The 72,089-nt window shown below is 39.7% G+C and overlaps 1 protein-coding gene and 1 long non-coding RNA gene across 3 annotated transcripts; one reads left to right on the plus strand and one right to left on the minus strand.

Moving 5' to 3' along the window:
• Positions 1-1,495: 1,495 nt before the first annotated feature.
• RAP1B (RAP1B, member of RAS oncogene family) lies at positions 1,496-33,232 on the minus strand. 2 transcript variants are annotated; one of them, XM_039391305.1, is made up of 9 exons: positions 33,090-33,160; positions 17,513-17,615; positions 13,961-14,045; positions 12,502-12,570; positions 9,734-9,790; positions 8,155-8,295; positions 5,979-6,122; positions 4,220-4,335; positions 1,496-2,796 (listed from the first exon to the last, which is right to left on the minus strand). In XM_039391305.1, exons 3-8 carry the CDS (start codon positions 14,015-14,017, stop codon positions 4,249-4,251), a joined length of 555 nt encoding a protein of 184 aa, XP_039247239.1. In that variant the 5' UTR covers positions 14,018-14,045; positions 17,513-17,615; positions 33,090-33,160; the 3' UTR covers positions 1,496-2,796; positions 4,220-4,248. The 2 variants fall into 2 exon arrangements, with proteins under 2 accessions (XP_039247239.1, XP_027597290.1); XM_027741489.2 differs by lacking the exon at positions 17,513-17,615 and having other exon boundaries at positions 33,090-33,232.
• Positions 33,233-33,373: 141 nt separating this feature from the next.
• LOC120325331 lies at positions 33,374-39,327 on the plus strand. The gene is made up of 2 exons (XR_005567266.1): positions 33,374-33,467; positions 38,409-39,327. It is a non-coding gene; the product is annotated as an uncharacterized LOC120325331 (long non-coding RNA).
• Positions 39,328-72,089: the final 32,762 nt, after the last annotated feature.

Below are 72,089 nucleotides of genomic sequence, written 5' to 3' on the forward strand. Positions count from 1 at the left end.
TGTCCATCATTTCCTTAGCATCATTCTGTCATGCATCTTCCCTTTAACAACCAGGACACTGCTCCCTTGAAGCTTGCCTATGTTTTCAAGGAGAAAAATACTGGGGTTTAGGTATTACCTGTGTTATGATGTCCCAGCTTTCTAAATCTGACCTAAGTTCTAAATACAGGGGTTGTGAAGTAAGGGGGGGAACATATTTCACTTTTTTGAGCACAATCTTTAGATGTTAAAGCCCAGAGATTCTGAAAGTTTTACTTCCTCAGGATTTGATCCAACTGAATACCTCTAATGCTGAGGAACAGAACAGCCAAGAATGTTTTGGTACAGAGCTTTTCAGGACAAAGCCTGATGTTCCCTGTAAATGGTGCTCTTTGGCCAGACACTTGAGACCAGACCAGGGCTCCCTCTCTGATGTTCTCAAAGAATTTTCTCTCACTCCCGCTCAGTGCCATCTGTACAGCTTACTGGAAAAGAAACACATTAAAAAGACTGATAAAAGGACAACTGAGACATAAAAGTGTTACAAGACCCAAATAAGCAGAGGATGAAAATGAAGGGAGTTGAGAAACACTGATTAGCTCATCAAGGAAGAAGGTAGGTACCTAGTGAAAAAAGAACTAGAGCATCCAGTGCTCTGGTCTCATCTACTCTGGGGACCATGCAGGATGCCGAGTGCAACAGCGATATTTGTGGGGATCATCACATCTTCTGGTTTCTAATGATAAGTGAAAAGGAATTTCAGTCTTAACTCTGGTTCTGCACAGGTGGAAGTGTGTTACCTCCATTAAACAATGGTGATAGACTGATGAAATTACTAGCCAAAAGGATCAGCTGGGCTCCTTAATTCACTTTAGGCAATGTAAACTATCTCAAAGCTTATTGGTATTAGCTAACCTAATCTGATTGAATTTGCAGGAATGGATTAGAACAAGCTCTGATAATTCTGTGCCAGAGTAACAGGAGGCACCAAGTATTTGGGTGTGACATAAATTTTCAGCAGCACAATCAAAAATCAGGAAATCATCTACAGTCCCCACATTCCAGTTCTCAGTCCAACAATGTTAACAGATATTTCAAGTCTGCAAAATTCTACGCTCAATACTGCAAGAATGCTCTTCTGCAGATTTCCTTGAAACCAAACAAATATGGTTTAATCATGCAGAAAAATCATACTGTCTCCCAAGATAATTTTTTTTTGAGCTACACTAAGTAAGTTTTAACAATTCTGACAATTCTTCCTGGAAAGAAGGAAAATAGCAGGCAACATATTTTTAAGTTTCCAAAATAGCCACTGGTAGTCTAACCTCTAAAGACAGATATTTTTCTTTGTTACACCTTAGAATATTCCAAGTCAAGAACTAAGTAGGATTTAATTCAGTCAGAAATTCATCCACCCTGACATATGGGATACAAGAAATATCTATGGCAAGTATTTGTCAGAAGACAAAGTCATAAGGGTTCCTTTTCATTCTAAGATGTATGACTCTGCACTGTGTAAGAGATTTAAAAATCAGCATTTACTAGTTCTACTAAACCACAAAACATTCAAGTAGTATAACTGTAATGCAAGCCCTTGCATGGCAATCCAAATTTATTGAACTACTGATGCTAAGTCATACAAAATTGCACCACTTTTAATTAAGGCTTTTAGTTTACATTTGGCCACCTCAAAGCAGTTGTAACATTAGGTTGGTCAATTTAAATACTGTGGCTCCCTGTTGGATATACACACAATCTTTACACCCAAACGTTAATGCATACAAAGCAACAAGGCATTGTTAAATAAATCAGCAAAAGTTAATTACTGCAACTTAGGCCCTGTGACCAATTACACATGATTAAAATTACTTCCCACATTCACATCCACAGTACTCTTCCACCATTTAACATCTCAACCAAAACGTTACACATGTAAAACAATCACTAACAGGCAAAAGTACTAAACCTGTATATTTGGTATTGCAAATACACTTATGCATGAGCAAGCAAGGGAATCACAGTGAGAATCTACAGCTGCAGAAGCCCAAAAATGATTTACAAAAAATTGTTAAATCATTAAAAAATTGTTTTAAAATATACACTTCTTGTTGTAGACCCCCACTGTACACACAACTATAAACATTGTTCCCTATGTAAACAAGGAAAAGGAAACATACAATAAAAGGTTGAAAAGTCTGGACATTTCCTTCCCAACAGATATTAAAGGCCATGTCTTTAGTCAGACGCTATACTGAAAGGACTCTTAAAGACTAGGTCACTGTCTCCACAGGTTTTTCCTAAAATTAAAAAACTATATAGCCGTTGTGTTAATCAAAGCGCTTTTGTACAATACGATGATGATGATGATCCTGTATTTCTTTAAAAAAGTTACAATAAGCTACAAATACCGATGAAGCAAAGTTATCTGGAGTAGTCTATATAGGAGCTCTTTGGACTTTCTTTTATTATGCTAAAATAGTGGTGCTTTTAGGATTTACATTATTGTACTCTCCAATAGAAAGTGGGGATTGTTGAAGTATACAGTACACAGTTTTCATACATGTACAACATTGGTGGATGAACAATGTCTCTTATCAGTAATACTGGATGTAGGCTCTGGTTTTACCAGTTGCATACATAGAATATTTAGAAGTAAAAATCTCTCATGACACTGGAAAGTGATTAGAATGTGCAAACTGATGTAGCTTTCATCCATTTCTTAAAGGGTACCACCACAGGAAAGTCCATTTAAGATGTTGGTAGGTTTAATAAAGTTGGAATGCTGGCACTGTTGAATTGGGCAACAGTTCTTCAGACCTGTAACAACAAAACAAGGGGTTAGCATTAAGAACAACTATCCATCCTTGCTCCTTACAACCAAAGCAGGAACTAGCAAAGTTCATAGCAAACACAGAAAACAACCTTATCACTTCTCCTCAACTAATGTAATTTCTACTGTACATATACAAATAACATACTATCTCAATTATTATCCTAACTGGATTAGGATACATGTAGTAATCCAAGCTGAATTGTGGAAGTAATATTTGACTGGGGAGCCTAGTTTTGCTTCCTGTATGACAGTTCCCGTGGCTTTATAAACAGAAACACAACTGAAGGATCAAACCCCCTGAATCAAAAGTCCTGTTACGTAAATGAAGCAACCATTTCTGCCACTCTCAGCTAATGTTTGGAACCCTCTCAGTTTTACATTGATCAAAGCTGTTCAAATTAAGGAATTTTTAATTTATCAAAAGGAATTAAACACAGCACTACCTGATAAGTAATAAAAGCCTGCAATTTCTGACAGTGAGATGTCCTACCAGGGTCCTCCAGTATCTCAAATAGCTCTATCAGATAACAAAGTAATAGATCATAGTACTGAAGCAACTGAACCACCACATGTTCAATAAAACTGAAGGGAAGGGAGATAACAGGCAACTTGCACAATGTCAGGTCAATCAAGACACACCATCAATCTGCCCATACTAAGGCTTGGAGATGAAAAGAGGAAAACAACCTGCCCAAGAACAAGTTGCAGAAAAAAATTCATGCCTGCTGACTAACTTCTGAAAAGGCTTGCTTAAAGAACAGGCTGGAGCTTCCTTGATCCTTCAGCAGCCTTCTTTGAGTTCTACTTAAGTCATGTAGAACTTTAGCTAACTGAAAATGAGTATGAAGTTGATCTAGTAACCAATAGCTCCAGGTCAAATATTTGGAGTGTTACAATGCTCACTTCACCTCTCTCTTCCAAATGTACTAATTACAATGCAGCCTCAAAAATACCCATACAGTCTCAAGAAAGGAAGCTAAATTCCTATGACACCACAGAAGCATATGCATGCAGGAGTTCAAAGCAGGAAGTGACACTTAGCGTGCAAACTGCAATACTGTACCATGTGCATTCCTGATAATTGAGCTCTTGCAGCATATTCTACCGGGCTTCAAAAAATAAAACTGTTTCCAAAAGCTAAAACTCGAAAGTATCAAAACACTGTTAATTTGAGCTCTCCCAACACCTTAAAGTTTGAAAAAAATCTTGATGCTAATGTGAACAGTGTATCTTGCACATATTTGTAGTTCTGACTTTGAAATGGCAAAATAAAGACCATAAACATTTCTATGATAATGTAAATCAATAATTTGCAATGCTGTTCTGCATCAGCAGCTACCACAGCTGTTTAGGGTTTTTTGTTTGTTGTTTTGTTTTAATAGCCAACAGAAAATTTAAAATGTTTACCTGGCTCAGAGCTACAGTACAGTTATGTATTAAAGTAGCTGACATGATGACTTTTTGCGTGCTTTTCCAGGCACTGGAGTTTTTCTGTTAATTTGTCGCACAAGGTCATAAAAGATCTGAGAAGATAAAAATCAGTTTGGTTATTAAAATTAAAGAGGTTTCTCTTACAACCTTAAGCCTTGAATCTTCACACATAATGTACTCACATGCTCAAGAACCCCTCTAAATATTTAGTTATCACAAAGCTAGAAAGTTAAATTGTATACTTAATTAATAACTGTTTGGTTTTTTTTCTTGTTTAAGATAATTGTCTGCCAAGGGCTTTCCACTTTCAGTGAAGCAAATTGGAAAGGCATCTATAATCTGCAGCCATTTAATCTCTGGGTCACATTAATCTGAATTCACATGAAAAATGCCACAGTGATCAACTACTATATGGCATTATTTTGCAGTTCAGCACTAAGGTCAAGAAACAGATCACAGCTCTCTCCTAACTCAAATCACTCTAAGGATATTATTCCAGATACTTTAAAATACTGGTATCTAAGGAATCAATTCAGCATCCCTAGAACTACAGCATGACATAAAGCGTAACATTTCTCAGAAAAGTAACTCATGTATGGGACTCTCACACTTTGAGTTTCCTAGAATTCTAATGAGAACATCATTTTTTTTAAACATTATTTTAAGAAAAGTCAACATACTACAATTCAACAGCATCTGTTTCATTCATAATTGACGTTGTTCCAGTTATTTCCATATTTCCTAGACTAAGAAAGTTCTTGTACTAATGCCATCCTAATATTTTCTTAAGCACTGGCTGTAAAGCAGCAAAACGTTCCAACAAGGGCTTATAGTATTTGATGGAAGTTCTAGTTTATTAAACATATGACTTTTATACAGTTAGGGTGATTAATTTATATTTAAGAAAAAGTGAATAGTTTCCAGAAGTTCCCAACTAATTAAACACACATTACTTATTTTAAAAATGAAAACCACCATACTCTTTTGATTACTTGCAAGTCTTGCACAGAGGCCCTTTCAACTCGACTTATGCTGCCAACGTTTTCCACACGACCTAATGAACTGTGGGGTGTATCGTAAAATTCAAGCTATTCCAGAAATGTAAATACTAACACAAAAGTTTTAGAAAAAGAAGCTGTATCCCATTCTTTATGCTGGCACTTCCCCCAGATAAAAAGGCATGCGTTATGGCAAGTCCCCAAAATACATGCATTTGATCAATCATCTAGCTCCTCTTAACAAGTAGGTACATTGTAGAGAGGCTTTTGCCTCCCTTTTTCTATACAGAGCAGCTAATTTTAGCAAAACCTTTAAGAGTTTTTGTTCTTACCATCTCAAATAATTTAACACCAAATAACTTAAACTACTTTTAATGACTTAACTCTCTTAAAGGTCTTTAAAAAAAATAGTTTAGCAATACAGTCTCAGTTGATAAAAATTATATTAACTAGGGAATAGAACATGAAAAAAATATTTATTCTAAATTCATATGAATATAATTTGAGAACTAATTATACCAAAATTAATATATTTGAAAAAATCCCAAGTCAAATCGTAACATAAATATATCCCTTAACATAAACATCTCACAATAGCAGGGTACAGTTTTGTCCATTATAGTGGATGTTATTCATGATTTTTTTACTTTTTCCTTGACAATGTAAATGTTTGGTTACCACAGTGTCCCATCCTTGCCTCCCCGCAACCCCTGTCCGACATAGGTAATGTGCCTTACCTCATTAACATTTATCTTTGATTTTGCAGAAGACTCTAAGAACGCACAGTTATTCCATTGCCTTGCTAGGTTCTGACCTTGTTCCTTTCCCACAACTCTTTCATCTTCCAAGTCACACTTATTGCCAACCAGAATCATAGGCACCTAAAAAACAATTTAATGCCAGCAAAGAAATAATTAAAATTTTAGGAAGGCATCATGTAAATGCACACCTAAAACCCTATCTGAATCCTTAGAGGATCCTGACTTTCAGAATAGTCAAGCTCTGGTCTAACTGCAACTTAAGTTTACAGTTGTGTGACACTTTAATCCTCAAATGACTGTACTTTTTGCCTGCTTTTGACAGGGCAGTGGAGGGGAATGATTTGAGGATTCAGAACACAGCCAACTGAGCAAATTTCACGTTTTCTAGATGACTTACTGAGATTTCATTTCTAGATGTTTAAGGCATCAAGAAGTCTACTGAAGAATTTGCTACAAAATTCTTACACGTTTAGACATTCTGGAAACAGTGTACTGGAAACACGCTACTGTACTGGTAGCATGATGATGGATGCTAAAGCTCCTTTCACCATTCCTCTACTTTCAGCATATCAGCACACCTTTCCAGAGCAGTTTGTGCACACAGTTCTTATTAGCAAGGTAATGCATACAGAGAAAAAAAAACATGCTACCTTATCAAAATTACCAACTACAGAAAACACTGATTTGACCTTTGTGGCAAGAAAAGGCAATCATCCAATTTTTTTTTTCTTTTACTATTTTAAGGACATAGCTAAGTTCCTCACAGATTCAAGTGACAAAAAAAGGTTTATAAAATTACAACTATTTTTTTTTTTAATTTTCCCCCACCAAGAAAGCAAGTCATGCCTAAGCTTTGGCACCCAAAAAACTTTTTCTGTGAATTTTGATGAAAACTGAAGTTGCAACTTGAAGCTCATTATCTTTCTGCTTATACTAAGGAATGCCTTTTGAGACTGAGGGAGTGTTCTGAAATGAAATACAATTCCAAGGAAATACTACCAAAATACTACCAAAGAAAGCTATTATGCTAATCAGCATAAATATACCACGTAAAGTAAGATTTTAAATACAATCCCATTTATCTTGATTTTAGTGTACAAAACTAATTTCATGCTAAACAAGGCTAGAACTTGGTAGGTTGTGGATGGGAAAGGCACATGCAACTTAAAATACTAGCCTTTTGAGATACATTTGTGATAATGGGTAATAAGTGACTTCTAGAAGAAATCTGCTGAACATAGACAAGACCTGCAAACACTTATTGGCAAGAAAGTGCAGGGTTGTTTGTATTGCAGAAGTCATAATGCACTTCCCTGAAGCTGAAATGTTTAATACATTGTGTCTGCTGTCAGCAGACACATATGCAGATACATGCAGTAAGGAAAGCATCAAAGTTTGCATAAACAGTTTAAATGAGATGAGTACACTTAAAAACTGTTCATTGCTTAAATTCTTCTTCAAGAAGGAAGTTATTCTGCCTGAAAGCTATTAGCTACAAGGTGTTTCTGTTACGAATGCATTCTTACTGCTGTTTCACATTTGAAATACCTCTTTATTAGAGGACTGAGTATTCACTTCCTTCAACTGTTGTAAGGGATTTTTAATAATTTATAAAATGTAAGGTTTTAGCCTCACTTTATAGCTTTAATAATGCTAAGAGATGCATATAGAAATTGCATGGAAATAGGATGACCAAACAACTGCAAGCAGACAAAACATAAAAGCTGCATAACCTGTAAATTTAAAGCTTACAATACTGTCTTCTGTGAGAACTTAAAATTTTGTGCTTTTAGAATACCATAAACAGTAGGGATATTGAAGAGAAAAACTCTAGGTGTTTTTAAACCTTCATTGATAGGAATTAAGAGAACAATAGAGTTGCTTTAGAAATGCTTGCTGCAGTACTGGTGAATAAGGTTATATACAGTTTCAAATAAAGTATTTTAAAGGAAGAGATGAAGCAATTCTCTATATAACACATGATGAATTACAATTTCTCCAGTTTACCTTACAAGTTGCATTTCAGCACTACACATCTATGGGTTGACACAACTCTTAATTTAAAGCTTGGAAGCCATCTGACCACAGTGTGTATACACTGCAACAGCTGTAATGAAAATTCTAAGTATTAAGAATTTTTAGAGATGCTTACATCATCAGTGTCTTTGACTCGAAGAATCTGTTCTCTTAGATCCTGTAAATCATTAAATGTGGACTGTGCTGTGATGGAATATACTAATGCAAAACCTTGTCCATTTTTCATGTATAGATCTCTCATTGCTGTAAACTGTTCCTGTAATTAAAAAAGATACAGATGTTGCATTCAATTTGTACTTTCCTTGCACAGACTGCTACAAACTCAACGTCACAAATGGATCACAAGTACAATGCATTTGTGCCCCTTCCCTTCCCTGTTAAACTGATCGATGTTTCACTGTTTGACTATAAGCACTATAGTAAACAGAACTGCTTTTAAAGAAATCTGAAGTTTGGAACACTATCTGGGGTGGCTGAGCAACATCTATATATTGCCGACAGCCATAACCTGGGAAGAAAAGTCACAGAAACTAGAGTAATTTCATGGGAGAAAAGTACAGTAGAAGGTACTGTGTAATCTACAGTGTAATCTGTAGATTACAGAAGTTACATTCCTCCCAAATATCTCCTTACATACCAACTTTTTCTCCATCTCCCAATAGTTCCTTAAAATGGATCATAAAGTATATGCATCCCTTTTCAGTCTCCATTTTTTAGTCTAGGCACTTTTCTATTTTAAATTCCACTGTAATTTCCAAGGAGATGGACTAGAGGATGGAGACACTCAACAGAACTGTCACATTTTCTTGACTTCAGTGACAACTATGATTTTGCATATAAAGACTCACTGGTGCGCTGCAGAGGAGCACCAGGACTTCTCCCTGTTTGAAAACTCTTACCAGTATGACTGTGGAATAGCATTTGCCTTTCTTGCTTTTGTGACTTGGCTATCTGGTGCCTGATCAGTCACTCTCTGTCCCTCCCTGTATGTCAGATAAAAAGTGTGATTTATTTCTAGAAAACAGCCACTCCATCCATCTGTATTTTTGCAGAGTATTCATCCAATATGGAATTTAAATAAGATATTATTCAACCAGATTACTATTACAGTTCAGAGAACACATGTTAAACTCCAAGGGTTTTGAGCTTAAGCTCACTGGAATCAATGAAGGAAACAACTGGTTTCAAAAGTTCTGGAACTAGTCAGAGAAAAACCTGAGCAGTATGCAAAGGGTCAGCATAAACCTGGTGCTTTGAGCTCCTATAAGCTGACTAAAGCAATACTATTTTTATCCCAATGTCACAGTACATCTCACACACAAAACAAAAAGGAGATGTGAAAGACTGTATTCTCTACAGCAACAGAAATCAAACCTGAGTAGCCAGTGGGCCTAAATTTTCTCTGGGCAATATAAACTTAAAACAGGAACAAAATCTCTTTCAAAATACTCAATCTCATGTTTCCCCTATTACAGAACATAAGTTCAAAGGAAATGCAATTTATTTTCTGCTGCAATACTCAAGTATTTTTAAAATACTAATATGTTAAAGGACACTCTCTAATCCAATGAATGCACCGACCACAGTTACTCTTTAGAAAATGGGGAAAGAAACTCATCACCATTTATATCCCTATAGTTTTTGATAGTTTTAACACTGTATGTCAGTATTTAGGAAAGTTCCTTTTTACATACCGTTCCTGCAGTATCTAAGATTTCAAGCATACACTGTTGTGCATCTACTTCAACTTGCTGTCGAGAGAGAAAGACCAGTTGGTTAGAATTTTTCCTCTTGCAACTCTCCTCTCCAAAGACATCAGAAATTGCATGATTTTTATAAGCAAATTCATAATGCATAAAGCAACATAATGGCTTAAGAAGTTTGAAAACAGCAGGAAGAAGCCTTTCAAAGAACCCCAGTGACATTTTCAAATGCAGCATCAGCAGCCAAGTACCACTTTGCAAAGTGATTAGGGATTTTTGATTATTTAAAAGGAGGTTGCTAAATTTGTAATGATGGTTATCAGCAACTAGCACAACTAATTTCCACTTGTTTCTGTGATCATCACAGATTGAAAGAGAAGTACAACTGAAAGCTAGAAAGTTGAATTGTCATCTAATGCTCCAATAGTAATTTACATCAACAAGAGTATAAGTAGTTCATGACAAACAGTTAAACAAGAACCACTAAGAGTGGTGTCACCAAAACAAACCTTCAGGAACACTAATTAGAAAATTGACCCATCTTAGAAAAGTTTGCAATAAATAGGTTTAAGAAGGTGGATCAGTTTCTATACCAATTCCAGAGTTTCTTTATCTAGTTTTTACCTCAAAGAAATGGCTGTGAGGCTAGCAAGGGACATGAAAGTGTCCTCAAGCTGTTTCAAGCAGGCTACCCACTTTTTTTTTTCAAGCTGTTGGTACACTTTCCTTGTTTCCATTTACATGTCAAATTCCCGGTTGACAGATCAGCACTCAAAAGAACTTTGTGTCACCTATTCTCCATATATGCATTGTAACTTTTCTTCTGTAAATAGATTTGAGTTTAGGGGGTGGAAAAAAGGAGTATTTCCACTCCTCTTACACCTCCCAAATGTCCCCTATGGATGGTGATTCCTTAAAAATAACTACGATTTTAACATGTATTGCTGACACAGTTATCCAGCTAATTAAGAAGCATTTATTCACTTTATGAAGAAATATTTGGGGAGTAAACCAAAGCATCAAGTTTCAAGACTTCATGCTCAATTATTTAGTTCCAGACAAACAAGTCACATCCTCTCAACTTCAAATACTATAAAATTAGATTTAACATTAATAGCATAGAATTGCAGCTGCCGAATCAACACATCCAATTTTGAATTTACTCAAGTAAGAAGCAAGTTAGAATTGTAACTAACAGTGAGGGGGTGAAAATGACTGCATAAAGTGTTGTCCAGACTTCAACAATCTAGCTGACTTGAAATGAGCACCCAGAGGTATTACTAGTCATTTTAGGAACAAACCTGAAAAGAACATAATAAGATATTTACTAGCAACAGCAACAAAAAATGCAGTTAGCAAAAGGCAAAATTTCTTAAGATGGCTTTACTTTCCCAGGCTCTGTGGAAATAGTCTTTGGAAAAATTAACCCAGCAAACATCACGAATCTAGTATGACCTGAAGGATGTAAATATATAAAAAAGGAAATATTTTGCTTTAGATCAGCCTGTGAATATTTTTTGAGCCATTTACTAGGCCTGACCCAGCAAAGGCCTGCACCAACCATTGGGATAGGATCCAAAATTCCTGCTTCTCTAATACAGAAAAACTGTCTGTATAGAATTTGGTTTTGCTGTTCTCTCTTTAATAAGAGTTCTAGCTTTGGCTGGAAGCCCACATACTTAAGACAGACTAGGATTTTTCCAACATACAGTTTACATGAAGCCAAAGAAAAGAGGTGTGAATTTATCATTTTGCTTTCACTAGTTCCTCTTCTGCTCAGAAGAGATTCTGGTGACTATATGCTGCAACAGTTGTTAATACATCGTCTTTATTTCAATATAAATGTAGTCCAGTGCTGAAAGAGGAGGTCTTGCAATTTTTGCCCATTCCTATCTAGGGTTTGTGGATCTTGCCTCCCTTGTATAGACACCGGCATTTTTGTGGCCACATGATGAGCTACATCAGAATATCAATGCAACTGAAAAGTAACTCAGCTAGGAAAAAAACCAGACAGATGGATTAACCGACACAGCCAAAAACTTATCTACCAAATGGTTAATGGTAGCAGTTCAGATACAAACTATCTTAGTCTGGAATCTTAATCATGGTCTCAGGTGAAACTCAACAGTGAGCAATATGGAGATTCAAGATGATGCAAGCAGAATCAAACCTTTCAGCCTGTCATGCTGAAGATGGGAAGAGAGAAACTAACAGGCCACTTGCTGTAAATGCTTGTTCATTTATGATAGGTTTGTGTTAACTTATTAATAAAACAACAACCCATCTAATGGAAGCATATTTATCTACCATTTAAATCATTATGAATACAGCATGATAGATGCCTCCAGTGTTCTAAAGGTTAGTGTGAAGTCGCTTGTAGCAATTTTCTTAGTAACAAAGCAGCTTAGCACCTCCGAGTCCAAATCTACCTGCAGATACCAACACACAAACAAACTAATAATAAATATGATAAAACCAGGAAATGGTAGTGTATTTTGCCTTTTTTTAACTGATGTTCCCAATTCTGACAATGAAATTACCATTTCTTATTGACTAGCAGTAAGATATTATACTTAAACATCAAAAAGCCAGTCTTGAATTATTCCTTTTAAACAGACTTTAAGAGCACCTTTATATTTCAAACTTGATAAGTTACCTGGTATTACCAGGCATACCCTTTTTCAAGCAATGACTCATATTTGACAATAGGTACTGCAGCTTTAAGTTTCTGTAACACTAGCGAGATCTTTTGCATATACCTTTCTGTAGGAGTCTTCTATCGTAGGATCGTATTTTTCAACAAATATTCCTTGAACAAATTGTACAGTCTGCAACACAAAAGTTCTTGTAAGATTCTCTTGCATAGTGACATTTTGTAAACATCGCACACAAATTACTGTTCTAGGTGTATATTCAGTTATCCATTAAATTTTTAAGGCAAATTAAGTGATTGACATAACTATAAAATTATAAGAAACAACAGAAAGTTAGATGTGTATGCCTATTTAAATATTTAACTGTTAGGTGAAGCAAGCTATGTTTTCTGTTTCCTTTATCCATCGTCACTTGGAGTGTAAGAATTAAAGCATGCATTTATTTAATGTTTGCCTAACTCTTAGAATCAGCATTAGTTTCTAGTTGACCAGGATACTATACAGCTGCATAGCTTTTACATTTGCATTGAGAACTACTGCATCTTCTGTCACTTATTGGTCAGCACAGGAATTAGTCAAAAAAGAACTGACAGCTTTTACTAGTCTTAACTAGACTCAGTAGGCTGTTCCTGTGTACCTAGCACGAAGGACATTTTTAGCACAAGTCAGATGGAACTTTAAGACTCAATGGCCAAGTCAGAGCAGACAGATTCAAATTCAGAAATGCTGCAGTAAGATAAAGAACTCAGAGGTGAAGGAAGATGTTCTTTCACAATCTAGCATGATTCCTCATTTAAGTTTTTCTTTAGGAACTGCTTTGTAAGAGAATATTTCTTACCCAAGAGTGGACCTCTGGACCTTATATTATGATAAGGTGCCCAATTAAACCGAAAGATTTTAAGTTTTTAGGTGGACTGCGAACATCATATTTTGTGAACTTTTTCAGTTCGAGTCTAGGTCAGACTAAACTGTTCTGTAATCATGTAATTAAAATGGACGAGCTCTTTGATTTACAATCTGCCACAGCTATACACCTACTTGCACGGAAGGATGTAGAAAACATGCTAAACTTCCTACAAATATGCAAATATGTATTTCTATTTGCATTAAAAAATATTAGTGCTTTAGAGACAGCTATCAAACATTAAGCACCCTGACAACCTGTCTAGAGACAGGACTTACAAAGGCCAGACACAGGCAAACTATTTCATTGTGTGAGATTCACGAAGCACCTTGATTTCCCACAGACTGGGCTACCTACTGAAGCCAGAGAATCTCACAATGCTGTGGCTCTGCACCTCACTGTCTCAGACTGATCAACCACCATCAACCAACCACATATAAAAACAGAAGCACGTGAGAAGGCACCAATGGATGGAGATGCACCTACTAAAGGATCTACCTATTCTAGCCATGAAGCCTCAGCAGTCATTACTAACATTTATATTTATTTGTCCACAATTACATAGAGAAATACACGTTAGTAGAGAGTATATTAGAGAAAAACTAGAATAAGTTTTTCTCGAAAAAAACCCATACTTAAACTGCCTCATAGAGTACTTACCAGAGCAGACTTTCCAACACCTCCAGAACCAAGAACCACTAGCTTGTATTCACGCATGATGCAAGAGATAAATCACCCTCAATACCTAAAACACAAAAAGCCACCAGTCTGATTAAAGTTTGATCTATAACAGAAAGTACAAACATGACACCACAATCCAGTTCATTAAGCAGGGTTCAATAAAAACTCCTTTTAACTTTTTTTAATACAACAGATGTTTTCAAACTAACAACTCTTAATGCAGCTACAATAAAATGCTGCAAACCATCAGATATAGTATTTCCTCTACCTCATTACTGTTCTCCCATAAAGAATGTCAAATAAACTCTACTATACTGAAGCTAACAGTTACTATTAATAAGAAACAATTATCCAAGAGGAGACAGCATGCATTTTTTCACTTTGAAACACTTAAATGCTAAACGAAGAATCACACAGAGAGAGATTTGTATAAGAAAATTAAAATCTCCTCTTCCCAGTAAACAAGCATTTCTTAAAAAGAACAGCAGGATCCCAGAAATAATTTAAAAAAAAATAAAACAATCCTTCCTAAGACTGGAAGTTGATTAATGTTTTGCTAGATATCTAACTGCAGTTATAATGACTGATGTTTCATGAGTAAGTGGAGGCAACTAAAATATTCTTTTGAGACTATTCCCCTTCTACAAGCTAGATCTGTTCCCCTGTTCCACACTAGCTAGTGTGGCTGCCTACAGCAATCTGACAGATCTGCTCGCTCATCTTTGTTGAAAACTGACCCAGCAAAACCAAAACAAGGCCACAGATTTTGGGACATGTCTTTGGGTCATACTGCTCAAAAACCCACACCTGTTACAGTTCCACTACCAACTGAGCTACTAACAGGACTCTTACTGCTGCCCTGAGAGGAAGGTCTCATTTTTTTTCCTGTGGGGAGTCTAGCACTTACCAGATTGAATTACCCGTTTCTCCCCTCTCCGCCCCTGCAGAAAGATGAAACCCTCCCCAACTAATGAATAATCTGGGGGTTGGGGAAAAGTGGAAGTGCAGGGATCCAACACAGGTGCTTGTAAAAGGTAAGCAGCAAGGAAAGTAAAGTAAGAAAGACCTTTCTCATCAGCAGTAATCTCACAGCATCTCTGAAATCACACCATCTGTTAGGTGCTTAGCACAAAATGCTAAGATGACTTACACAGAAATTAAACCACCCCCACGATAGCGTCCTGTCTTTGCCATCACTGATCAACTCCACATCGTCAGAAGACTGAGAAATTAAGAGGCTGGGTCCTATTTTTTCTTGGAAATGCATAATCTTTCAACTTATCTAAACTGTTCCTCACAAAAGAAATGCAAAGAGAAAGCCTTAAGGAAATAATTGACCTGATGTCCAGCAAAGCAGGTGTCTCCACAGGTTTCTGTTACCAATAAATTTTGAAACTCTTCAGTGATTTTCACATCTAATAGGACATCGTTTCACTCCTGACTTTAAAAACTGTTTCCTTCCCTACACAATTCTTTGCAAATGAAGACCATGAGAACCATTCACACCACAGGTTTTTATCTGTTTGGATCCACAAATCTGTAAATTGTTCAGCCTTTCCAGAAACAGCATTGTCTCTAACTGTAAAGAAAAGCACCTTTCAAACTCATGACAAGTTAAGCCTTTAACTACATTACCCTTCACTTGTTTAAAACAAACATGCAGTTACTCCTTTATTTTTAGAAAGGTGTCCCTAGAATGATATAAATGTAGCGGGTGTAGGGGAAATCCCAGTACAGTAATCTTGGTGAACTGCAGCAATTTCAGTGTCTTTTAAAGGACAGTTTAAACTGAGTTTTTCAGTCTTCAGTCTGAAGTTAGCAACTAAGTAAGGAGAGGTCAATAATGAAAGCTTACAGTAGTTTAAAAGTAACAGAACTTAAACAGTAGCTACAATATATCTGTTTTAAGTAATTTGTGACTTTTCTTTTACTTAATGATCTACAATTCCATGGAAAATTCCAAATCCTGAAATAAACTAACAACTTTATTTTAGTGAGAGACTGGCAATTTCATTTTTGGCTCTCAAACAGTAATTCAGGAATTTAACACAAACCAAAGCTTCTTTCAGCATCCAGATTTGGAAGCTCAACCCTAAATATCCAACTGCTGTACAACGCTCTGGAGTCGATTTCCCTACTTTAAGTGGTGGTACATAATTAAAGCATATATATACAGCTTGGTTAGCCAATCTTCTTAATCACTGAACACCTAAGCAAAAAGCTTTTTAAGATCTTGAAGACATGACAAAGCCAGACTGCAGCACACTCTAAGCATTTCTCTGACCTTCCCTCCAAACTCGGGAAATGATCAATGTAATTAGTACTAACTTCTTCTTCCACGACAATGCTTTTGTCATTTGTACAGTTAGTCTTTAACTCACAAGAGCACACAGTAATCCTTTATATATGCACACACCCACACAGCACAGAGGTAGCTTGGCATCCCTGCACTGGTGTACTGTCAGGTAATCTGGCCATCATATCTTGGAATGACACACAATCCAATGTATTCTCTAAAACTCTTTAAGAAAGCTAACTTGGACATCTGTAACACAGCATGTCACAAAAGCACCATCTATAGTCCACTGCCACTTAGATCTACCACCTCACTGGCTTTGGGCAACAGTACTGATGTCACTTCACCGCTCACTGTTTTCTAAATGAAAAGAAAAACCTCAATTCCTAGCTAAAAGAACTTTCCTAATAAAATTTTCCTGTTTACAGGTCTTTGCCTCCTTCTCAACTAAGAAGCCACTGGTTCATGAAGCTAGGAATTTCTTTAGGACACTGCAGTCTGCCACACTAGTTGACGTAATTAAAACCTAGCACACACTTTTTCACTGACCCATATGCCTGATGGCTGCAAGCGTGCCCCAGCTTCAGCTAGGGCTCTGATCCTGCCTGAACTTTTCAGCAATTCTCAGGTACCCTGACCCAGCTCTGCTCCAGCTCAAATCCATTTTTCCATATCAGATGTTATACAAACTGCTTGCATCCTAAATCTTGATCATGCTCTTACTTTATTTTTCAGTTGACACAATGTTTGACTCTGGAACTAGAATTGTATTTAGATTCATCCAATGCCAAAACTATTTCCTTTTGACTCATTAATGACAAATGAGCGGGGGCGAAAGAGGAAGACAACAAAGTATAAAAGAGGAGGTTTAAGCCATAAAGCACTACATCTAGCCAGCATTTCTAGAATAGGATATGGTTAAGTCCAACAACAATATCTGTCTGTAGTCCCCAGATCACCTCTGGGATGTAAAATGAACATACTCAAAGAGGCACAACAGAAATGAAGAGACTAAGATATGTAAGCAACAGATAAACAAACGCCCCAGATTCATAAGACATTTGAGAAGTATTCACCTTATCGCCCAACAATCAGATACAAATAAGTTTAAACTTATTCTTAGCAAAAAACCAAGTAACCTGTTTGAATCCCCCTCCTCATTTAGTGGAGTCTATTTTAAGAGAAAGGTTTTAAGAGAATTGCTTTAAAGGCTGTCTACCTTTAAGGTGACTGACCTGCAAGGAGTGAGAGCAATGCCAACTTCCTTTGCTTTTTCATTTTCCCGTTCCTCCATCTTTAGGCAGGAAAATACTGTCAACTACGGTCTCTATGCAGGCTCTAAAGAGCAAGAAGATAGGAAGCATGCAAAAAGTAAGACCTTTTTTTTCTCTTAACTGGAGCAGGTACTGGCTTTGAATAGCTGAGTCAAGTATTTATATGCAGAAGTATTTGACATAACTGAACAGTAGAGATGTCTAATGCAAGATTCAGCTAGAAAAAACAAGAGAAGCTACTCTTTAAGAAACAGTATTATCACATAAACTGGATTCTAATGCTGTCTCAAGTATAGAATCTCTCAAAAGTACAGATTCAGACTGCCTCCATTTTAACTGCCAGTGATGCTTCAGTAACTGCCTTGCACACTTCCCGAGACACAACCGTTCATAAAACCACCATGTCTGTGCAGCCTCTCTCACTAGTCTGTCCATATTACTTTTTGTCATTAATGTATTAGTGTGGCGTATTATTTTAACTGCTTGATTCTACTTCTTCATGGCAAACTTAAAAATTAAAGTACTTGATAAACTAGAGGAGCAAGCGAGCACACTTTATAAGCACACAGACACTTTCCCAGTAAGGATTCTCTTTGAAGGATGAGCAGATCTTTGAATAAACCCATTTGAACAGAAGGAGGAAAGGTTAACCAGGACAAGTCACTGAAAATAAAGCATTTTAAAAGCTTCACATCTGACAAGGACTGTGAACATGGAACTTGCTTTCTGCCTCTGTCCTTATCAGATAAACCACCAAAAATGTGCCTCCTGGACGTTTTCTTGAATAGTTTGTTGAAGCAGTCTGGAGCAAAATGCAAACCAAAGTGATGATGCTAAGAAAGTTGAGGAATAAGTTATACCTTAGTTTAGAGGTGAATGAAAAAATTGCACACTTATTGCTTGTAAAGCTTTCCTAAAAAGCAACCACACAATGAAGAATTCAGGGAAGTTCAAATACCATTGGTAATTGGCCTTAATGTGATAGTTATGAAAGTGGGGTGTGTGGGGGGGGTTGGTGGGGTTTTTGGTGGTTTTGTTTTGTTTTATATTTAGTTTTCTTTCAACTCCTTCAGCTTCAAATTTTGCGTTCTGATTGAACTTTGTTATCTGTCTGAGGAATGGGAAAGCTAATAATCCAATATTTTCAAGTGATATTAAACCATATGAAGCTGTAACTGGAGCTCAGCCCCAGGCCAAAGACATGAACTAATACAGTCACTTACTTGAAGATATCCCCAAGGCTTGCTTATATGAACTAGTTGTTCAGGTACGAAATTAAACAAATTGTCCCTCCCAGAAGCCTTATCATTTTCAGAAGGGAAAATTATTCAGCACTTCACAGACACCACAGTTCTTGTTCAGACACTGACATTCTGGTTGCATTGGGAAGTTGCAGTGTACTCAGTAAAATTTTCATAACACTTCTGCCCCAGCACATTTACCTCTCTGGAAAAGAGGCTTTGTTAGAACCACCTCGGGAATAGCACTCCTAAATTAATCTCAACTATTTGCATGAGAAAAAAAAGTTTCAAATACGAGATTGAGAGATGAAACAAATTAACTGACTGGTTCACCTGTTTACAAGCAGCAATGGAGGGGAAAAAAAGCCAAGGGAAAAACCCCAACCCTGCTCTCAGAAAGGGGATACCAGCCCTGAGATGGAACAAGATGATAATGGTCAGACAACATTTGGAAAAATAGCACTAGTTCAGTCACGGGACCAACCCAGGTCAGAGGATTATGCCTTTGCAGAAAAGGTTTTCCCCATTTCTGATACTGGAGCAGTCTCAGATGGGCAAACCTAAATCTTTCTCATTGTCTGTACCATCCAGATTCCACTAAGTTTTGAATCTCTTGGTTAAGAATCTCTTCTTCAGGTAAACAATTAATTAAGAGAAGATGTGTGCTGTTCTTAATATTGCCCAAATACCTGCATGGGGGGAAGTCTTAAATTCTTATCTCTCAACTCCAAGGAGGGTTTTTTTCCAGAATAATTTCAGTGCGTAAGCAGAACCTCGAAAACATAACCAGAAGTGGAAGTCTGTTCATTTTCACCAGCTTTTAGATGCTTTAGGAATAAATGCAATTGAGATAACCCTTTCTCAAGAGGGTAAGTGTACCTCTTATAAAAGAGAAATTAAAATACTCCAGAGCTGACTTTCATACATTTATAGAAAACATTATTCAGAAATCAATTCTGAAGACTAGATAGACCCGATCAGCTTTTCAGTGTAACTAAAGACTTTTACATTCAAGATTCCTGGAAGTAAAGCTATTTCATTACTAGTGCAGACTCTTTGAAGGAGAATCAACTGTTCAGTAAACAAAGCTAGCAGCAACTTTTATTTCTAATTTTCACCTGGTTTTGATAGCTTCTGGGTTGGACATATATGTACTTTGTCAGTTGAACAGCTAGTTCTTCTGGACACTAATACAGTAATTTTTCTTGCACAAAAATATTTTTTCAATTATGTTCAAATATTTTAACTGATGCTAGAGAATCTACAGAGGATTTTTAAATAGCTGGGTGGTTAAGCTTATTCGGTGACATGAAGTCATACTAACCATCTGAGAAACAGCCAGAGAGATCTGAGAACAAGCTACTGCAGCACAAACATGGCACCAAGGTTTAAGCTGCTCCTTGAACTGCCCACAGGGACATTTACACAAAGACAGCTTAACCAAGTTTTCCTCCTTTCACTGAAAGGAGTTACCTTGATTAATACTGCACACAGGGACCATTTCCGCAAAGCACGTAACAGAAGCTGACCTTGTGAGACTAGTTCCACTGTCTATAATTAGTATAGCTGAATAAAATTGGTTTTAGTTTTTTTCTTAAGTCAAAGTTAACCCTCAGTTAGATCTGCAATCTGAACACAAATCTGATGCATGTTGCCTGCTTGAAGCCACTGATATCTCAAGATGAAAGCTTCCTGATGTGAGACTAACAACCATGTGCAACTTGTAGTAGATTCATACAAAGTATAAAAAGGTTTCTCAAAGCAAGTGATGTAATGAACATTCTTATGCTACTAAGAATATGCTATCCTTCAACACTTACTGAGTTCAAGTTTCAACTTTGTACAAAAATTCCAATATGTCAATTCAAATTTGGAGTACGTTATAAAACCTATACTACAGAACCTACTTAAGCTTCAAATGGAATTTGCAACATTTATCAGATATATTCTTATTTTTGGTGACTATTTGCCATGGTTTTGCATTTTCTTCCTATTTCTGTAAAATAGTCACGATCCTCCAGAAAAGTTGTTTGTGAATGTTCTACCAGTCAGACTTACAGTGAAAATTATGACCTTGGAATTCCTGGAGAAGCTGAATTGCAAAGAAAATCCAGGCAGGCAATAAACAGAAATAAACTCAAATTTTTAAAAATACTACAAGTATATTAAATTCCGATAATGCATAATTACCGCTTGCTATGCATAAGCTAAGTATTCAACCATACAGCAAGTTCTGAGAACTGGGCCAGCAATTCACTGCCATGAATTTGGTTATCATTGCAGAGAAGGATCAGTATTTAGCTGTAAAACTTGTACAAGTCAATGGATTGCCCCTTCATAGTATACACAACATGCTTTCCCTGATATGCATACTTCTGATTAAAGGCAGATATAAGCATTTGTTTGTCCCCATAATTGTTACGGTAAATTTTATCTTTCAAGCTACAAAAAGAGGTCAAATCAGCAGGACTACAACTAAGACATGCAAGTTTTCAGAGTCAAGATACTTCTCCTGTAAAATGCACTCTTGTAATTTGGAAGTTAGTTCGAGAACAAGCTTGCCAGTTGGCTTAAGATACTCTTCTTTGGAAAAAGGGATCTTAATTTCTCTTGCAGAAGCAAGACCTGGACTCAAATTCCATGTGGTATCTGCTTAACATCTGGCAATCCTAGCTCTACCTTGATTGTGACACTGGCTGCTGAACCAGTAAAGCCTTGTATCGGGTTTCCTCCTACAGACATAAGCCAATGCTCAGATCAACTAAAATTCCAGGATTACCTGAATTTTTGTGACTCCTGTTTATTTTTCTCCATAACCTACACAGCATATACAACCCTGGCAATGCCAGATCTTGCACGTCTTCACTATAAAAGGTTTGGTTTCAATTCAGGTTTGTTTAGATTACTAAGGTGGATATATAGAGAGAGATTTCCATCATTATATGATCTTTTGTTACTGGCCATTTAAAACCAGTTAGTGTAGGCCCTTTACATACCAACCATCCTCCCACAGTACAATTTACAGTATTCTATTACAAATCAGGTTGGTAGCCTGAGAGCAGTCTTACAAATTCCCATACGTCATTTTAATTAAGATTAGGAGTTTTATCTGTTGAAAAGACACTGATTCTATGCAAATTGAGAATACTCGCACTAGCATTCATTAACAGGAATAAAATTAGCTCTTCCATGATAAATGAACCATACCAGCAATGTCCCAAGTAATTTTAACTCATGTCTTTTTTGACCTCTCAATCGATACTTCCCTAATAGAAACGTGGTATTTGAACATGAGCAGCAAACGTCACTCAAAGTCACCCAAAGTATATCTAACTTCGCAAACAGTTCTTTTGTTAGAGCCTCAGACATCTGTCCCGAGGGTAAGCTGAAAAAGGCATACACCAATACCCAGCAACAACCATCATCTGCCACACAGTTTTGCAAACTCTGCAGTACAGAAGGTGCAACCTTAACTGCCTCTTTTCACAGTTACCTTCATTAGCTGAATCCACTGATGGACAAGAGTTTGTAAAAGGTCTGAAGTGCCTAACTGAAGTGGGTGAAACTTGGGCAGAACATCCTGTTGTTTCTGGCAGTGAGGCAGTAGCGTCTTGTACCTAGGGACAGTTGCTCCTCAGACAATGTCCAATTCACAAGCATACCTTATCTAGGAGATGACAACTGCAGTTGACCTTCACACCTCTGTCCACATGGAGATGCACAGACAACTTGGTTGTTCCTGAGTCAATTGCTAAATTGTCACAAGCTTCAGAAGAGCATATTTAAAAAAAAAAACAAAAGAAACCAAACACAAACCAAACACAATTCAACCAACCAAAAAAGCTAAACCCCACAAAAACCCCATCCACCAAAAATATCCCCCACCCCGGAGTCCCTTCCCCCCAAAAAAACCCCAACCCAAAAACCAAACTAACAATCCACACTAAAACAAATGCCTGCTAATCTTAGTATGCAAAGCTGTGAACTGCCATAGCTCCGCATCTGCTTTGTGAGCAGCTGATGCATCTTAGCCCTCCAGAAGCCTCATTTAATGGGTCAGGAATTTCCAAGAGAGGGGAAAAATCTGACAGTTAGGAGCATAAACCCAAAGGTAAAAAATTCACACTTGCAAGCCTGAGCTCATAAGACATGAGGACACCTACACAGAAAAATGAATAATTTTAACCAAATGAATTTGAATCACAGTCATCCCCACACCCCTTTCTACTACATGGACTAGATCTTTAGTAGAGAGTTACTAAATTAATGAGAGTTAAACTTGTTTAATCAGGTCTCCACAAGATTCTATCTGAATCTTCTTAAGATCACTCTATTTCATGTTTAGACCATACTTTTTGATTCCTCTGTATCTTCAAAGCTTGCCATTTTCTGAAGAAACCTGTCATACCTTAAGACTCACTTTGCTTTAAGTCAAATTGTATTGGGCTTGCATGGCAAGGTTTGGGTAGCAGCATTGCTACATGGGTGGTTTCTGTGAGAAGCTACCAGAAGCATTCCCCATGTCTGACAGCCAATGCCAGATGTCTCCAAGATGCACCTACTGCAGGTCAACAGCAAGGTCCCAGTGGTAGCACCTCTGGGATAACAGATTTAAGAGGGGAAAAAAACTGTTGGGGGAAGAGCAACAGCAGAGAGAGGAGCGAGAATATGCAAGGGCATACATCCGCACTCTGCGGACACCAAGGTCAGTGAAGAAGGAGCAGGAGGAGGTGCTCCAGGTGCCAGAGCAGATTCCCCTGAAGCCCATGATGCAGATCATGGTGAGACACCTGTCTCCCTGCAGCCCATAGAGGTCCACGGTGAAGCAGAGATCCACCTGCAGCCAGGAGCACTCCAGGCCAGAGTAGGTAGATACCCAAAGGAGGCTGTGACCTTATGGAAATCAGGTGCTAGAGCACTCTGTTCCAGAAAGACTGCACCCCCAGAAGGGACTCATGTTGAAGAAGTTTGTGAAGGTCTGTCTCCCATGGGAGGGACCCCATGCTGGAGCAGGGCAAGAGTGTGAGGAGTCCTCCCTCTGAGGAAGAAGCAGCGGCAGAGACAACAAGTGATGAACTGACCGTAGCCCTGATTCACCATCCCCCTGCACCACTGGGGGAGAGGTGGTAGAAAATGTAGGAGTGAAGTTAAGCCTCAGAAGAGGGAGGAGTGAGTGGAAGGTGTTTTTAAGATTTGGTCTTATTTCTCATTATCCTACTCTGATATGATTGGCAATAAATTAAATTGATTTCCCAAAGCTAAATCTATTTTATCCTTTGACAATAACTGGCAAGTGATCCCTCCCTGTCCTTAACTTGATGCACAGGTCTTGCACTATATTAGAAAGCATCCAAAGGAGGGCAACAAGGATGGTTTCCCCTCGAGGGCCTTGAGAGGAAGCTGTGTGAGGAGCAGCTGAGGTCGCCTGGTCTGTTCAGCCTGGAGGAGACTGAGGAGAGACCTCATTGCAGTCTACAACTTCCTTGTGAGGGGAAGAGGAGGGGCAGACACTGCTCTCTTCACTGTGGTGAACAATGACAGGACTCGAGGGAATGGCCTGAAGTTGCATCAGGGGAAGTTCAGGTTGGATATCAGAAAAAGGTTCTTCACCCAGAGGGTGTCTGGGTGCTGGAACAGGCTCCCCAAGGAAGTGGTCAGAGCACCAAGCCTGGCAGAGTTCAAGAAGCATTTGGATGATACTCTTGGGCAAATGGTGTGACTCTTGGGAATGGTCCTGTGCAGGGCTAAGAGCTGGATTCTAAGATCCTTGAGGGTCCCTTCCAACTCAGCATATTCTGTGATATTTTTTTCTCCCTTGTCTAGTTGAGGAGGGGAGTGATAGAGCAGCTTTGGTGGGCACCTGGTGTCCAGTCAGGGTCAACCCCCAACACAAATCAAACACACTGATAAGGTAACAGAAGATGTCCAAAGTATACTGAAATTTAAAATTGGCTCTAGAGGTTTGGATGGGAAGAACTTTCTAAATACAAATCAGCATGTCCGGTCTTTTAAGAATCACCAACTATTCAGGCTACGACAATCACCACAGCCTTTGAAAAAGCATTACCACTATATCCTTCAGCAAGTTAAATACATGCATCTCAAAACAATCTATATTTTGGGCAAAGCCCAAGTAGAGGAATGACCTTTTAGTCTACATTGACTGTTCCAGTGAAGCAAGTTTATCCTTCAGGAAACCAGTCTTATTTTCACATTGCTTAGGGTGCTTGCAGTTTACCCAATGCACACTGTTTAGGTTCTTGTGATCTGTGACTTCAGCCTTCTGTTGGCAAGTCTGTGAACATTCCTTATTTTCACTTTTACTGTCACAGCGGATTCAGCATTCAGCTTGGAAAAGAGGCTTCAGTTTTCCTCTGTGAAACTTATAGCACCAAATTTCATTTAAAAAGTAGCCTCATAATAAGATTAAGTAATGGAAGAATTGCATTACTTGTAAATACAAATATTTTCAAGCTGACATATTTGCCTTTGAAAAACATTTTTGGAAACTGCATCTTAAGATTGTGCCTCTGGCTAGAACCAGGACTAGTTAGCAAGACTGCATATTGTTCAAAATATTGGTTACTGCAGTTAAACTAAGTTCAAACTAACATGCACTTAATGTTGCTTCCTCATTGTTTTCCTGGCTAAACAGGATTCAGATTTCTAGCAGAAAAGGAAGAGGTAGCATCAGTACTCTTTGTTCTTCAGGAATAAAACTGTACAACCTATTTGATCTTTTCATTCCAGGCTTCATGTGAAATATTCTTATTTCTCACTCTAATTCCTACTCACATTGACACAGCACTTTTCTTCTGAGATTACTCTTCAGAGTTTGATGAAAAGCAACACACAGATCAAAAGGATGCCAAACACAAGCACACACAGTGGCCTAAAGCACTTAATCGTAAACCCTCCTTTTCAGCTACTCCGTCTTTGCAGAACTTCAGCTACCACACTTAAGTTTTCTATGCGAGATCTCTGGCTGAACCTCAACTTAGCTTTGGGCAGTTCCTGAAATAAATGGTTTAGGGAGATCAGAAAAAACCCAAACCAAAACAAAAGAGGATCATTAAAAATATAAGCCATGGACTTGCTTAAATATAAAGAAAGGTGAAAAAGGTAACAATAAAATAAGAACATACAATGAGCACAGGTATAACATAGCTATAATTCAGAAATGCTTGTTTCCCTTTCTAGTATTCAGATATAAAAAGCAAGTAGAAAATTGTACACTAAATGTAAGAATGTTTCAAGACCAAGCATCCAGTTAAAAAATTAGTTATGAATGCCTGTTTATTATAGTATCACAGACTTCTCTAATGGCCTCCAAACTTCCTCAATGCCCATGATGATTAAGTGCCAGTGTGTCTCGTCTTTGGTGAGATCTCATCTAATCTGCTACTAAGTGAAAAAAGATATATCAGAAAAATGGAAGAGTGATATCCTCCAGTATGATGGTCAGCTATTCTTGCCTCTTCCACTGTTCCATCTTGATGCCAAAGGACTACTACAGTCTCTTAGATTCCACCAAGTCCTAAGATGACAATTTGGCACTTTCTAGAAGCATGGTACATTCTCAAATAACTAATGTCAGTTGAGGTTGGATTTTTGAACACAACATTTCACAGCCCACAAAGAACACAAGTCCAAGGCATCTCAAACTATATATTTGTTAATATAAAACTACCTTAGAAATTCATCTCTGGATTGGTATTATATTTGTGAGAATTCTGAAGGTGAGTTCACACTTGCTATGAACTCATTTCTGATGCTGCTCACCATAAAACCATGAAAGGATATTGCATTTTCTGTACGCTTCTAACAAAAACAATAGACAGCAAACAACAAAAGGACCATTCCCTGAATGGCAGTAAAATCACCACACTGAAAGAATGTCTACTGCCCACCAAATCCCCATTTTAAACAAGTCAGAAGGGTCACAGAAAGACAGTATGATACATATTTATATAGTTAGTTACGGCGGATTGGGGAGATGGGGGAGACCTCCAGGCCTTAAGCTGCTTGCCCCATTACCTGCGAGGCGAATGCCCTTCCCCCCTTCCCCCCACCTCTGCACGTGGTCCGGTGACCCCGCAAGGAGCACACACAGACCACCTGGGAGGGACGGACGAAAGAGAAAGTTTATTGTGGGGTTGGGGTTTATAAGGCTTTTAGGAAGGTCAACGGGGGCCAATCACAAGTTCAGGGTCACACAGAAAAAACCATCAGGTAAAGGGTCAAACAGTCAATAGGAAGGGGTTAACAAAGGACCAATGGGAAACACCTCAGGACACCTTCCCAGGACACCCTGTGTGGGAGACAATAGCTTCACAGGGGGTGTCTGGGAGAGGGAGACAGTGACACTGCAGAAAATACACAAACATGTTGAAACATGTTTAAACTACAGTAAAACCTTCTGTTTCCATAAGGTTAGAGCTGTTTTCCTCACCAGTCCATCTCTGACAGGACTTTTTCCATCCTGCATATGGCAAATCTATTGCCACAGTTAGTATGAATAAGGATAACTCTGGAAGTTAGAGTTAAGTGTAAGAGTCAGATTTTGCATGACATATTAATTTATACACTCTCCCTACCCAAAGAAAATCCTTCAGCAATATTAGATGCAAAAGTAAATCACATGAAGCCAAGTAGGCTATGTTTATGGGTCATCTTGTACATCAAGTTTTCAGAATGTTACCTTGTAAGTAGCTTCAGAGTGAAAGACCACAGGAGGGTTACTGACTGCATCTTACAACCTCTAACAATCTAACAAATTGCAAGATTAATAAAAGAGGTTTGTTCACACTATGCTGTTGGGCTGCCTCAGGCAAGCCTGGACACACAGCCATACACACAGCCATACACACAGAAAGGCTTGGATTGGAAGGGACCTAAAAGATGATGTAGTTCCACTGGCCATGGGAAGGGATACCACCCACTAGATCAGGTTGCTCAGGGCCCCATCTAGCCTGGCATTCACAACTCAGTCTCAACTGTAAATGTCACCTTATAAATAAATAAATAAATCTAGTCCTAAATACCGTATTGCAGAAAGTAAGATTTTTAGGTAACTTCCACTTAAGATATTACTTCCTTTCCACATTCCAGTTTACCCTTCTCCACATCCAGAAAAAATAAAATACTTTGCAACTTTCCTCTAGTCTTCTAACAAATCACTTTTTGGGGAAGTATTAGACCAGGTGTTCTAGAAGTTTGATTAACTGCAAGCAAGGACTGTACAATTGCACAACTTACCTATCACTATAGTCTGGGTTCTGATGTAGTCCAGCTACTGTTCAGCTTCCTAGATTCATCTCAAAAAATACTGACCATACATGAAACCTCTAGAAAAATCCAAGTAGCTGGTCTGCAACTACCCAAAACACTTGTATTTCAGTAGTGCTGAAGTGCCACTTAGAGTAACACACGGATCCTCCTTCTGTCTCCTGTACCTCTCCCCTCTGGAACTCCACACGGGTAACTCAGAAGTATCTGAAGTTCACTTTTAACACAGATGTGGTCATACTTTTTTTTCTTCTTCCTGATATACAAAGCACGTTTTTAAGAAACTTTACTTCAGACTCCACTGCAAACATAGAAAAAAAGTGAAGCACAACTGGTCAGGTTGCAGAAACAGAGACTGCGAGTGGAAAAAAATAGGACAAGACCTCAAAAGCTAAGACAACTAATGCAGAGAAACAAAAACAGTTGCAGGGACTGTGTTCACAAATTATTTCAGACTAACTAAAGATGAGGCTAGACAACATACATTATTTGGGCAATAGATAGCAAATTCATTTGAGAAAAAGTTTTCACCATCTAATGTCTCAAAAAGTTATGGGGTAGGCCATACTAATGGAAATATTGTTGAAATGCATCTTCTCCTTTAATCTGGATTACCTACCAAAATCAGGTACTAACTGACTTAATAATAAGTGCTATAATTAAAGCAAGTAAGAGTAACATTCACTTTGATGTCAACAAATCTTGATGCAAAGAGCACATTCTCTTTCTATGAAAAAGAATTTTAACTATGGATCCCTGCTTTAAGTTTGTCCTCAGTTATGAAAATAAACTGTTCTCCCGTTCCAGTTCAATGCTGTCCGAAAATTTAATGACATAAAGTTTCTCACAGCTCTACAATTAGAGTTACATTGAAAATTATTTCATGAATGAGTAACAGTGGCATACAATATCCTTTTTACAGAAGACCCGGTCAAGTCATTCAGATTTAGCACACCTTCCTGTGTTGCAACAGCTGCAGGAATGATACCAAGTGATCTAAGAAAGTACGGATTTCCTGAAGAGAATCTCAAACTGGAGAGAAACACGAGATGCTGCTTGTCTGCCACAGGATGCAAACACCAATCCATTAGAAGGGCTAGGCTGTCCTACTCCTGCACTATGGTCTGGCCTTCCTCCCTTGGCCAGGAATGAACTAACCATGTGGGCTGAATTGGCAGTCTCTTTTTGTAGCTGCATAGCAGGGATTTACTTCAAATAACGTCAATTCCTTAGATTAATAACTGGGGAGCTGACTGGGACAGTGTACGAGATATTGCCAAATGTCTCTTCTTCTTCCTGGTTCACCTCTACAAAGTTCCTTTAACTCTGCAACACATGGTCCTCTAGGGTCTTACAGTGACTTTCACTCTACTGCTTCAGTAGTAAAAATCACTGTTAAAACACTATTCTTGAAAAAAGAGCATCCTGAATAGCTAGAGGGCCCCCAAATCATTTTATATTTCAAAAGTTGCTTCACAGGCAGATTTCTAACCTGGTGTTTACAGCCTTCCTCCCTTTCCTTGCTGCTAGAAGAGAGAACATGCAGTTGTCAGGAGCTCACAACAGCATGCATAGGTAGACACATAAAAATAAAAAAAACCTTTATCACTTTTAGTTGTCCAGTGTTTCTTTAGGCATTCTAAAGCTTCACAGATGAGTTCAAGAAAGAACCTACTGCTGCTTTTGAAGGTAACCTCATTCAACTGCTCCATGAAGAAACAGTTTGTACCAGCTGACAAGTCTTTGACTTTCTCCATATAGTGTTTGCCTACTACAAGCAAACTGCCATAGCTTCATCAAAGTACGGCTTCTACTACGCCTGTCTCACTCAGTTGACAGGCCCTAAGGAGAAAGCCATACATTAGATGCTCTGAGATACTAAAGCTCTACTACAGTCGCCTGTTAAACAACTTTGAAAACTCAAGTCAACTTGAAAACAAATCTATTAATGGCATTCGAGTACAAAAATACTTCTTTTTTTCCCTGGTCTATGCAAGAAGAATGGAAACAGACCGTCTTAATGATATCTGAGCAGGAAAACAAAGTTTGCCTTCAAATATAAAGGTGTAGTTACTGCGGATACTCCTTTAATCTCTCTGAACAAGAAGACTGTCTAAAATATCCCTCTACCTGACCTAGATGCTACAGAACATAGCAGAAGCCTGCCCCAACTCAGCAGGGATTCAGCACACTGACACCACACAGTGCACTTCGGTCTGCTTTTGGATTTGTTCTGAGGTAAAGGAATGGCAGCATTTGCAACCACAAGCTAAACATGAACTTCTGTTGCACAAGGTATGCTTAGTGATCTGTTTACTAAGAGAGCAATTTTGATTAAAACTCACAACAACTTGAGCCTAACCTGAAGAACACACAAATGTCAGTAAAGTATCTGAAAGTCATCTAAGCATTACTTAGACCAACCAATTCATAAAGGATCCAACAACCCTCTTAGCATACACCCAAGGTCAAGAGAGTGCCTGTTTTTATCTCTAAGATATTCTTATCCTTAAAAGCACCTCTCTATACCTAACCCCGAGCAGCCAGCAGAGCTCTGCGGATGACAGGATTGGCACTGTAGCAGTAAGCATCAAATACTCAAGTACTTCTGTGACTCTTGCACTTCCCACATCCCAGATGATAGGTGGACAACTGTTTATTTTAGTTCCCTGTCACATTTACTAACTGCTAGATCACAAGCTACAGTGGAGTCTTCAGCACACTTCATTCCTCGCCATACGAGCAATTTCTTTCTCCTTTTGTAGGCCCTCACCTAGATTCCCATCTGTTTGCCTCTGCTCCAGAAAGGCTCTCAATTAAAAAGACAGTCAGTTTTACTGTGCAAAACTGGCACAGCACAAAAAGAACTGTCATGGCTCACTTCAGATTTATTTTTGATGAACTGTCCTACAGCAGAGCTTTGGAACAAAACAGCACAATTTTAATTCCACTCAGAAAGCTTATCTGGTGCAAGCATATAGTAATAGAAGCATGACACACAGGTACAGAGAGTTAAAAAAAAAAAAGACTACCGGGGTTTCTTGTCCCCCTATATACAAGTTCTGGTTTTACACTTATAGTCTTTCAACTCTGTTTTGCAGATTATTTCACCCCCAGGCAGACAGGTGCTCCAAGTACGATCATCTTTGCTGCAAAAAAGATACATGGCACTTATATTGCACAGTGCAACTCAAAACTCAGTTACATGGGTACAGATAGTAACAGAATTTTGCACTACAGCTCTAAGTTAAAACTGAAGTAGTTCACACCACTACAAGAAGCATGCCTGAAAACATAAAGGTACCAAGGAAATAAAACACTGCATCTAATTAGTTAGAAAGTTTATTTTTGCAAAGCCTTCATTGTGAACAGACAAGGTAACCCCCACTACTCACTTAGCTCATTTTTATCAGGAATGAAGTCTACAGGATAGACTTTCAGTGAGAGCAAAAAAAGGTGCTATGAATAAAGAAAGTGAAAATACTCAACTGTACCAAGTTTGGTTGGTTTTTTCCTCACAAAAGCTTGCAATTTTAATACAGAGGAAAGTCATCCAAAAAGTAATAATTTGACTAATGTTTAAAGTTTTCCATAGAGGTGAAAAGAAACTCTTTCCAAAGGGAAATACATTTATTTTTGAATGGTTGCTCTTTAAGGCAATGCAATTGCTTTTTTCCTTTTAATTAGAATTAATGAAAAAGAAGAGTGTTTCTTGTCTCCTTTTTTATAACAGTAATTTCAATGTATACTTTACTGTCAAACACTGTCTACACATCTCACACTTGGGTAAGATGTAGCTGTTATATGCTGAAAATTACAAATTACACTAATCAAAACATGTAAATGCAAAAACACACACGCGACCTGTGTGTTTTTCAAGCTGGGCATCTCTGACACACCCTCTCTCTTGGAACTGTTTCACCGTACTACCATACCCCGAAACAGTACAGAAAAAGACTTTCTTTTTTTTGTTTCCTTTACCCTAAGCAGCACAACCCATCGCTTTAAGATGGAAATGGGAGTAAGAGCACACTGTTGTTTTTTCGCAGAAAACCTTGGTCTCTTATCCTCTTTTGTAATCTGGGGCCAGTGCGAAAACAGTTGGATTTGATTTTATTTTCCTCTCTGCAAACTTTGGTTTCCTTCCACCGCTCCTTCACAAACGCGAACAGAAGGGTACAAGGATCTCAGGTCCATCTGACGGGTTTGGCGCAGGAAGTGTCAGTCAAATTCTTCCATTTGCTTTGACACGAGTGGTGGTGGGGTGCTTAGACGAGACAAACATCCCTGTCATCCCCTTTTCATTTTGTGATAAGCCAGAGGGAAGCTCGCTGGTCAGGGCGCTGCCCGCTTGTCCTGCTCCATGGCCACCCCCGGCACAATCCCTGCGGGCTGCCCGCCCGGCCCGACCCCCCCGCCCCGCCCGCACACACCGGCCGGAAAGAGCGAGCGGCTTCTCCCGGCGGCCGGACTAGGTGGGGCTCGGCTCGGACTTCCCGCTGACAACGCCGGCGGCCGCCGGGGACCGTCCCCTTCCCCGCCCGCGGCAGGGCCGAGCCGGGCGTCACCCGCCCCTCCCCGCGGCCGCCCGGGCCCCACGTCGCGGCCCCGACCCGCGGGGTTACAACTTTCCGCTTCCGCTCCAACTTCTGCTCTGGGGACCGGCGGGCGGGGGGCGGCGGCGAAAGGCAGGGCCGGGCCCCGGGCCGGGCCGCGGCAGCTGCCCCTCGCCGCCCTGCAACCCCCACCCCCGCCGGGTCCCCCCGTGCCCGAGGCCGGACGCAGCGGCGGCTCCCGGTTCCTCCTCCGCCATGTTCCAGGCTGGTGCCCCTTCCCTCATAGCGCCGCTCCCCGCCGCCCCCCTCCCAGCGCCAACGCCGCCGCCCCCACCCCATCTAAACCCTCCCTTCCCCTCCCCTCCCCTCCCCGCCACCTGTACCAGAGGCGCGGCGCCGCTCCCCGCCACGGCGGCCCGGCCCGGCCCACCCGCGCTGCCCTCCGCGACCCACCGGACAGCGCCTCCGCTCCCCGCCGCCTCGCCGGCCGATGCCGCTGCGCCGCGCCCGCCCCGCCGCGCTGCGCTGAGCTCCGCTCGCCGCCTGTGCCGGGGCGCGGCTCGGGGCCGTCGCCGTGACGCCGCACGCCCAGCCTCGCTCTGGCGCGGCGGGGGCGGAGGGAGGGGCGGGCGGAGGGAGCGAGGGAGGGGTGACCCCGCCGCACCGCCCCCTGCGCAGGCGCGCGGCCGCCCCGCCCCCGGCCCTGTGGCGGCGCAGGAGGGGGCGAGGGGCGAGGCCCCGGGGCGTGAGGGGAGCGGGTTGAGTTGTGGTGGCATCGCCCGTGTCCCCGCGTTCTTCGTCTTGGAGCTGTGGGTTAGTTACAGCTCAAAGGTGCGTCTAAAGCACGTTATGGTTGCTCTACCTTAATTAAGAACATAAAGAGCTGCAAGCGCAAATGCCAGTGCAGTTTTTCTCGCTTTTGTAAAAGGGTGCTGAGATCCACTGGTGAAGGGTGTTTCCGAAATGCCACATGCTGCTGGATTTATGTGGATCGTTACGCCTCTGGATGTGAACAGCCTATCATTAGCCTTGCTGATAGAAAGCAGGATGCCCATTGCCTGCAAATAATTATGGTATTTCCTAGCCTTTCTCTTATTTCAGTCCTAAATAATGCAAGTCGCTCTTTTTTTTTCCCCGGAGTGTCACTAATATTTTCCAGTTACATAGAGTTTAGCTGATAAAGGTTAAAAATAAATGACCGCTTAAGTTTCTAGGAAACAGTAAGCAAATGGTTAACGTGGTACATTCAGATTAAAACTTGTGCTGAGAGGAAGTCCGCAGCAGAGTGTGTAAAACTGACAGGAAGTTGCAGTGAGGCTTCTGGCAAGGAGAGTGGGTGTAGAGGAAGCACACGCTCTCTGTAGGGCAGAGATAGGAAAGAGAGACCATACAGCTTCCAGTGACTGTGTGGGAGACGCTGGAGCTAAGAGCACAGTCAAAGAATGACCGAAATGAGCTGAAACGCTGAAATGAGCTGCCCTTGGTAGGGGTAGCTGCATCCAGATTCAAGGCATCCAGAAAGTGACGCATGTAAAAAATATTTTTCTTTTACAGTGTTGCTCCCAAATCTCGAACGTCATAAAATCTCTTCCAAAGTCCAGACAAATCTCTTGGTGTTTTACGGCTTAAACCCTTGTGCAGTACTTTGATAATGAATCCCTGTAAATGATGGATAATGCAAGAGAGCTCTGGTTGTGAGAAATAAAGTCCGTAGAAACCAGTCCTTTCTCAGCGGAGGATCCTATGCAGGGCAAAAATCATTAATGAGAGATGTCAAAATAGATAAAATACAGCCTCTCAAGTAAAAATTGTAAAAGCGTCTCATGCAATTATTAACTGTGTAGCATGTTTACTCACCAGATACAAAAACCTTTGTCTCCTTAGTCTTTTCTGTCAGTAGATATTATTATCAGCACCCAGAAATATTCAGAGGAAAAGAACAAAGAAAGATATATATCCTCTGCTCTCACAACTTTCTTCAGTGAACTAGGTTAATCACAAATAACTAGCGGTGTTCCGGGAACAGATGTATGTCGTTGACGTAATAATATTTTACAGTGTGCCTTTAATTGTTCTGTTTTATAGGCACTGGGGCAAATCCTCTTCTTTGCTATACAGTGAGAAAACAGGAAGGGGCCTTTGGGAGTCTGAGTAAATCTCCCGTGAGCAGATCTTGGCATTCTGAGTTTCATACAGGGGTATCTGGAATGTAGTATTTTCAAAGAAGGTGTATCCATGTCTATACACATATGTTTTGCTTAATATAGACATGCTTGGAGATTGCTTACTGTAACTAGAAGAAATAGGCAATTAGGATCCATTCTAAGCAAGAGGCCGAGTGTGGCCTTTTCCCAACTCTCTCAGCCACATACTTTGAATGTAAATTGGGCCCTTAATTTTGGATTTTCCTGTGAATCATCTAGCTAATCCTCAGCACAATTCTTAAACCAGCTTTACTCATATCAGCGTGACTGGCAAATAGCAATTGGTGTGCTTGTTAAGCATACTCATCCAGTACTTTACAGGGCTTGTTCTGCTCAGCTTGCTAAGAGTTTCTTATGTACCTAATCACTGATGGTCACTCGAGCAGCTGAGCAAGTGTGGAGGTGCCTCTATGGCAGAGCAACTCTGCAGAGAACCAGGGATACGGGTGAAATGGGGGAGATATGGCCACGGTGCTGTTGTGTTGAGTAGCAACAACACAGATGCACCAGCCTGTCTTAGTGGGCCTGCCTGTGCCCAGCACTGAGCTGGAATTTTTAAAAGAAGGACATCAAATACTCAGCCACCTGCTTACTGAACAAAAACCAGAAGAGACCTGCTTATGCCCATAAACTTTTACATCAAAGAGACCTTTCAAAGCACTGTAGCCCTTGTCCTTTGCACTGTAACTTCTGTCTCCCAATTTACCAGTTGTCTGCCTGTACTTTAAAAACCTCTTATTTCAATGACCAGTGTTTAGCTGGAGGTAATTCAGCCTGCTCATCATTAACACAGTGAGTTGTCTGATAATATCATGGCTCTTGTGAGGAAGAAGGGAACACAGAAGATTCCCTCTGATGGAAGATGAGGAGGAAAATATTGACAAAACTTGTTAAAAAGTTCTGTGGAATTAGTGGGGGAGTAAGGTGGGGGTTGATAGATTATTTGGGGAAAACAAAGTAATATTTTTTTTAAATGGTTCTTTAATAAAAACTTGGCAGGGCCGCTTTTGGTCACCTTCATGTAATTTTTCTAACTTTGCCTGCATTGTTTTCACTGGGGCTGCATGGGTGTCAGAGTGAATAATGTGGCACTATATGTATTGCAGTTTCATTACTGCTGAAATACAGCCACCTCTGGGACAGAATGCAGAGCTGGCTTGTGCCAGAAGACTCTGAAGTTAAATGGGTATGAGGTGCCAGGGAATATTGTGCTGGCTGCATGCCAACTAGCTGTGAATTTTTCTAGAAATTTGTCCCGAAGGGAGCCACATGTCATTTGGTCAACCTAGGAGGATGATTTGGTTTCAGAGAAGCAGCAAAGTTCTTGTCTTTTAAGGTGAATGGGCTGAAAGGGGTTGATTTTTAGCTCAGAGACTTGGTTGTTCCAGCAAGAGAATGCTTACTAGATCAGAATGTGCTTTGGATCATGGAGCACAAAAGAAAATTTCAACATTAAAGTAAAATATCTGTTATTTTTGAGACATAGGTGTGTGAGATATTTTCATCGTTCTTTGTGCTTCAACATGATTTTTATTTGGTATTTCTCCATTCTCAGAAGAATTAGTCACATAGAATGGGAATACCTGTCTATCTGAATAGTACCTTGAGATATTTCAGGGATGTGAAACTACAAACTCGATGCAATTTCTCTGTGTCTTCATATCTATTGATACAGCTTCAGCCTGAGGTTTTTCAACAGATAATTATCAGTTCTACTAGTTCATCATCTTCACTTCTAGCATAGCTTCCATTATGCAGTTCTGTTTCTTAACCTCTCTTCATTGCATCTTCTTGATGTACTGCCATTTGCTAATCAAAATTGTTTAAACAGTGAGTTAATCACAAGCTTGACTGAAACTTAACTTCAAGACTTTTTTCCCAACTCTTTCACTTTCCATTGTTGAGGAAAATTCTCAGTCACTCTGCTGTCTTCTTCCTCCAAACTATCTTGAATTAATTCTTTTTCTTGTCTCTTGGGGATGTTCTATGACTCTTGAAATTCATCTGCCAAAATCTCTTACTGAGCTAACCCTTTTCCTTATCCTTGGCCCATTATTTGTTCATATAATATAGTCCTCCCTTTATATTGTGATTTGTCTCTCTCCCTACCCTGTGATAACTACTTTGAGGAGCAAAATTTGCCTTTGTTTTTCTAAGCTGGGGAAGAACAGGCAATGGACACTACTGCAATTTAAATTGTAAATGTCAGCATTTATTTACAGGGGTCTCATTTTTTAATCTATTTTCTTCTGTCTTTATTATGTTACTGCAGTTACTTCAGATAAAGCAAGGAATAGCTGTTTCACAACATAGCTTTTGTGAAAGCACAGTACTCTGAATTGCTTATCAGATTAAGGAACAAGATTGTCACAGCAACATAAGTGTTTTAAAAGTGTAAATGAAGAATAGTGTATCCTCTTGAAACTAATGAAGCAATGTAGTTACCTGGAGAAGAATCTGTCTGGGATAAGGGTGAACACTTCTCTCAAAAAAACCCGAAAGTCACACACACACGTGTTTTCATGGTTTCAAAGCTTCAGAAGTTTTACTTCCCTGCTTTTCCAGGAGAACACTTTTAGCACCACATGATGCAGAAAGATTACTACTTTCTGAATCACCAGCTCCTGCGATACCTGGATAGTTCTTCAGACTCTTCCTTAAAAGGACTGGGTGAAATGGCAGTTAACTGATGATGATGACTGATACATTCACAATTTATATAATGTCAGTATAAAGTTGTAAACAAACAGTTTCTTCATTTATAATTCCGCACTATTCCTGAGAATGTCCTTCTTTACCCCACTGCCAGATATTTTAGAATAATGCACTGAGCAGAACAGAACAGCCTGAGCAAAGACAGCACTGAGTCCATAGTAGTAATGCCTACCAAGTACAGAGAAAGTGGGTACTTTTGACTCTGCTTTACAAGAACATGAAAGTACAGAATTTTTTTTGGTAAAAGAGTGTTTTTACTTGGTAAAAGAGTGTTTATAATTATAATTGAATGTCAGTACCAACATTTTAACCGTTGTACCTTTCTTTTGTTATTTGATTTTTTTTCCTTTTTCATTGTTATTTTTTTTTTAGAATACTCATTTACATTCAGATTCTGACTCTCTGCTGGAGAAGAAAGGTTCCTGTTGGTTTTAATGAGCTTTATACCAGGACTTAAATTCAGCCCTTGAGGGATGTGCAACATTTAGCAATACTTGCATTTAAAATATATATTCACTTCTGGTTCACGTCAATATTAAGACAGGAGCAAGTATATTTAACGATGATAGGTCTAAAAATACTCAGTGTTTTTGTCCTGCTTCCCCTAGCAGCAGATTTATATCCCAACTAACACAGCAATTTACACTGACATAGTAGATGTGACTTTTCTTTTTTGTTTCTGTCCACTTCAGAATCAAGCCTTAATTAACACAATGGGCCAAAAGCATTCACAGGGGAAAAATTGTTTACATTAGCAGTTCATTAGTTTTGGTACTCAGTTTGGTTAGCACAAAATGTACAGCACAGAAAAGAGAATTTATTTCGTAACTTTGTGAGATCATTTTCTTCTTAGCTTTCTTTGTAGATGTGGCCTTGTTCTGCTGTGTCTTTCCTCTGGCGATGGATGCTGTTGCTGAAGCTACAATCAAGAGAGAGGTCTTAATGAGGACGGTGAAAATCTACATCAAGGAATAAACATATTCCTTGCCTTTTAAAGCTAGCCAAAAAGCAGGTTATTTTTTTTTCCATTAATCTTTTTTTTTCCCCAAAGGAATGCATTATGGGATTTTTTAGCTGATAAAAATTTCTTTGTTTTACTTCTTTCTTAAGAAGTCCATAAATGGCAAACCCCTCAAACAGTCATTTCATTACAGTGTTCACCACTAATCCAACTGTACCTATTATAGTTAGAAGGTAATATTTTAGTGAAATTTTGTATCCTCTAAATAACCATTGTAAAACCAAAAAATGTTGACAAGCAGGCTGATTTTGGATAAGTGCATATCTTCCAACCATCTCCCAATGAGTTGTTACATCTGCCACAGGCTATGGCTCACAATCTGATCTGAAAAGGTTTTGATGTTTCTTCATGTCCAACGGGTGCAATGATAATCAGTGGCATTGGACCTGTGCAGAGACCAAGGCTGCCTCCTCTTGCTCCCTCTCATCACACTCTGCAGCTTTTTTGCCTCACTTTAGTCCATCTTTCAGGGTGCTTCATGAGCTAGTGGGCCTGCGACCTATTTACCCCTTTCTGCTGCCACCTTCAGAAGGACTCGGGGGTCAATTCCCTTCTTGCTCCTTAACTGTCCTGAGGGTCTGAATAGATTATTTGTGCAACAGATTTATTTTATGAATATTTCCATTCTACTACTGCTGTATTATCCAGTTCTGAACTTCAAATTGAAGATTTCATAATATCCTATTCCCATGAGAGATCTGTGTTGTTATATTCAATTTTTGTCAATAAAAATACACATTTGAAATGAAAATGCTGTCCTTTCCAAACCTTTCCTAGAAACGTTTCAAGGTCCCAAGTCTTTTAACTGCCTCTGCACTACACAGAATCTTCTGTTAAAACCTTGAGCGGCATAAAATTTATTATAATTCGAACTTTAGACAGGATTTTAACATTCAGAGGAGGCTGGGTGAAGAGAAGCTCTGTGAATCACTACCAAAGACAGGGACAGAATGGAAGCCGTTGCCCTAGTATTGCATTTCCTTCTGTGAAGATGATACTCCTGTTGCCCTGGTGTTGTGTTTCACATGCTAAGGTAATACTTCACGGACTATGCTGTTTGTGCAGCCTGCTTGTGTGCACCCTGTGGCATTTCCAAATTCCATTCAAATGAGAGAAGACATGGGGCCATGATTTTAATGATGTAACATAAAAATTCTAATTTATTTTAATGGTGTTGCTACTTGTTTTCCTTCCTGCTTTTCCTAAATTTTGGGGTTTTTTTCTACATTTTTCCTTTTCATTCCATTCTTCCTTAAAAAATCATCAGATTATGTGAGTTTCGGACTCCAGTGAGGACACAGTGAATTGAAGTAATGGATTTCATGCTGTCTTTCTCTAACTCCTATAATTTTGTCTAAGATTTATTATATATAATCCCATTATTTTATAAAATAGCAACTTTCCCCTTTCCCCCTTCTCTTTATCTTTTATCTTCTCTCCCACTTTGCTTTAACAGGGTAGTTTAAAGATTGCAAGTTAGTTCTAGGGTGGAGTTGTGTGATATAATCAACTTCAAAATAGTATTTAAATTTCCTCTCATCCACTACTATACTGAAATTTATGCTGAGAGATCAGCATTTACTTTTTATTTTATTTCTTTATGCTTCTGCAATGTTATAAAAAGAGAGGACTGTAGCTTTTTTCCCTCAAACCACTCCTAGATTAGCACCGTGTTATTTAACAATTCTGGTACATAACCATGGATTCAGAGAAAAAGCAGTGCCTTGGAGATAAGAGTCATTTTATAGCCAGTTCTTTTGAATAGCTTTTTATCATTTAAGTGATTTTTTGTCTGTCTTTTGGCATTAAGTAATGGAGGAAAAGTCCTCAGGGGGTAATCCTTCCTTTTATAGAAGTTCTGAGGCACTTCAGGCTTTCCCAGGTTAGCCCATTTCCTGCTCTCCCTGTATCTGCCCTGTTCTAGGCATAATATTTTATTTTAGTTCCCAGAAACATTCTGTGCACAGTTCAGGCTTTTTGTGAAGGCTGGAAGTGCAGTACTTGAGCATATGGACTCCAGAAAGTGAACAGAACTGCCCACAGTATTTAATGTATGTAGAACACTGAGTGTCAACAAGTCACTGGGCCAGTAATTCGCAGCATTTTCCATACACAGAATTTCTGCACATCCAGCCAGAATGTGATTAGATGGCTCACTCAGATTAGAATGTAGGGAGGACAGTCAATCATGACTCCTTTCCACATACATGACACCCCTGTTGAAAAGCTGAGCGTGTACTTGTCCAAATTACACTGTGGAGATATATTTTTTAAATGGTCTGTAATGAGCTACCTATGCACAACAGAGTCATGAACCATTCTGTCATATAGATGCCTCTTAGCTTGTTCCAGCTCATTTCAGGTTTGTTAGAATATGTCCGAGGCAGCTTGGTCCATGATTAGGACCCCTAAGCACCACTAATAAATCTCAGCCCTATTTTCTTTCAGAGTATATCAGTGGCAAAAAGCTTGCCAGCTGAACCTCTTACGGAAACTGTAATTTCTCTAAAAGACAATTAAACCCATATATCCAGTGTCCTGTGATTTGGTACCGGTATCACATAAAACAGGTTCCATGTAGTTACGTGGAAAATTTGTAAGAAGGACAGATGAACCTTAGGTCTGCCCTTCTATATAAGCAATCACATAATATATAAACAAACTACAAAATCAGTCAAAGAATATTGTTAAATAAATCTCCAAAGTGAAATTGATTTGGTTATTTTCTTACCCACACACTTCATAAACATTTACATGTAGGCAAAAAACCAAATAGGCATTTTTGATACACCAGTTTCCTAATAATTTGTCCACAGTCTCATAGATTATAAGTGACAGCATTAATATTTGGAAAAATGCACTATACCTATATACAGGTAAACACACAGTTAGAATTACTCTGGCAATCCTATATTTGAATTTCTACACTTCTTTGCAATGAAATGTTTGACCTTCATGATGTTTTTTTAATTTAATATACTGATGAAATTGGGGCAGAGAATACAGATGACTGCCTCTGAGCCCTCAGGCTCCTGATTATCTCAGGATAACTGTGCCTTCCTGGAGTTGCTCAACTGCTGCATTAACAGTCTTTACTGTGAAGAAAGCAGCATTAGATAAACATCATTCAGAAGGGTATCTCTGATTGTTTGAGCCTATGGAAATAATTTGCCCCAAGCATCAGCAGTAGATAGGTGTGGTTTTCAGATCATCAAGAAATATCTTTGGCTGGTATCAGTGCTGTGTCATCCTTTTGTTTTAAATGACACTGAGTGTATCACTAACGTATTTACAAATTTGATTAAGTCACAATAGTCAAATCTTAGTATATTCATAACAGCTTGATAGACTAGGGAGTTACCTGCCCTTTTTTTTGTGTTTGAACACCTCATGCAGAGCCAGTAAAAGACATTTATTCCTGAGTATTGGCTAGTGCCAGCAACAGCTGCCAGCAGCTGAGGGTGGCACTGTGAAGATGCAACTCTCAACAGAGGCATCCCAGCAGATATCTTCACTCCGCAGTTAAGCAGCTTTTCAAAACAGGCCACCATCCTTGTGGTTGCAGTCATTACAGCGAACAGCTCCAGGGACTGAGGAGCTTCTAAGCCATACAGGGCTACCATGTGGATTCAAACTGGATGATAACTCCACTGGAGCAGGAGACCTTGTGGTTGTCGTCTCTGGCTGTTGTTGACAAGGAGCGTTTTGAAGACGACCTCCTTTACCTTTCAGCTTCACATCTTCAGTATGTGTTTGTTCCTGTTAGCACATCCGCCAGTTTTGTCCTTCTGCATATTTCACCCATCTTCATATAAATGTCCTGCAATTCCCCCTGCTCAAGTGCAGAGGCTGTGCACTCTTGTGTTGTTACACCTGAAGTTCACAGCTCATGTAACTGCCAGCACAGAAAATGATATAGATATACCCTATAGGAAGTTTGGTGCAGTAGAAGTGTTGGCATGCTTGGAAACTCCAACTGGAAGGTCTGTCCCACATAAATGAGGCCACTATTCCAGCAAATTACATCTATTTCTGCTGTGTAAAACTAGGGAAAGTTTGGTTTCCTGGGACCTTGCTGTGCTTCCAGATTAATTGCATCCAAATTAAATAGAAGGAACTGATATTATACTGGCAGTATCAGATGTTCCTGATTAATTTATTGATATACAAGTTCTGTTATATTTCCCCATGAATGACAAGGGGCCTGATGGTAGTTCCTGGATATGTTGGGATCTATTTGAATACAGTAAAAATCAGAGTCATTTTAAGGAGGAAAGAAAAGAAGGAAAGAAAAGAAAATATAGCTAGATTGTTGATCACTTTGGGGGGGGGGCAGTTTTACGTTAATCTGTCCTCAAATATAGTTTATTATTAACAATTTGGATATTGATAGAATATCTATGGCACTGGCTTGCCATCGGAATCTATGTTGAGGCATCTTTTTATACACTACTTTTGTTTAAAACTTCTCTCTTGTCTCCAGGGAATTTAGTTTAAACTACCACAGCTCCTTTTTTATTTCTTAAATTTTTATTCATATGTGCCTCAAATTATTATACTCTATGTTAAAGTATCCATCACTGCCTTGGGCATATATGTATCAAATCACATAGATATACACTAATATTTGCCATTTTTTCATACAACACACATTATTGTAACAACATCATACATACACTTACACATACCTATAACATATGCAATTATATAGAGATATGTAATAATAATAATTACAATCATGTATAAATGTATGTGGCGAGAAAGATCATAAGAGGATTGTAACAACATGCTTGCTATTACTAGTGGTACTTATTTGCAAGGAGAAAACTAACCAAAATAACTGTAGTGGATTACGTGTGCCTGAAACAGTAGTTGCCCTAGAATTGGCATTGTAATTAAAATTCATACCTTACTTTAATCCAGAAAAATGTTATGAGGTACAGAAACCTCCTCGTTATTACTAAAAAGTTCCCTACGAGTTGCAAGATGCATGTTGTGAGCATGTATCTGCAGGCAGAAGTTACTGTACTTTTTGTACAAAGACAGAACAGTGCCACAGAAAGGTGTTAACACTTCTGCTTTCTAAGACTGTGGTTTGTGAACACTGATGGCTTCTGAAGCCTCTCCTCTTTCCAGAGCAAACGCTCACGAATCTGCCACAGGAAGAGATAAATGGCTAGACTTCAATCCCAGCCTGCTTCCACTCCTCTGAACGGCTTATTCAGAAGCACTCGGCTTTACAGACATTTTATCCTGAGGCTTTTATCGCTGAAAGGAAGGGGGCACATGATTTCCTTGTTCCCACTGCCGGCTCCCCAGGTTGTGCATAGATCTCTTGCCACAATAGGCTGTAGTTTCAGCAGCAAGCACCAAACAGGCCATAGCTACAACCTCAGCTGTTCTCAAACTGAGATAGATCCATGAAGTGCCACTGGTATTTTGGTTGCAAGATGATGATATGAAAACTTGTTTGAATGATACAAAGTAACCCCTTATAATTATACTGATTAAAATGGAGAGGATGGCAGACCATGCACTTTTGCATCAAAGATATTGGCTGTGAAGTTTTAAGGTCTGAAAATCATTTGTTCTGTCTTAAAGAAAATGTTTCTGTCAGTGCAAAGTTTGCCAGTTTAATCATATCTGCATTCTGTGCAACACATAGTCCTCTGTTTAATCAATTCGAGGGTCTGATCACATATTTACAACTAAGCTATAACTTTCAGAGCTTGTAGTGCACAATCAGATTTTGGGAGGCTCAAATGTACAGCTCACAGCTGCCTTGAGTATCCCTTAACAACATATATTCCTAAGGCTTCCTCCCAGCTCAGGTGGAGAGGAAAATATATTAATTAATGGTGCTATACGACTTCATACCAGCCAGAGATCCAACCTAATAGTTATAGTCCAGAATAGAAAGAAGAATCTTGATGGTGTTCTCCAGGATACATATGCTAATTATCCTGAAGATAATTACTAGGTGCAATGGTAGGAGATGATGGGTACTCTTTACTCACACTGGAACCTGCGGGCCAAGTGTAAAATGGTGCCGGCTCTGTTCGTACTGTCTGATAAAGTATGAACATGAGTCTCACAGATACCCAGCAATGCTAAGGAAAAAGCCCTATATGAAAATTGCATATTTTAACCAGCAGCTATTTTGAGCAGAGCAGGAATTTTCATCTTTATATTGATAGCCAAAAGGGGTGCAAGAAACTGGCTGCTGGATTTTAAGTAATGAAAACTCTATCCCTTTCTTCTGCCCTGTCATAGTAATCTAATAGCTATTTCTGTGTTCCTCCAGTCCATATGTTCTGTATTGTTCCCACAAGGTTTTTCCATGCAGTCAGTCTGAGATGTCGATCTGCTGAAAGGATTTCTGTGGACTGGAAGACAACTTGGCAATATGGCCCATCGTGGTCATCCTGCAAATCTTTTGCCTAAGTGTGACAGAAGCCCTCAGTACATTTTAGCATTAGTGCTACATGTTCATCATCCCTTGCTTGTAGAAAAGTAGTGCTCACTGGGAGATCAGGCTGTTGGGAGCCTTGCCCCTGCTGTTCTGATAGAGATCTGTCCTGGGTTGCACAAAAATTCTGGTATCCACCTTTTCTTTTCTCTTTTCTCCAAATACGCCTTTTGGCTGACTCTCCAACCATTCCTGACAGCTTTTCCAGGCGTGGGGAAGGTGAACCACGTGGAAGGGTGGCCATCTTGTCTCTGTGACCATGTGTGTGTTTTTAACAGGTGGCAGAGGCTGGCCACCATCGGGTCCGGTGGGTGGGGCTTGGGAAGTTTCTCCTCATCGATTGGTTTAACCTAGTTTTATTAGTATTGTTTTTAGCATTTCTTCTTGGAAAAGAGTTATTTTTTCACTTATATCTGGGTGTATTTGGTCTCTCTCTCTCTCTGTATTGGAGAAACCAGGGATATTGAATCCAAGGGAGGAGACTTCTGTCCGAGGTTTCTGCCCCTCCAAATTGTCTCAAACTGAGACAAGATCATACCAGGACTTCTTCAGGGAGGACCAGGGCAATGTGTGAGCTATGTGTCCAAAGACATTGCTGTGAGGTCCATCTGATTGCCTTCCTCAGTGCCCAGGGAAGCAAAAGGCATAGCGGAGAGTTTCCCAGGCTGGGACCCCAAAGCCAGACAAAAGGGTGCGAGCCAGCTCAGGTAGCCCAACCGGATCAGAGCCAGAAGCTACACTGTGCTGTGCCTGGCCTTCTGGTTGTGCTGCTCTGCGGCTGGGATATAGTCAGTAGTTTTAAAATTGCTTTAAAGCTCACTGTTAATGATCAGGAGAAGGGGGGGCACAGAGTTCTAACTTCAGCCCCCATCAGGTTTGCCGCTTAAGTAGAGTCTGGCCATATCTATGGGTTAATAGTCCTTCATAATGAATGTTCATGTAAATCAGAACCTTAATGTATTAACTGAGCTGCAGAAAACATATCTCCTTCTCTATCAAACACATTTAAAGAGTTCTGGCAACAAATTAAATATCACCTCCAAAATAATTTCCATTCTGCAGAGATCATACAGCACCTCCGAAGTCTGTCTTACTGTCATTCTCCCAGTCTGCTGTTGGATGGAGTTCATACCTAGAAGCAGTTCTTCCAGAGTGCTACGTGTCACCTATAGGTCTTCCTGTTGTTCTGTTTGTCTTGAACGTAGTCCTCCAGGAACCTAAGCAGATTTGCCATAAAGAAGTAAAGAGTATAAGGTAGTATCAGTACAACTGGAGAAAAATTTAAAAATAAATAAATCTGCATTGTAAGAGAAATGAAGCTCTTAATTATTTAGAATTCATCACTTACTTGGAACAGTAGACCTTTGTGGTTTATTAAAAGCTTAATTTTTATTTTGAATTTTGTTTCCAACTTTTACAGTTATATCAAGCTTCTCTATAGGCCCTTCAGCCCCAGAGTCTTCAAGCAGCTCTGCCCTGCAGATGCAGTTTTAGGGAGAGCCACAATCCTTTTATAAGCTAGATGTTATTGAAAGATAAGGCTATAACTTGGGCAGTATTCTTCCCTAGCTTTGCTATGTGGAAAAAATATGCAAATGGTCTCAACTTTTCAGTATTTCCTCCATCGCAGAGGGAAGTTAGACCTGAGTCCCTGTTTCCTTCCTAGTGAGGGAGCAGACCTTCATGCAGTAAAAAGAAATACTCCTTGTACAAGACCTTCCTTTAATTTTTTACTAGGGTATCATGGGAAGGTCAGATGAGATCTGTCCCTACAGCATTTAATCTGCCTTTTTTTTTTTTAATGGTTTCTTTCATGTAAACAGTGCAGTAAAGCACTTTTCAGAAAAAAGGAGTATTTGAGAGACCTGCTAAAGATGTTGAGTTCATTAGATTCACATAGGACCAAATTCTGTCCATCAGGACACACCTTTTATTAGGAGCTAGATCATGCATCTGGGGAATGGAAATTATCCTTTAATGCAGTTATATCAAAGAGACTTCATTTGACAGTTTTCTCATTTCTTTCCACAATTAGAAATGCTAGCAAAAGCCCTAGAACAAGTTCATTTTTCCTTTGATTTATTCCATGTCTCAAACTTGTTGCTTAATTTTTTAAAAATTCTGTATGACCATAGGAGAGCCCTGTTTCTGTTGGCAAATTGCAAATGGCTAATTTTCCTCCCCTGCCTTTGCTCTTCCACATAAACCAGTGCTTCAGTTTCAAACTATTTCTTGGAAGAAGAAACATTGCAGAATGAGAAGAGAGATATTGTTTCAGGAAGGGACCCATAAGCTGGTGTTCACGGCCCAAGGTCAGTCTCTGAGCCAGCTGGGCCTTCCTTGCAAAGACACGGATGGAAAGTGGGAAGGCTTTATTGTGTTACACAGGTGACATGGGAGGTTGGGAAGGTGGATGGTATCAGCAGGACAAAAAGAGATGAGGCAAATTTGCAGATAAAATGTCAGTAAATGTGCTAACAGAACTAGGCAGCAACGTACCACAACAACAGTTCTGCTTGTTGGGAGATGTAGAAGAATGGAATGCAGAAAATGTCTAGACTCCCATGCTGTCCATGAACAACATCTTCCACTGAAGACATCTTCCATTGGAGACAGAATACTGAATGGGATGGATTGTTAATTTGATTTAGTGGGACATTTCTGCTGCTTTCAATTAGGACCTGATATTTGAAATTACTATTGTTTTTCAGTGAAATTTTCATAACACTTGGATTGTAATAACAATCACGAATCAAATTAAATAACCAAAAGTCATGTTTGTCCTACTTTTTATTGCCAGAGGATGTATTTCTGTCTTAGAAGAGGTGTTCTTCTTTATTGTTCATTTGCAGCATTTCTTTTAACTATAGGAGCCCCAGTCTGTATTTCAGGGGGGAGGGTGCCTTTAAAAGCCACTGCCTGAAGGAGGAGGAGAAGGGAGAGTGAGAGAGCTGGAAACACATAATGTACCAGATGTGGTGTTTTTGTAAAATCCAAAATTTCTTTTCCAATTTCTAAAAAAATCTATGGTTTTTTCCAGGTAGAAGGTGATTGAGTCTGACACAGTGTTTTTTCAGACTCATATTCTGTTATCAATTTGATTTACCTCACTTAATCCCTTTGGAAACTGTATCTGACCTAATTTTTTCAGCGGTGACTCTTACGGCAAGAAGAAATAATAGGGGTGACCCTGTGCATTCCTGCCATATCTCTTTCTCTGTAATGTGGATCATTCTAGTTTCAATTCACATTCATCTGTGAAGAGACAAAGTCAAAGATCAGTTCAAAACAGCTGATACATTCCTGCAAATTCACATTTGGCAGTACTATAAGGGGGTAAATATTGCCAACATGTATTGATTGCTTTTCTGCTTCAGCCAACAGACCCAAAGTTATCTGCCAAATATATTTTTTTATGTAAATGACACCTCATATTGCTTGATGTTACATGAGCTGTATCAATTTAATGTGAACCTCACCTGCTCTGAGAGTGTTATTGGCTCCGTAGGGTATTCTGGTCTTTTCAACAACAGATTTTGCGATTTCCCCTTTAATTCAGACTTAGCAGAGAAACAGACCACTAATGGTGAGACTTCCAGTTTTGTCTGTTTGCCACATTATAGGGAGCTGTCTGTCTCTGAATTTGCTGTGACACTGCAAGGTGGCAACATTATAAATTGCTTTTATCTCTCTTGGACCACTATTATTTCTCCATGTGCGTGTGTGTGTACTTGTGTGTGTGTTTGTGTGAGTACTTGTGTGTGAGTGTGTAACCTGATAAGATGCCTTAAAGTCTATTCTGTTAATAGGCCTTCTGTGTTGCTCCTGCAGCCAGCAGCCAAGCTGCCCTCACTGCCTCTGGTGGGTGATGGAGAATGCTCAGAATTCAACAAGCTGGCTCAGCTGCTTTTTTTATCCCCTACAAAGGCAGTCCTGCAGTGGGGAGGAAAGTGTTCTGTGCTCCAAGCAGCAATATTCTAGGCTGTGGTTGGTGTTGAGGGAGAGGTTCTTTCTGATTCAATGACAGATGGAAAAAAAAAAAGAAATGTTCTTCCAAAGTTCTTTCCCTTTGCCAGAAACAGATCTGTTTTATTAAAGAACTGTGGAGCTGGATGCTGTTGCATTATCTAGATATGGAAACTGAGACAAGAAAATATTTTTATATAGTTATATTGTATTTATAAGGATTATAAAATAATTGCTCCTTCTACTATGATGAGGTCTAATAGGTCCAATATCAAAGTCTTAGACGTTACAGAAACATGGCGGAGACATACCCTGCTTTAAGAAGGACACAGGCTATTTCAAGAAGATGTGGAAATCCATTATTGCTGCTTTTGACATGACATTAGTGGTTATTGTGAAGATCTGTATGAATAAACAAAGTCACTAATGCAGCATGAATGCCTCCCTTTAGCAGCAACTGCTGCATGAAGTAGTTTGTTTCAGAAACCTTTGCCAAACTGGAAGGTATACAGTGACTTATAAATGCTTTCACTACTGTTCTTTTTCTGCCATGATCATTAATCAGCTCAAACTCTCATTTAGCTTACTGTTATGAGGAAAATCATGCCTCTTATACTGCAGAGCTGCAATATGATGGGGAAACTTCAGACCCTTCTGCCTCTAACCAAACTCTTCCTCAGTGCCTCTGTGTAGTGGCAGCAAAGGAAATGAGCTTAAAAGCTCCTGGCCTAGAGAGTATTACCTCCATTAGTTGTTGGTACTGAGAATTGCCCATCTGGGATAGCAGCTGGGAAAGGCCATCCCAGGGGATGAACACCATCCCTTCACCTCGTCTCACACTTTTTCTGTTCCCTATTCCCAAAATGTGTTCTTGAACTAGGAGCAATTGCACTCCATAATGACATTTCTATTGATTGGATCAGTCCCTCAAATACAAGTAGTATCATCTTAAATTTTGAAATATTTGTGGTGCTAAAAGCCTGTTTTTAAATTTTTATTTTATTTTTAAATGAAGGGAAACTGAGACAGAAAGAAACAGTAGCGTGAGGGACAGAAGTTCAAGGCTTCGATAGAGTGGTCTTCCTCCCTTTTTATGCAGGGGGATATGGAGGTCCTCATCTAGGGTCCTTGTCATAGGATGGATGGTGCAAGCTGCTGATTGACTGTTTTGAGCAGTCTTACAGCTCTGCAGTTGGAGGACTAATGGGTAAGGAATTATTACCTGCTCTTGGATCTCAATTATGCAATCTTTGGTCATCTGTGAAGCAAGAAAATTGAAGCAGAAATGAAATTTATTAGCTACATTATGAATGTGGTAAATGCTGATGTCTTAGTGCAAATGAGGTATTTGCTAAATAGAAATGCTTTTAAAACAGTATAATCCTTCACTGTCCCTTCAGGACAAACAACTGGAGAGCAGTGATTGCAGAAATCATTTAGGTCATGCAAATCAAGCTCTAGCAGCATTGTTTCATGCAGTGAGAAAGGAAAGCTAGACTGTCCTATTAAGAAGCCTTGTAATGATAAAATACGATTAAAATGACTTAGAAGAAATTACCAAGTGGGGGTCAAGAAGGGCTAAGAAGGGCAAGCTCATCATCGAAATGTGTTTTAAGATGGACTAATGCCAAGGAAGTATGTTTATCATAGTCACACATAAATGGCTGAACAATAATCACATCAAAAAGATGCAAAAATCATAGCCCTTATAAGGTCTGAGGGTAGTTTAGTAGCTTTTTATATACAGAACTGATTTACATCAAGTGACATAGGAGCCTAAAAGTCTCACGTAATGTTTTCACAAAAGATGACAATCGGCTTTCTTCTGGACTTAAATTTAAATGTCACTTGGAGGAATATCAAGTGACCCAATATTGTACAGTGCAAGCAGAATGTAACGAAAGGTACTGCAGCTAATGCTGCTGCAGTAAGCTGAATTGTACAGGGGAGCCAGCTCTGTCATTTGCAGATCCTGCAGATGAATGTCCCTTACAGTGGTGCTGGCCTGCCAGTGCAGCTGAGTGAAGACCAGTGTAACTGTTTTCTTTAATGGGTCTAAATAACCTGGGATATTTTTTATGTGCAGCAGTACCTGGAGGAAATGTATCATCAACCAAACACACTGTTTGGTTTCAACAGACTGTGCATAGACTCTTCGCAACTTGGAGAGCACGGACTCCTTGGTGTCACTGCACAGCAGAGCTGAGAAGTACCTCTTTTTAAGCTAATGGTTATAAACCAGGTTGAACAGCAAGATATCTCTTGGCAAACACTGAGGAGCATGTCTGTTCCTCCTCCTGCCTCCTTCCCAGCCGCCCCTTATTTCACTTCTCAGAATTATTTCTACTTCTATCTTTCGGAGGTTTTCGTGCTGAGGGCCCAAGGGCAGTTCTGGCGCATGCAGCTCCCCAAAATCAGAGACACCACCCTGAAATCACATGCTCACACAAGTGGTGAAGCTTGGCTTCGGACTTCCCAGCTCCAAAATGGGTTTTGAGCAATGCAAATTCTTGATGAGCTACCGAAGCAGGAAGCCAGCTGGCTCTGAGGCTGCATCAGCTGCTTTCCAACCCTCCTCACCAAAGACGTGGATGATAAGGGAGAAGGGTTCAGGAGGACAGTAGTGACTGCTACCACGAAGGAGAAGGGACAACCAAGATTTTGTCTTTGGCCTGGCCATGGAGTTGTAGCAAGGAAACTGAGAGGCTAATTAGATCTCTACCCAACAGAATGGTGAGAAGCATAGGAGCTAATTTCGTATGAGGTGTTACTGTGACAACCCACGAGGCAGCAGCGCACTGAAAACAAAGTACGGAAATGTAAAGCTGAAACCAGAGGAGGGAAAGAAGAGAAGATAAAAACCATGAAAGTAAGGGGAAAACAAATACAACAGAAGCAAGAGCAAATGAAAAGGTCAAAATACAATTTGAAAGGATGGGGACAAAAAAAATGTAGGTAGTGAGGGGACACCAAGAGAGATGCACGACCAGAAATGAAGTGTTTGATAGCCTGGTTAGCAAATGAGGTACCAGGATGTGGTGTCTTCACACCAAAGACCCAGAGATGTTTTGGGTTGGGTTTTTTAGTCTGATTTTAACTGCTCAAAGTTAGATGTTCAGCCTGAGGAGGTTTCCTAGGCTCTGTCAGTAGTTGGCAGAGAGAAACAAGTACCAGGGGAGGTTCAGTCGTTCTGCAGTCAGTGTGGACGTGGTGGCTCCACAGATGTTTCCTTTGCTGTCAGCTATGGCTTTAATTAAATTGCAGCTCTTTTTGTCTCCTTGCCTTCTCACTCCTTTGCACTGTTGTATGACTCGTGCTGGTGAAGTTGTTGTTGAGAGAGGCAGTGAATTGTGCTGGGAAATCAAAGAGAACTCTTTTTAGTCTATGTTGCTTGTTCAATCTGGTGGTCACAAGAGGCCACACAGAGTTTCGCTGAATTGCTGAGAGAGTCTTGTGGAGCCACAAATGAGTGGTTAGCAGAAATTGTCATACCTGGTTAAGCCCTCACTGCCAGTGGAAAAGCTGCCCACTTGCTATAGCAGTGATGGTGAGTGATTGTTCATTGGAGGTGTCTCCGTAGGGAGAGCTCTGATGGCTAGCCTGGCCTGGCAGCCTCACTTCTCCATGGCCTAGCTCTTTGCAACTAGCACTTCAGGTCAATTACTCGTTGCAATATTGGAATATCTAGGCCGCTATATACATGGAGCAGAGTTAGCTTCATGGCAGAGGGGTCCAGGAGAGGGTGTAGGAGCTGATCCCAAGGAGTGTTGGTTGTGGTGGACCATGGCTTTACGCGCCTGGGGGGTGTTGCACGCTGCATGATTGCCGTGTGGCTCTGAGGCCCTTTGCTACCTTGAATTGCATTTCACATTGCAGGAGTTCACTTCTGTGAGTCTTCCGTATTCTTCATTTTCCTGCTGGGCTAATCACTTTGGCAGCACCAGTGCGAACAGCACCAGTGCCAGCTACCTTTCATATTTAAAAACTGCTCATATATACAATGCAGTAACTAATTACACGAAGGAAACTCTGGTGCAGCAGCTGTCAGAGGGCGGTGAAAATTAATGGAAACCAGTTCAATAAAAGCCTTCATTTGGAACAGCTAAAATGCACGGTTGATTTAAGTATCTGACCAGGCTGGATTAAGTAATCTACGCTGGGCACAGACCTTCAGCAGTCACTGCACTGCTAATGAGTGAAACAATTCTCTTATTATAAAATCATTATCAGTCAATAAAATGAGCTCAAACCACAAAATGGGAGCAAAGTTCAGGGATCTGAGAATTCATAGTTTAGCCCCATCACTGAAAATGTCAGGAAATTAAAAGAAGCTCTATGTAAGTCACCACACAGTGGAACCCAACACAAAAACAATCCCCGAGTGCCATGGCAACATTTATGGACTCTTGTGAAACAAACTACTGTTTCTAAGGTGAAAGAATGGGACCTTAATCTTTGCTCCCAGTTCTCCATGCCCACCTTCATCCCATCGGTATGGTTCATGCAGCTGCTAATTATCTAGCAAAATGCAGGCAGGAAAGGCAGAGGTGAACACTTGGCTTCAAAGAAAAAAAAAAAAGAGCAATACGGTTAAGTATCTAAATTATTGTTTAAAGACATAACATAAGAAACAACTCAGCTCATATTATGCCTACATGTGGGCCCAGTTCTCCCTGAAGGTCCCACACTGCCTCTAGACCTAACCTGGGCTTGCACAGAGCTGTCTTAGGAGTTATCAAGAGCAGGATAGAGAATGATAATTAGTGATGGCCAGCTGACTCTTGCTGAAGTTGACAGTAAAAGTAACTTTTTCTCAACAAAGATTTTTCTCAACAGAGGTTATATCAGAGGAAGAGTTTATTACATATACCTCTCATTTAGTTAGGATCTGCTCCTCAGGACTTGGTTTGACTGATGTTTATTCAGCACATTCTTTCCCTTCAATTTTTTCAAAGGAAAGATGTCACTTTTAGGCAGCTTCAGCAGCTCTACACTCAGACTGGGCTAGTCCCAGCTTGCCAGCTAGTCCTTGGGCTGCCTGGTTCTTCCTCCTGCACACATGGCTTTATGCCTGAGGAGCTGCAGACAGGATCTCTGACGTGCTACTTCCTTTCATGGGGATTGAAGGAGGAGTCGCTTTGTCCAATTAATTTACTCCTAGAGGGCTGATAACAGGACAGATTCAGAGAGGTCATGGCAGGGCAGAAAAAGAGAAGATGGAGAGAAGATACTGGAGAAGGTGAAATATTTTATGTAAAAAGGCAGTGCATGTTTTTTCTTAAACAGATTTTATACCCTAGCCACTGAATCAGGGCATATGTGTGGTCACCTGGAATATGAACAGGCAGTTCACTGTGCTAAATTCAGACTATTTGCAGCCTCAGGAAGACATTACTGCACCAGTTGCTGATGCTGTCAAGTTTCAAGGTTACCTTTCTGACCATACAGGAGAGGAGCAGATATCAGGGCAATTCATGTTCTAAACCAGAGTCTCAAGAATGTGAATCCTTGCAAATTCTGGAGAATGATATAAGAAAATATTGAAAATACTTTCAAAAAGCACAAACCCTGTAAAAACTACTAAGAAAAAGAGAAAAAAAATCTATGAATTATAGAATATATGTATATTGATTTAAGATACACCGGTACAGTGACTTAGGACAATAGTACTTAGCTTTGGTTTACAACTTTTTTATTTATAGATCTCAAAATTCTTTATAGAAATGAAGGAAATATACTTTTGTTTTGCATATTGCAGCTATCAAAGGAATTGAATCACAGAGGAGCCTAATGACTAACTCATGGGGAAACACTGGGTCTTTGTCTGTCTGGGTCTAGCCTAGACCTTTTTGTATGCCCAAATTTATCTTAATCTGCAGGTTTTGTTGGAAACTGATGCATATCAGTCTTGTATAAGAAACGTTTGGGTCTCTGCTACATTGCCAAGGCTATAGTTTCAGACATACCATATTTAGGATACCTTATGAGTGGGCTAACCTTGTAATAGATACTTCCAAACTCTGTAACTAGGCAACTAAAAAAGAAAAAAAACCTCTAAGGTGGTTATCAAATTTGTCTTAGGAAACCCTTGTCCTGCTGTGCAACTTAAACCAAGAGATGATGTTGCAACATAATTACATTTTATCTTAAATTATATTGTCTCATAACTCATGCAACTGTATTATCCGTGTTTTACTCAAAACCATCAGTCTGCATCATATCTACCACATCAGAGAGGCGAAATGCTAATTTTTATAGGATTTTACCTCTTGTTATTAAATAACTCTGTTATCTAAGTAGTAAAGCATTCTGGTCTAAGTACACACATTTTATTTCATTGCACCTGACTTCTCTATTGTTAATGAATAAAAACTAAAAGAGGAAGTATAGCTCTGGGCTTTTTCTGTTTCTCTTTATGTATTGCAGTTTGTAGATCCCAAGAGTCATTTGGATTTAGTGTTTTGAATATCCATGGAAATACACAGATCACTTGTAGTGACTGCAGTCCTTGTCAGAAAGGTTCTGCAGATGAATCTTCGCTTGTCTCCACCTGCCAAGCTAACCCCTAGTTATTACTTGCTATGGTGAGTCCCAGTGAACTTCAAGAAGTTCACATGAAGCAGATGTTGTGATGCAATGCAGTGGATGAGCTCTCACAGAAAATTAAAGAAATCCGAAGCCATATTTCTTACAGATCTTTGTAAACAAGCCCCAGCAAGACACAAAGTAGTAAGGAATCCCAATTAACACTATATATCCCAATATTAAGAAAGAATAACTATGTTGCTATCAGAATGATGAGTTTGAAGACTGTACAAAAAAGTTATATCCAAAGTATAATTAAATACTCTGAACTGAGCAGAAGGTGATAAAGGCCATAAATACCACAATTATCTGACACAGTAGATTATCAATTTTGATGATACCTATAAAGCTTTAAAAAAAGAAGAGAATTCTTAATACAGGATAAAAAACCCCTTCCCAAATATTGTAAAGAGATGCAGTAGCATTTACATAGACTCATCTGTTTCTGCAGAGGGTTGAATTGCCTCCTCGGGGAACAGCAATTCCTAGGCAGAAGTGCCAATGTGAAACCCTCCGTCCGACTGGAGCCAGGAAGAAAAATCGGGCGTTTCATTCTGGATGTATATGAAGTAATCCGTGAACAGTTCAGGAATCTATATGTCTTTTCAGAAGGAGGTTAATGATGGCCTGTTTTCCAATCATTTGTTTGTAGCAGCCAGGCTGTGTGGAACAACTCTTGTGACTTGCATCCTGAAAAGTTTGCTATTTGCAAAACATTTTGCCATTTTCCACTTCAGAAGCATCTAAATTTAGTAATAGTGCATAGCTCTGTCTCCCTGGGGGCCTCCAGTTCAAAAGTCCAGCTCTGTTTTGAATGTAAGTTTAGAGCAAACAGCACAGCATGACACAATAGTGGCTAAGGAACAACCTGTGTCTGTTCCTCAGTGCAAAATCTTTGTCCACGCAATCTGAGGGTGCAGGAGCCCAGGTGGGATACTTGGGGGTGAGGCAATTCAAGGTATTTTCTCTCCTTCTTTCAGTGTGGACTTCACAGAGACATGGGTTGTTCTAGTTCTTCTCTGGATGTCTGTGGACCCATGTCTGCTTGCACCTCCCACCTCATGTTGTCTTGCTGAGAAGCAGTCAGTCATCTGAACGACAGCCCTATGGTCTAGCCGGCCACTCTTCCTCTGCAAAATCCTGCTTGCTGGGTCACAGTAATGTATGGAGCCATTCTGTCTCCCTCCTGCTTATACCCATGCTGTTCACTGTCCCACTGCTTCTGGGGCCTTGGTGTTCCCAGAAGGAAACAGAAAGCAGATCTGAGCTCCCTTGAACTGCAAAATCAGAATCTATTAATCACTGCAGCAAACAGCAGTACACTGGAAAGATGGACTTTTGTAGAGGGGAAGATATTTGCACATATTAGTGCAAAGTCAAAAGTATGAGTCTTTGACCCTTTCATTTATTATGTTTCTTGACCCAAATCTTCAGAGAAGCCATTTTGAAGTTTATAAAGGATTTTGAATTGCTTCAAACCACTTTCTGTTCCTAGTTCCATTCTGGGTCATGTCCTACTGAATGTCTCCCATCATACTAATTTCTCGTTCTACTCCTCCCAGCTCCTCTTCTAACATTTTTTTGTTGAAGATATTTGTTTCCCTCTTCCAGGTTTCTTTACAGATTCTATGGGAAAATTCTCCCCAATCTTCCCTCCTTTCTGTCCACCTTTGACCCAACATAATCTCATCTACCTACGCAAAATCAGGTAACATCCCTGTGGATATCTTGGACTTCCACCTCTCTGCCAGAGCTTTCTGTCTAAATCTCAGCCCCTCACTCTGTAAGAATTCCCAGATGATGTCAGGTCAAACTGGATACACCAGCAGAGTGCAGTGGCTATTGTTGGCTAGGCTGTCCAAAGTCATCTCAGTGCTTTAGGCTCTCTGTGTTAATATAGTACAGGACCCTAAATACTTTAGTAAAACGTTTTTTCTTTTCGTCTTCTCAGTAGCATTAGTAACAACAGTAGAAAAATTTCCCTAGGAACAGATTCTTAAGTTATGAACTCTAGATTTAAACAAGGAGCATTTATATTGAGTGGAAAAGAGAAGGCCTTTGTTTGAACACAACAATCAGGCGTGAAGAAAATACAGAAGTATGCTTGGCCAAATTTTTCAGCTTCATTTTCTGTCAAAAAGCTTGTGGTAACAGAATTTTTCTTGCTGAGCTTAAAGCTTGTGCTGTATTATTTTAGATATGCTCCATTACCTTATGGCACAAAGGATTTGTTTTTCTCAGTATACAATAGAATTAATGTTTCTGTTGTGAAATCATTTGAACATTATGAGAAATTGCACAGGGAACTATGTCCTTTGGAAGAAGGAATGGTGGAAAGCAGAAGGTGCCGCTTATGAAACTCCATGGGAGTGAGTCTGTCTAGCCACACGGCAGCATAAATTCAGCTCAATATTTATCGAAAAGGAATTAATCTGCACAGTGCCCCTATGCAGCCAAGTTCAGATTACTTCTTGATAACTTTTCTAATGGATTCAACTGTGCATGATGAAAAGCTTGCACCTGAAATCAGACACAAGTACTTTCACTGTTTAAAAACACGTGCTACTGTTGTGCTTCGTTGTGGGTTTTTTTGTTAGAGGTACATTTGTCTCATCTTCTGAAGGGGAATCACACCTGTCTGCATCTCAAGGTCAAAGATCAACCTTCATTTGCCAATTCTTGAAATATTTCCTGAAATATCTTTTTCATATATTAAAGCCAGGAACCTTAAGTAAGAACATGGAGGAGAGAATGCTGAAGATGTTAGCCCCCTCACCACAAAATGCTGTAAATGAGTAAAATTAGTGTGGGTTCCAGAGTGACTAGACAACTTAATGAAAGATGAATCTGTTGGGGGCTATTAAATGCAAAATCACTGTGTCTGGTTCAGGAATCCTCTGAACCAAAAATTGCCGTGTGCTGGATAGATATTCTGGGAACAACATGATGCACTTGCTCTGTTCCTAATTCTTTTCTAGGCATTTACTGCTGCCCACTGTTAGAGACTGGGCTGTGCTGATGTTCCTTGACTTGTGTCCCTGTTTCTATGTTTTGAAAGATTTCTGTGGATTATTTCACATTTCTTCATAGGAAAGGTGGGAAGAAGAGAGGAATCAAATGATAACGAAGAGAGGAAGGTGAATAGAGGTCACTGAGAGGGAAATTGAAGGAGAAGAAAGTTGTAAATATTGTCATATTTTCCCACTGTCCTATCATAACAAATTTATGATGTGGAGAGAGACTAAGCCCCTTTTGGATACATTGTATGTAACTTGATGAATTATAGAAGAATGAAGAGCTTGGTGCAAGTTCTGATCTTCTTCCAGTCCAAACAGTCTGCCTCAGAGTCAAAAGAAAACAATGTGGTCAGTCTCTCTTGCTCTCTTCACATTCCCTACTGCTGCTAAATGGGTAATTTAAAAAGGCACATGTAATTCTAGCCTGCCATGCCTTACCTAATCAATTTAGGAATAGAGTACCTGTCCTCTGCTTTCCAACTTTCAAATAGCTTTCTTTTCTTGATCATTTTTGTGGTATGCCTGTGTGGTCATGAAAGCTGAATATTTTGGTCCCTGTTAACTCAGACCTGTTCTTTCTCCTCTTCGTCTGCTGAACAATAATTTTTGCAGTTTCTATTTCACAAGTTACGAGTTCCTCACCCTGCTGTTCCCTACAGTTGGGGAAAATAAGGACAGAAGCTCTAGCCTTGTTTTCACGTAGTAGCCTGGACTAAGACCTAAAGTTTGGGAAACAGTTGGGCTATTTGGCAGCTGTTGACTACTTACTGACATGCAATGAGACTTTGAGTAACAATGTCTTATCTTTTTCTGTGTCTCAGATCTGTCTTTAAGGCAGCCCATTCTCAGTGATCTGTGGTTTCAGGCTAAATCATTTTGTGATTACAGAGGCAGTTTGGATCTGGCCAGGCTTAGTAGTTCAGACAGTGTTACATAGATAGCTATAGCATATCTAAAGTAAGTTTGTCACTGAAGAAGCTCAGCCAATTTTGTACATTCTGTACACTGAACTGCTTAATCCCACCAGACTGAAGCTTGTTCTGAACAGAGCCAACTTAGGTGTCCAAACACCCCATGGCTCAAGGTGGCTTCACACAAAGCCGCTTCAGTTTAGCAAGTCTGGCTAACTCCTGCAGAGCCCTGGCTAACAACTACACTGTGCTCCTCAGCCAGCTATGAGGGTTCCTGCAATGTGGAGCATGAACAAAAGGCCCCAGCTGTGTGGTCCTGAAGGAATCATCATGCTCCAGAAGGGCGTATTAGCACTAATGTGGCACCAGCCATCCTGGCTGACTTCACAGCAAACTGTTCAAATGCTTTGGCACCAAGTTGCTCTGAACCATATTGCCTGCAATTTTCATTAGCTAGGTTATTTCAGATTTTTATTCCTGTTCTTCTCTCCCATAGCTCTGGATAATAGCAAGTTGGCCACAGCATGAAAGCAATGATTTTGCCATAACTGTGTGTATTATAAGACCCTGTAACATTTATGGCTATTTAATGCAGTCTTTCAAATTTTGTCCACCCTTTTTTGGCTTGGCAGCCTGCATTTTGGGATCCTAGCCACAGAGCACAAAGAAATTACTGGTTAACTCGTCCCTGTAATAAGCTGTACTTATGAGTCCTGTCTGTGGGATGGGCCAGAGAGCTGGAAATAGGACTTCTTTGCATACAAAGAACCACAACAACTAGCACAATGTTGCTGCTTAGACAGTTAAATTCTGTAGCATGCACACAAAATAAAAACCAGAAGTCACCTGTCTTGATAAAGCTGGTTCCCACCAAAATATGCAGTGATTATCCATGTGGGTTTTTTTCAAAAAGGAATACTGAGGCTGAACATGTTCTTCAGATAAAAAAGGTAATTGTAAAGTATTACATTAAAAATAAAATCAGTGAAATGAGTAAAGAGGACTTTAAAAATTTGTCTTCCTTTGTCTACTCTCAATCAGATTTGAAAACTTTCTGGCACTATGTTCCTCCTTTTAGATGCAGTACCTTGGCAGAATTTCCTGAAGGCTTTTCATGACCTCCTACTGTAATTGCTTTGAAACCTACAGCAATCTCTATAGAGTCTTCTTAAAAGAATATTACAAAAGTTACTAATGCAACTATTTTTCCATAGACTTAAAAATAGAAGGATCGCATTTTCTGGTGTTTATAAGTGTCAGATATCTGCTTTGTAGATTTACCATAATTTTCCTCTTCTCTTTTTCTTTTTTAAAATTCTTTCTTAAAAATATAATAGGTGCACCAAATTGCACAACTATATCAATATTTCAAAAGCTACCAAATCTTACACATGCAAAAAGGAAGCTTAACAATCTTTGCTAATCTCTAATGCAAGATGCATCCATTATTTATGAATATGGCAGACAAAGGGGAACTGCTCTTGAATGGAATCTTAAATACTACACAAGGGAAGCCCTGGGCAGCTACACAACACAAGATCCCTTGCTATAAAGCTACTGACCAGTGTCTCTGGAGATTAACTCTGAAAGTTAGTCTCCAGAAAACTTATACTAATTGTGTGTGAACTGGATTGATATTTATAAAAGATGGAAAGAATGAAGATAGGATCCTGCCATCCAAGCATCATTTTGTACCAACACTGATTGAGTTACAGCAGGTCAGCACTTTCTCCCTCTCATCTCAGATTTTCTGTATCTCTTCTTTTCATGTGTGAGGAAGGCAAATGACTTTTAGTAGTGGAACACTGGAGTGGAGGCCCTTACCTGGCAGTTGGGGGAACATGTCTGGATCCAACAGCACCTATAACTTTTCTTCCCTCTATATGGGGGTCACTTATACTAGTGTATGTGGTACTAGCCTTAGTGCCTATTAATGCTTGAAAATGACACAGAGAGGCCAAATTGCAATTTCCTGAAAGCTGAGCTTAATAGACCTTTAAATACTGTTTATTTCTGCTGTGGCTGATGAAGATTTTCCATATTGATATTCCATACTGAGTTGAAGAGGAAGGGTCTGATAAGGGTGGGATCTTCTTCTCATCCATACAGAATCCATTTTTGGATATCCCACTTCAGAAAAGGAGAAACTAATGGCAGAGTTTCATGAGTCAAGCATGATCAGAACTCAAGGAATAATCATGAGGGCACAGACTCTGAGGAAAGGCAGGAGGAACTGAGGTTATTTTCTGTGGAGAAATGAAGAGATAGGAGTGACATGATGTCAGCTCTCAAAAGTGTTTTATCAGACACATCGAGGCCTGCCAGGGAGAGGGCAGGAAATTGTCTGACTTCTGTGTTCATGTCGGATAAGACCAGAAAAAAAGTGCTAAGGGCGCAATGCAAGTGCAGCACAGAGTTTGGACATTAGTGAAAATTTTTAATGGTAAGGATAGTAAAGTACTGGAGTATATGTCCTAGGAAGCAGATCTCTAAGAGGACGCTGGTGAAGCATCTGGGAGAAGTGGCATAGGTATGGTCCATACTACTGTGGGTAATGGCATGAATTAGAGGACCTCCCAGGCTCCCTTCCTGCCTGCTATTTGTGAGTCTATTGCTATATAGAAACACTTGCAGGATATTTCAGATGGAAATATATTAAAAAAAATTTGGGACATAACCGAAACTACTCTTCTTAGCTCTTGTTTGTGCTGAATCTTCTTCCATAATCCACACACCAGGTACAAAGCACCTACAAAGCTCTGAAACACCTGAATGAGGGCCCAGTGTGAGGGCAGTATGAGGTATTGTGCCATACCACTGAAAATGGTGGGAAATCTTTCAAAACATTGTGAGAGGAGACTGGTGTCAGCCAACTCAAGAGCTCATTTATGGATCTGAATTAGCTCTTCCATTCCTTCCTGCAGTGCTACGTTCTGTAAAAACAATAAAAATTCAAAAATAACAAGAAGAAAAGCACAAATGTAATAGAAAATGCTTTCATCTCCCTAAGATTTCAAAATGTTCATACTTTTTAAGAACTGGGGAATAGTTTTCCTCAGGGACACTGTTTTTACCATTTCCCCCTTGTCTCATTTACTAAAAAAACCCAGTGCTTTGAACTTAAAAGGAATCACACAGAAATGAACATGACAAGGAGAACGGTGTCCGACATATTTTTTCCTTTAGAAGTATGTTCAGGTTTTCTCTTTGTGAATTTAGGCATGCTAAATTTTCCATTCTTTGTTTTAACCACATACAAAAACACTGCCTTTATAGTTTACATCAACATTAAGTATAAGCCTGTTCCTTGTAATCTGAGTGGAATGATTCTGTGTGTCAGTCTTACAAGGAGTTTGACTTCAGGGGAACAAGGTCTTAAAGGAGAACTACAAAGCACAGAGTGCTTTTGTGCCATGTAGTGAACTAAAGGGGGAAAGGTGGGATGTACTCTATATTCTGGGGGGCACCTAAGAAGTCATGGGATAAATCTGTAAGCCTTTGTTTCTTCCTTCCACATCCTCTACTCTTTTCTCCTCTTCCCCTCTATGCTTTTTCCTCATTTTGTGACACCCTGTGAAGAGTGTAACACTTGCTCTGTACAAGTGCTCTATAGTTGGGCTGAGGTTCACCTTCAAACAATTCTTGAAAGTGAGTTTCAAATGGCCTTGAGCATTTTGGCTTGAAATTTAGAATGTATTTTGAAAAAATATGAGTATATTAGCTTTATTGCTAAACCCAATTATGTTTGCAAATACACTGGACTTTCCTTCAGGGTTATTTTTGTTGTTGTTTGTAATTTGCATATCTTTATCCTTACCTTTAGATTAGAAGACCAAAAATGCCACAGAGTTGTAACCATAAAGCAACTGAAGATGTTGGTTCGCATCTTTCCTTTTTTCTTTTCACCTTAAGTTGACAGTGCTACATTGACTTCATGTCTTACTTATTATTGTGTGAAAAATTCAAATTAAAGAAACCAGACACTTGTAAATTGCTGGCATATGTAGTAGTAAATTAAAAAGCAGTCATCAACAGAAATAAAAGCTTGAAATGAATTGGAGTTCTGAGGATGCACTGAGAAACTGAAGAAAGACATCAAAGCTAGCAGAAAAAAAATTAACAACTTAGCAAGGAAAACTGGCTTTTAAGAAAAGACCTTGGATTCAGCAAAGTGATACATGGCCCATAGAGTATAAAAATAATGAAGAAGAACAGCAGGGACTGCAATAAAAATGGTTGGAAATGAATACACCCTGGAAAGTAGTTGGTACAGTCTTTGCCAACAAAACTCATAGCAATTAAGCAATTATAAATGCTCAGGAAGTGTCTGAGGGTGAGATGATTTGCTATTTAATGTTGTTGTAATGTTGCTTACATGTCAGGGAACAACTGGCCTTTTAAGTTAGTCAAATCAGAAGATTCATAAACCAGCTTTAGAGCTAAATCACAAGGAATCCCCCAGTAGTTTTTAGTAGTTATATGGCAGCCTAGAGGGTCAGAAAAAAAGAGTGTAAGGCATTAGTAAAATTATGTCTTGGATAATCTTGTAACCCCCTTACTTATGCTTTTAGTCTCATTACCATTATGGGTTGCAAGTATCAAGTGTGTGTTTGAGAGACCCTCGTACATTCTATGCTAGGGCAAAACCTGTTTCCCAGGCTGTAGCTAATTTTGCTGTATACTCTTCCATGTGGATTTGGGCTTCTGTTCAATTCTGAGAATTGTTATTGTCACCATGATGGTGATGAGTTAGATGAGACTTAACTCCAGAATACATGTATCACCAGCAGCACCTGTAACACCCTTGCACAAGTTTGCGAGCCCAATTCTGATCCCACTTAGCCTAGTTTTATGCCAGGGAACTTCAGCAAAGTGACTACTGCTTTGCTGCCATATAAGGGAGATCGAACCCAATATGACTCAGCTTGTCACTTGCCAGTCTATTCTAAGTAGAACTATAATAAGAACTTCCACAAAGGAAGCTAATATGCAAAAAAATAAAAAAGAGTAGCAAAATTGTGCCTTTATAGACATTTGTTCTACTTTTTTTTGGCTTTTGAACTGGATACGTCTACACAGACTATAAATATTTGCTCAAGGCAGATTTGGCATACTTATGAGCTACCTGTGTTAATTTTAATATACTTCCTGCAGTGGTAAAGATATGACAGCACAGGCTGGCAACTGGAGTACAAGCAGCCTGAGCACACATATTAGTCGCTTGCCCGTGCCACCACTTTTTGTTACACTTGCTAACTAGCTTAGCACTAGTCTGGATGTCATAAAATCATTTTGCCTGAAGAGTAATATGGCACACAGAAACACTCCTGAAGAGAATGTCTAGTAGGAGGGATGCAATTGTCTGGTGCTTCGAGTCACTGAAAGCCAGTTGTTTCCTAATGGACCCCTAATCAGGAGAAAGAACGACTTTGTGCTTGAGGAAAGCACTACCAATGCATGATTAACCTCACATTATGCCTCAGAGAAACATTATTTTGTTACTCCAAATTTTATAGCAAAGACATAGTGTTTGTAGTATTTTATTCATGGAAAAGCTTAATAGTTCCATTGGAAAGACAGGTTATAAAACAACTTCCACGGTGGCTGCAGCTATGGGGCTATATCCAGCAAATGCCTTAGGCATGCAGCTTTACCCACACGGGACAGGTTTGCTCATGTGACTGCTGACACTGCTTGCGTTTCACAGCAGTACACCCTGTTACCTCTACAAGGTCTTGCTATTTGCATTGCATGCTGCTTTTAACACAAAAACACTTTTAATGTTAGAGGTGCTCAGCTATTCACGTAAGAAGTCATTCTGAAAGCAAGACATTATCCTGTAGAATATAGATCTAGTTATATGTATGTGTAGTTTCCTCATCTGAGAAGATTATTGCAGCTATTGCTGTAAGGAGTCACTAAGGCCACTGTTCCCTTTGCTCAAATTCCTCATTGAAATAAATGTATGTCTTTTAGGAGGCCAGTAAGAAGCCAGACTATGCATAATAGGCAAGTAAAAGAGATTTGGGGAATGCGTAGAGGTCCAGCCATCAACATAAATCATAAGCTTATACTTCTCTTCCTCTATCGCTTCCCTTTTTTGAGCTATGGGACTATGAGTAAAACATTGGCTTCCCTGAATAAAGAATTAAAAACAATTTTAAAACGATGTGGACAGTTTTAACTGGATCTTTGTGGTCAGCCATAGGAAAAATGGCAAATGCACCATGATAATTAGTTAAAACTTGGAGAAGAATGCCATCCACTTCTAGCCCCAGGCTGCCTAAACTCTAAGCCATGGGTCAGACAAAGCGACGTGATGGATGGGAGGTCTTCTGGAGAGCTGCTAAAGTGTGAGGAGTTTGTGAGGAAAGAGGAGTGACCCTGGAGGCTGGCAGTGAGTCTTTACTTGAAATCACCTCCCCCAGCTGATGGTGAAGCTCTTGGTGACCTTGAATGTGATATATGACATGATTAGCCAAGTTTATTGTCTAGCCATGTCTGGAAAGTGGTAATTGATATTTCACCAATAGACCGGACAGAGGGATGCAGCAGGGTTGGACAAGGCCTCTCTGGGTCTGGCACTATTCAGTGTGTCGTTATCCACTGAGATAATGAAATGGCTTAGACTTAAAAATAATTTTGAGATATTGGAGATACAGGAGAGAAATAAAAAATCCTTGTAAGAGTGTAAGTGTAAAGTATGTCAGTTTTACAAGAATAAATGGGCTTTGCAGCAAGAAGGACTTTTTTTTAGCTATTTGAAAACATTCCTAATGGTGACACCCCTTCACATGTGGCATAAAGGAGTTTTGCGGGCCAAAGGCCTAAAGAAACAGAGAGGAAGATTTGAGGAGCAGCATTGAAGCTACTGGCTTAGCCCTTTCATTTCTCAGGCCCTTCCTCTTTCCTCTGCACTCTTTTTGAGGATGCAGCCAGTGTCACAGCTGGTGTTAGTCACCAGCACCCCAGAGAGCCCTGCCCTGAGCCACATAGCCTTACTACATCCTAGAGAAAGGCTCAAAGAGGGAGAGAAACTCTCCTCTGTAATTCCTGGTTTGAATTTGCCAAGCACAAAGGGTTTGACATCTAAGCAAATTCTAGGGACTATGCTTTAGGATTTTGTCCCTTCTTCCTGTCCTTGAGTTTAGCGGGTTTGGGAGTGACTGAGCTGTAGCTGACTATGCTCTACACAAACAACCCTGTAAGGAAGGTTTTGTAGATTTTGGGCTGTCTCCAAGGCCAGATGACAGTTTCTTTTCCCTCAAGCTTTCCCATTAAAAGACGGATTGTCATGTATTATACTTACCAAGTGTGCTGTTTGAATAGTGTAAGCAAGTAGCTCTACATCTTGATTTGGGGGCTTACTTGCAAAGGTGTGGGGATGATATCTTACATAATGAGGCTGAAAAGTTTTAGGGTCTAATGCTCTTGGCACGGTGGCTAAAAAAAAGAAATAATTCTTTATACATCCAGGTCTGAGTGAAGACAGAAAAATAGAAACAATGTTTTTGGACTCTTCATGGCTACCACGAGTCATTTAATGATGCAGTAAAAGTCTTGCTCCCAGGTTCCTCTTCTGGGACATTACCACACATGTATACACACACACACATGCACACAGAGTGCACAGTGCAAGAAAGGTCTCTCTCATCCTGTCTGGCTTTTGCCATATCTTTGGATGGCCTGATCCTGTTGTTCCTGGTTTAGCCTTAGGCACACACAGGATGGGAAGATGGAGGGGAGTCTAAAGGCCTTGCCAAAGTGCCCTGGCCCCTGGTAGACTGTAGGGAGGAGAAGCATTGCATTTATCTCCAGCTATTCTCAAACTAAATAAAAATAGCATTTGTGCCATCTAACACCCTGGTATTTATATTTCAGGAGACAGAGCTTAATTTCTTAATTAACCCGAGTAAATAATTAAAATTGTCCCAAACACTTCAAGGGAAAAAGCATTAAAAAATTATCTTAGCGTATGGGGATAAGATTATGCTAAAAAAAGAGGAAGCTACTCATGTACATTGCCATTTGTCTCTGTTGCTGCCTTGTCTGTCCCTTTGTAAGTGAAAGGAGCATTTTCTGTTCTTCTATCTCATTTTATGTTTATTATATCTTGTCACCTTGTGGCACATCCAGCTAGATTTGCTAGAATTGGATGTTGATATTAATAATTACTTGTCTGAGCTAAATGAAAGTGCTAATGAAGTCAAGGCCCCTCTGGGGTTAAGGTCTGGGCTTCCATTTCTATGAAGGTATAGCTGGATTTTTGTGAAGAAAGCTAACATTATTTCCCCAAAAACACTTCTCTTGAGTGATAATACACCCTATCATCTCCCTTAGCAAATAGTAACAAGTGCTACACAGCAGCAAGCAATTTGCGAAATGTTGAGGAGGAAAAATAAAATTGCTGCAAACTACCCAAAGGCTACAGAGCTTAACTCAGCATGTGGCTGAACTGAAGACAGAGCTATTTTAAATAATTGATAGTGTTGTAAATGTACATGATGTGGTACAGGAAGAGGTCAGTGCCTAACACGTAATAAGCCCTTGCCCTGAAGGGTTTATGACCTGACAGTGCAAGTGGAGGAAAGCCTCATCAGAGGAAGGGGCTGCAGATGGTTGCATGGCCTTTGGAACATAGATGTCTGAAGGAGCCTGGGGGTGCAAATTCAGAGTTGAGGCCAGTAGCTAGAAACAAGCAAGGGGGACCAGCAGAAAGCCAGATGCAGCTTGGAGGAGGCAACCAGACAATTCAGAGCTGTGCCATTTTAAGCAGGCTGATTAAAACACATTGGTGATTCAGGAGCAATGCTGGTGTGCCAGCAGAGCTTTGGGAGCTTGTGTGAAACAAGATCACATACTCTGAACTCAAGGTCTGGTGTGATCGGTGCAAATAGGAAATCCTGTGACTGAGACCTCCTCAGCTCAGATGTAGGGTGGTTAAGGCAGTGGGTGGAGGCCTCTGAAGATGACACTAGTTATCTGAAGTATAAGAATGTAGGGAGGATTACACCACAGGTGTCAAAAAATTTGTTGATATTTCCTACCACATTACCCCTGGATGCAGTACAGTTTACCCTGTGTGACTTAGTTCAGAGGGAAATGGCCATGCCCAGAAAGCTTCTATAAAATAGTCTTGTGCTTCTAGAGCTATGTAGATGTGCTCCCCCACCCTCCCTGATCTCTCTTCTGTTGGCTCACACAGTGTGGGACACCTACTGACTGTATGGAAGCCTCAGGGGGCAGGGAGAGCAGTGCTGGTGAGACAGCCGGTTGCCAGAACATTATTTACTCCTTACCCTGGAACATAAAAATAATAATGAAATGAATGTTGCTTGAAACAGGGAGAAAACAGCAAGCAAACAAGATTTTTTTAGATCTGACAGGTTCAGCTCTAACACATTTGCATCTTAAACATCTGTCTATGTGTAAAGAATTTTCATGCATTTGGATGCACAGAATCAAATCCACTTTGGTGCCACACTCAACAGCTGCCATAAGCATTTTCTGATACAACTAACTCAGTAGTACGTTAAGTAATTTACCAATATTTTAAGAAGAGGTGCTTTTGATAAAAAAAACCCTAAAACAACACCTTCTCCTTTTCCTCATTTAGCAGAGGTTTTTTGAGGACAGCTTTTAACACCAGTTTTTAAACAGAATTCCCCATTCCTCTCCATAGAATCCCAGTTCTGAAAAGTGTTGTGGTACTACCATATGTCAGCTTCTCAAAAATGGTGTATTTAACCAAGCAACGAAAAGCCAATTTTGTGATACAGAACAAATATAGAGACATATGGTGAGTAGACCTGCTGGGGGAACACCAAACTTTCTGGTTTACTGAACAAAAATGTCTCGGTATTTTTACTGTCTATTGCCTAGTCTGCTTGCAAGAGAGCCTGTAAAATCAAGACATATGGGGCAGAATACATCTCACTTAACTTGTCGTCTACAATTCAAACATCTGCATCAGAACTAGGCACCTTAGGCTATCTTTACTGTTATCAGATAGACAGGTACTTTAAAAAGTGCTTGATGTATCTCTATTTGAGATGTCTGGTTTGGGATAAAATTAACCATTTTATTTTTAGAGGGTTTTTTTTCTCCCATTGGGATCAACTATGCAGAAAGCTTAGGTCACTAATCCAGATGAAAACATCCCCAATGTCAGCATGAATGTTCAGAAGAATCGCACCTACAGGTGAGATTTTTGGACCTAGAGGATGCTGAAAATGTCCAAAAGTGCAAATGAATGGTATGATTTTCACAGAAGTTGGAAGATTTATTCTTGTGGGAAAAAAATGCCCAGCTCATCCAAAATATTTTCTGAAAAACTAATTTTGATTGAAATATTTTATTGAATCTTTGTTTTATCACACTTTTCTCTCTCTCTTAAAAAACCCACAAACAACCAACAACCAAGAACTAGGTGAAGTTGATGCATCTTTGCAGTGCTTGGTAGAATTTGGTCCTCTGATTGAATATAGGCCTATGCATGTTTCTCTAACACACTGTGCTTTGCAATGTGAGGCTTCACTGCTTCAGAAACATTCATATTACTTCTCGAACTTTGCAAGATATCCTAATGACAATATGAATATGTGGAGCACAAGCTGTCTTTGGGAAAGCTTGGAAAATGTATTTGCAAAGTATGTCTTTGCCAGTATAAGATTTTATGGCAGTTGCTACATTAGAAACCCTCTTTATTCTGTTAAAATGTCATAACAATTTCTATCCTAGAGCTTCATTCTTTGGAGCACACCCAGACCTGCACATTGTTTTGCTGCTGTTGTTCTTCTTATGATTGTGACGGAAGTCTAGCATTCTTGGTAAAGAGGAATGAAGGACTTGTCTGGAGCCAAAAATAACTAATGAGGAAGCAAGGGGGAGACCGATAATATCTTCCCCCTGTGGGGAACCCATACAGGCACTACAGTGGCTTAAGCTGGTGTCTTTTGCTTTATAAAACTGCTTAGCTCTACCAGCTCCCCTTGGCCCCTCTTCTTTAGGTCCACCAACATAGATTTTAGTTTTTTCAGACAGTGAGGGAACATTAGGTACTCTGTACCTCCCTCCCCATGAGTGGCCATGTGCTCTGCATTTCTGAAATTGTATTTCAGCAGATCAGGGAGGAAGAGGCCACAATATTGATTTGGAAAACTGCATTACATTAATGGCAGCTCCTCTCTTTTCGGTTTAATTATAAAAAGCAGCCATGAATACAGATCTGTTCTTGTGTCTGTGGAAAACTGAAACTTCACTGAAAGCAAAATTAAAGCCCTGATTGCTTAGGTGGTCAATGGGATACCCATTTATAACTACATTTCTTGTAGCAAGAGCAAGGAATTCTATAAAATAAGTGCAAATACAAAACATTACACTTTCAAATAGGGTATGTATCAACAAATATTAATAGTTCAATGCAAAAGTTTCAAGGAAGGCAAAAGCATCTGCAGCTGGGAAAACAGAGCTGATGTGCTGAAGGCACAAAGATAAGGCCAACACCTGCTAGACATCTTTGCACAGGAGTTTCCTGATGCCTCAGCAGGGTTTCAGCATGAGAACTATGGGTGAGATGTCTAGATTGTGTGTGTTCCCTGGACTGCACTTTGTTGTAGGTAACTATATAAATGGATTATGCAGTTTAGTTTTCTGCTTTTGTGGGATCCCTGTGAGCATTGAGAAACTCACAACATCAAGAGTGTGCTGTATAATCATCTTACTTGGAGTCAGAAGTGTGAAATATCAGTAGAGTAGCCTATTTACAGTAACTTTAATATTCCCTTTTAAATTCTAGGTGAAACTTCAGAGTTTTGAAGTCAGGAAAAGAAGCCACAATCTATCTATGCATTGCATATGCTACCACATAAACTAAACAAACATAAGGAAATGACAAAGGAGCAGCTCTTCAACGTATGGGTAGAATGATTAGTGAAGAGGTTATTTTTAAGTATAAAACCCCTTTATCTGTCCTTAAAGTTCCCACTTGTTTAGAGAACATTTTCTGATGCTGCTAACTTCCTTCTAAAGCTGTCTGTGCACTCTTCTGGATGATCCATGTAACATTCAGAAATGTATACTCATGACTAATTAAGTTGCCTGCAAACTACTTCTGACACACACAATTGTTCAACATAATGAATTCAGCAATAAAAATATAGCAAAGCAAGTAAAAATCGCACAATGAACTCTTTAGCCCCAAATATGCATCTTTCAGATTTAGTTGGGAAAAGAGCACCTTTGTTTCCCATGGGACCAACCACAAATAAAGCACAAATGTAAATAGTTGTCTGAAAAATGCTACCTCTGCTAGCAGCTAAGTCAAGGCACTGCCAAATGCAGGACAGATTTTTATCTCAATTTGCAACGAGACTATTGCTGAAGTCATAAGGAATACTGCAGGGGGGAAAAAGGCCTTTCATTCTATGAAACAAATATTGTGTGTAAGGCTGCATCCCACTGAAGCTGGAGGGTGCAAAAGAGAACTTAAAAAATAGGAGCTTAGGCAAATTAAAAAAAATGTGAGGAGATCATCACCTACAAGAGAGGCCTAGATAAAGTCAGT

This window comes from Pipra filicauda, unplaced genomic scaffold, assembly GCF_003945595.2.
Source record: "Pipra filicauda isolate LSUMZ 115617 unplaced genomic scaffold, ASM394559v2 scaffold93_size3172892_pilon, whole genome shotgun sequence".
Classification (NCBI taxonomy): domain Eukaryota; kingdom Metazoa; phylum Chordata; class Aves; order Passeriformes; family Pipridae; genus Pipra; species Pipra filicauda.

Coding starts and splice junctions, on each gene's coding strand:
- RAP1B (XM_027741489.2), bottom strand. CDS start 14,017: ATGCGTGAATACAAGCTAGTGGTTCTTGGTTCTGGAGGTGTTGGAAAG. Junction 12,571..13,960: donor GTGTTGGAAAGTCTGCTCTG/GTAAGTACTCTA, acceptor TTTGTGTTGCAG/ACTGTACAATTTGTTCAAGG. Junction 9,791..12,501: donor TAGAAGACTCCTACAGAAAG/GTATATGCAAAA, acceptor CTCTCTCGACAG/CAAGTTGAAGTAGATGCACA.